The 72,089-nt window shown below is 42.7% G+C and overlaps 1 long non-coding RNA gene across 1 annotated transcript; it reads right to left on the bottom strand.

Annotated features, from left to right (window-relative positions):
* Positions 1-27,282: 27,282 nt before the first annotated feature.
* LOC140484481 (uncharacterized) lies at positions 27,283-57,375 on the bottom strand. Its single transcript, XR_011962175.1, has 3 exons — positions 57,305-57,375; positions 29,515-29,584; positions 27,283-27,309 (listed from the first exon to the last, which is right to left on the bottom strand). It is a non-coding gene; the product is annotated as an uncharacterized lncRNA (long non-coding RNA).
* Positions 57,376-72,089: the final 14,714 nt, after the last annotated feature.

Genomic DNA, 72,089 nt, shown 5'->3' with positions numbered 1-72,089 from the left:
GGTTTGAAACCTGTCGCTCTGCTCCCCTCTGAAGGTTATTAATGCTTGGCCTTACATTCTCGATTTGATATGTCACAGGAAGGACAGTGCTGTCTGAATCAGCTGGGGAAGGACTGCAGCTCCTGGGGAGAGAGAGTGTCAGTGAAAGTGCAAACACGTAACTACAGCAAACTGCATACTGTGTTTATGAAAACCATTATATAGAGTTGTTCCTGACTGATTAGTTTATTTAAAGCAGGAATCTGAGGAAGAAAACAGAGCAAACCCATTCAGATCTGAGTGCAGAACCATTTCCAGCAGCACTAATGAGGATGTACATCGTAGAACCGCGTTTGGATGCATTGAATTCGGGTTGGTGGGCGAAACTTGCTTTCACTAGGTGGGATTACCAGTGTGTAAAGCCATTACACATGATTCAAATAGTGTTCAATGTGATGGTACATTTGCTCAGTGGTTCTCACTGCTGTTAATTCTGTAGGTTAGGTGGATTGGCCATGTTAAATTGAGCTGATGTGTCCAGGGAGCGAATTCAGTAAGTTAAGTGAATTAGCCATGGGTAACGCAGTGATAAGGTCAGCAGTCACACGTTGCCAGGTTTTATTCCAACAGGTTTATTTGAAATCACAAGCCAGAGGCCTGCGGGGATAGAAAAGGAGCTCGGTCTGGTTGAGATGCTGTTCAGAGTGTCCCAACAGACTCGATTGACTGAACTGTACTTTCTGCATAGTAGGGAATCTGTGATTCTATCAGAGAGGACACTGTCAGCGTTTACTGGGCTGCTAAGGCATTAGAGACGATGCTGATGGCGTTTAGTGGGGATGGAGTTTTATTTATTTGTGTTTTGGAAAATTTGACACTGAACCAAGTAAAACTGAAAGGAAGTTTTCCAGAGTATTTGAGGTTTGGAGAGAGTAAATAGGTGGTAAATTCACTCTTTCAAGTTCGTATATTGCTGAACGTCAAGTTTTCAAAACCATCGATATAGGACAAAGAAATGATGGGAGCATCATTTCTGTCACTCAGAGAATCCACTTCCAAAATATTTGGAAAGGCACATTTAGAGACACACAAGGAGTGAGTTTCACCAGGAGAGAGACAGCCTGTGTAAGGTAAAAGTGTAAAAGTGGGGTGGAGGGTGTAGAAGGTGCGAGGAAACAATGTCTAATTTGGACGACTTTAGATGTAAAGAAATATCGGAAACGTATGCAGCTGAATAAGATTCAGCAAAAAAAGCTCAGAGATTTGAAAGATTTATATTAATATTCCACATGAAACATTATAAATGGAACAGAGCAGATTTTGTATATATTCAAGGAAAGCTATTCCATAATGAATAGGAAGTGATCCATCTCTTAGAGATCGATTTTCTGCTTTAATCCAATAGGTTAAAGATGGGAGGACAATCGCCATGATGTTGGGTTCATTTGAAACCCACTGAAATCTACCAAAGTAACTGAGCATCAAAACTGGCATCTTGTTTTGTAGTTTAACCTTCTGTTTTTCTCATCAGTATTTTCTTTAAGCTGAAATAAATTCGGAGTAAAATTGGATGCAACATTAAACGTTCCAATCATATAAATCCAATTCACTTCCGATCATTGGAATGAACAGAGTGAAGTTGCAGCAAAATTAATAAAATGAAACCAACAACACTGCATTTCTGGGAACTTTTCCACTTCAGGTTCAGCCATATGAGAAAGCCCATCGAGCGAAAACATCACCTTCACTTCTCTCTCTGCATATACTTCTTCACGTGAGAGAGAAACTGTCTGAAGAAATTATGCGTCAAGACTAAATGTGTGTGTGAATGTGACGGGAATTTCATGTTTGCTGGTTCATTCTGAGACAGTTCCGACTCGGAATAAATCAAGGACAAGGTATTCCTTCCAAGGACGAGGTCAATCCCTTGGATTTTGCTGGTATTATTATTCTGCTGAAAACAGTAACATAATGGTGTGGATTCGATTCTGCTCAGGGCATTTCTTATCCCCTCGGTACACCATATATAATCTTGATGTGGTCACATGTGAGCCCCTTTGCCATGGGCTGAAGTGACCCAGAGGTGAAGGCGGCGGGTTGCTCTTCCATTGCGCATGTGTGGATTTGAATCCTACTCTCGCTGTTACTTCTATCAAACGCAGCTGTGGTTTCCCTTTGTGCCTCGCACCTTCAGTATACACTGGATGGAGAATCTTGCTCTTGCCCTTCATTGCACCGGAGATTTGTGATAAATCAATACCTCATCAAAGTTGTAATTAAGCAATTTGTTTCTGTTATAAGTTAAATTGGGATAATGAAAAAGAGTGCAACGTTTCTTTCCTCCTTTCGTTCCATCTTGACTGTCTATGAATTTACATCGAATGAAAGGGGAACAAATAAGGAGAGATTGGGTGCAATAGTTTATCCAGTGGGATTGTGAATTTTAATGTAACACTGCACACAAAGTTCTGATCAGTATTTTAAACAGTCAATTGAATTGGAAATGCAGAAAACTTTTCCAATGAAACAAATCATTCCTTCTTTCACAACTTTTTGCTGTGTGAATCATACCGCAATCCATCATCCAGTCTGATCACAAAGTTGGCAACAATATAAGATCTACGAATTTTCTTTAGCAATGACAGCGTCTGCACATACCCATCTGTGGTGTGCATATTTCTTGTTCATCAGTTTATGAGCCTCGTTCCTGATCTGTCTGATCAGTTTGATAAACCTTTTATATCACTTCATCCCATCCCTCAGAATTCTAAATTTATCAATAAAATAAGGCGTTACATCAAATGATATAGGATTGGAAGTCGGCCATTCAGCCCATCGAGTCTTCTCCACCATTCAACGAACTCATGGCTGATCTGATAATCTTCACCTCCATTCTCCTGCCTAACCTCGAGAATGCTTCATCCACTTTCTGGTTAAATATCTGTCTGGCACAGTTTGAAAATACACAATAAATCAGCCTCAACAACAGTTTCAGGAAAGAGTTCCACAGAATCACTGGGCCCTGAGCAAAGAAATTCCTCCTCATTTCTGAATTAAATAGGCAGTATCTAATTCTGAGTTCATGTCCTCTGATGCTCTCCTCAGACCAGAGAGCAAACCGTCTGCCCGTATCTGCCCTGTCAAGATCCCACGAATATTGGAAGTTTATAATTGATATTATGTGATTATAGAGCTCCATTTTATACAGGGTTGGCACCATGTTTGTAAATCTCTGCTGTCCTTACATATTATTAAGGCAGGTGGAGAAACTTATGTGAGGCAACGGTTGAAATTTCAAGCACAGATGAGAATTGGAACTTGAAATCAGCGAGCGATTGGAATCGGATTGGTCCACAAAAGGACGAAATAGAGTAATTATAAATCTGACAAATGAGAACCTAATCATATTCCATTGACATTCAATGGCTTTACTGTAACCTAATTCCCCTGTGTCATCGTTTACGGAGCTAAAGTTTGGGAAAAACGGATTGAGAACGGCTATATAAACACTTTCACAACAAAAACATGTCCGTTGGTAGACAGTTTCGGATTGTAAACACAACTCATTGCTCCGTGAATCCTACATCGTTTGCAAGGTACAAATGAGATGCGGAACAGAACTCTCTCCATTTGTCGAGATGGGTGTGACTTCAAAAACATTTAAGGAACTGGACACCATTCACGACAATGCAGTCACTTGATTGTCCCCGATTTAATACCTGAATATTTATTCATTTCACCGTTAAGGCACAATTACAGCAGAGTGCACCAACTACACGATGCACTGGAGTAAGTCACCCGAGTATTTTTGACCGAACATTCAAAGCTGAACAGCTCTACTAACTAACAGGACAAGGTTGGAACATTCAACGGAACGCCACCATTTGCAAGTTCCCCTCCAAGGCCAACAGCAGCCTGACTTTGAAAGGAATCAATGATAAACTCATTGAGTGGTGAATCAGTCTTGATGGGCAAAGTTGCATACTTCAGCCCTCCATCTTTAGTCTAAAAACTTAATAAATGTTGATTAATGCAATGACCACTCTTGTGCTCCGACCTTGAGCTATTCCCTAAACTGGTGTTTGCTAAAGTTCTACTAGCTGAAACATTCTGTGGTCAACAACAGAAAAATCCAAAATCCCTCTCAATCAACTTATTCCCCTCAAGATGAAAGTGGTGCTGGAGAAACACAGCAAGTCCATGAGCATCTGAGGAAAAATCAACGTTTCGGGCAAAGGCCCTTCATCAGGAATGAGACAGTCTATAGGGTGGAGAGATAAATGGGAGGTCGTGGGTTTGGCGAGTAGCTCGCTGAGAGTGCAGTAGGTAGACAGAGGTGGGGGTTGACGGTGATATGTCAGAGAGGAAGGTGGAATGGATAGGTGGGAATGAAAATACACAGGTGGGGCAGGTCAGGAGGGCGGTGCTGAGCTGGAAGGTTAGAACTGGTGTCAGATAAGGGAGTGGGAATGAGGAAACTAATGAAGTCCACATTGATGCCATGGGGTTCAAGGGTCCCAAGGAAGAAGATGAGGCATTGGGTAGAGAGGGAGTGGCGAGGGGGTGGCTCAGGACCTGCATATCTTCAGGAGAGTGGGAGGCGAAGTTGAAATGTTTGGCCATAGGTTAGTGGAGCTGATTCTTGCAGGTATCCTGGAGATGTTCTCTGAAGTGCTCTGTCAGAAGATATCCGGTCTACCCAATTTAGAGGTGACCGCATTTGGAACAGCAGATACAACAAATGACATCTGTGGAAGTGTAGGTGAACCTTTGATGGAGCCTTGGACAGAAGTGAGGGGTACGATGTGGGTTCAGGTTTTGCAATTCCTTCGGTGGCAGAGGAAGGTGCTGGGAGGGAATGGTGGGTCACTTGAGGGTATGGGTAGTCACGGAGGGAAAGGTCTCTGAGGAAAACGAATGGGTTTGGGGATGAAAATATATCCCTGGTGGTGGGGTCAATTTAGAGGTAGTGAAAATGTCGGCAGATGATGTGATGTTTGCAGAGATTGGTGGAATGGAACTTGAGGAACTTCCTGATGTCCTTGATCTGTCCTTGTTGTGTTTGGAGATATGGGGTTCATGGTTGGACGTGCAGAACATGGATGAGATGCGTTAGAGGGCATCTTCAACCACATGGGAGGGGAAGTTCCGGTATTTAAAGAAGATCATTTGTTGTGTTCGGTTGTGGAATTGGTCCTCTTGGAGTAGATGTGGCAGAGGCGGAGGAGTTTGGAATACAGGATAACATTGGTGCAGGAGGTGCGGTGGGAGGAGTTGAAGTCCAGATAGCTGTGAGAGTCAGTGGGTTTCTAAAAAAACATCAGTAACACTGACCTCCAGGGATATGTTTCACTCCCTACCCCTATCCACTTTCCGCAAAGACCATTCCCTCCATGAATACCTAGTCAAATCCACGCCCTCCAATGACCTACGCTCCCCTCCCAGCAACTTCCTCTGCCACCACAAGAATTGTAAAACCTGCGCCCACACACCCCCAGCTCTGCCCTCTGCCCAAGGAAGCCTTCCACATCCATGAAAGATTCACCTGCACTTCCACACATGCCATTTATTGCATCCGTTGCACCCGATGCAGTTTCCTCTACAGTGGGGCCACCAGACACCTTCTCGCAGAGCGCTTCAGAGAACATCTCCACGACACCAGCAACAATCAACCCCAATGCCCAGTGACTGAACACTTGTACTCCCCCCTCCGCCACCCTCCCGAGGACATGCAGGTCTTGGGCCTCCTCCACCGCCATTCCCTCACCACCTGACGCCTAGAGGAAGAACGTCTCATCTTCTGCCTCATGATAGTTAACCCCATGGCATCAATGTGGATTTCACCAGTTTCCTCATTTCCCCCCGCCTCCCACCTTACCCTAGTTCCAACCTTCCAGCTTGGCACCGTCCTACTGACCTGTCCCACCTGTCTATCTTCCTTCGCACCGATCCACTCAAACCTCTTCTCCGAACTAACACTCTTATCTCCACCTCCATCCACCTATTGCTGTCTCAGCTAAATTCTCCCAAACCCCATCCCACCCATTTATCTCCCCAACCTCGAGGCTCCCAGCCTTATTCCTGATGAAGACCTTTTGCCCAAAACGCCTTTTTTTTCTGCGACTCGGATGCAGCCTGCCCTGCTGTGCTTCTTCAGCACCACTCTCATCTTGACTCTGATCTCCAGCAGCTACAATACGCACGTCCGTCCAACTAATTCCCCTGCCCATTGACCTTCAGCGATCATGAATGTCCACTCCAAGATCTCTTTGTCTGTCTACACCACACAGAATACTCATTGCTATTGTTTCTTCTCCCCAATTTCGTTAACACTCATTGGTCTGAATTCAATGCAATTCGCCATTTTTCCTTTCCATCTTATTGATACATCCCTGCAATCTCTGTCATTCCTCGTCATAGTCAACTACACGACCAATTGTTAAATCATCAGCAAACGTCTGAATCATGGCTCCTACAACTAAGTCTAAAACATTGGTCTACATCAAAAAACAGTGGAACTCCACTGCAAACACGCATACAAACATGGTTCATTGCTGGTTGGGGTTAACAGCTGCGATAACAGCAGAATAGACCTCCTGCTGTTACTTGTAAACTTGCTGTTCACTCTGTCAGTTGTTCTCCAGAGTGATCACTTCTCACATATGGGTGTGATGAGTGACCTGTGCGCATTGTGACTGAGCAAGGGAGTTTACACCTCAGCGGGTAATTGAATCCCTTCCTGCAGTCACCCCATGGCCCTGACTTCTTGGCGTTGCGGGTATCCTTTTGTCTACTTCGTTTGATAAACGTTGAATTCGAGTCCACACAGGCACGATTCCCATTTCCCCGTTGTCCATATATTTTTGTGCTTCCTTATTTTCCCACGAAAGGTTGTTATCATTGGTCTGAAGACTATTAGTTCTTCATTCTTAATTCGCCTTGAACTAAGGGAGAATTTATGGGTGAACCACATTGTTGTGGGTCTTGAGTCACATGTTGACAGGACTCGTTATGGTCGGCAGATTTCCCTTTCGAAGGGACATGAATGAATGAGTATTCAGCAATGTAATGTTATTGTCTCTGTTACTGAGGTTGGGTTTATTTTTCAGATTTTTTTCATCGAATTTAAATAACAGCAGCTGCCACGTTCCAGTCTTCAAAGTTTACTAGCCCAATATATCGCCGCTGCACTAACAACTCCCTGCTGCATTTCTCCATTCATAGAATGACATTGTCAATTTAGATTATCCCAGACTGAGAGAGAATACTACGCGTTCCTGTGTTAGAATGGAAGCAATGTACAATGGATTGGAGTGTTTACTGGAGCAAGAGAATGATGTGGAGACGATGTGAGCAAAATCAGTTCTTACTGTCAAAGTAACAAAATACCACTTTGTTGAGGAAAATCTCTTAGAATGCTTTCAATACATCAGCCTCTCACTTAAGGCTTCAGTAAGCTTCCTCTGAGCCAATCCTCAGTGCAGGTTAATGCTGCTGCTGAACCTTAATAATATAATAAATTGAGACCAAGATGCCCTTCCACCTCGCCTTTGACCAGAAGCACTCCCATCCTCAGCATTTCACACACTTGAGTAAATAGACAATGTTGTTTCACTGGTGGCAGGGTGTCCAGAACTAGAGGGCATAGATTTAGGTTGAGAAGGGAAAGATATAAAACAGACCTAAGGGGTAACTTTTTTATACAGAGGGTTGTGCGTCTATGGAATAAGCTGCCAGAGGAAGTGGTGGAGGCTGGTACAATTGCAACATTTCAAAGGCATTTGGATGAGTATAGGAATAGGAAGGGTTTGGAGGGATATCGGCTGGGTGCTGTCAGGTGGGACTAGATTGGGTTGGGATATTTGGTCGGCATTGACGGGTCGGACCAAAGAGCCTGTTTCCATGCTGTACATCTCTATGACTCAATGACCGCACCTTTGCCAATCATGTCACTGGTGCCACAGAATAGCTTCACGTGCTCATTTCCTCCCCCACTTCCGGTTTGATATTCGCAGACATGCCAAAAAGTTTGCCTGATTCTGGTTATATGAACAGGGGTTATGTTATTGACTGCAGCAAAGGGAACCTCCTTGTGTGGGTAAGTTAGTGAAGCAAAATTTTAAAACTCATTGCTATTGAAACATATATTGCACCAATATCTCGCACTATCCTCTGAAACTTTCTGATTCTCGAAATCCATCAAACTCAGTGTTCAAAATGCAGTCCGATGGAACCAACACAGCATCTGAGGATATCGAATTTAAAATTCAGCCAATTCTGAATTCCCACATACCTCCTGTCCCTCGCCTAATATTATTGTTGTGCATCTGCTTCTCTTCCTAACATATATTCTGTCACTGTAATTATTGTTGTTTTTAAACGCGTGTCTCTGCATGACTCAGTGATGGTTTCAATGATAAAATATTCTGCATTGGGGCCGCAGTAAGCTCGTATGAATCCGAGTCACTGCATTTTATTCCTTGTGACTCATGCAGAGGAAGCACAGAAAGAAATTAGTTTATTTTACTTGAAAACATTCTCAGATATTATGATTACTTTGCCAACAAACCCCTCTCACACACACACATCTCTGCGAATCATATATCAGGATTTAGACTCACCCCTTCTCAGAGTCTTTCCTCCCTCCCGCAATCATTTAGGTCTTTTTACGTTCCCCCTCCCATTTCCCTTACAATCATTTTCACATTGACCCGGTTCAGTTGGTGTTGTTGCGCTCACTGTTGCTGGGTGACCATGCCCAAGTCTCACCATCGGGACCTTCAAACCAGTTGATCCATTCGGATACACCGGGTGTGAGATCAATCCTCATGTAGCTGCTTTCACTGAAATGAACCAGTGATTATTGAAACATCAGGCTCAGGAAAAGGGCACAGGGCAGCATTGAGGAAAATAAACTTTATTGAAAAAAAAACAGCAGTTTTTTGTCGAATTGCGCATCATTTATTTCACTTGTTCATTCGGCTCAAGCGAGACCAATGTGTGTAGGTATGCCATTACTATTAGAGCAGGGATGTGATAGCACTGGAAACGATGCAGGGGAGATTTGATAAGTTATTGTCTGGGCTGAAGAAGTGAGATTGGACAAAGTAGAGTTGTTTTTCTTTGAGTAGAGGAGATTGTGGGGGGCATGATTAAGATGTAAAAAGGAACTGAGGGATATGGATAGAGTAGACTGAAATACATGTTACACTTTGATGGAGGCTTCGATCAGTTGGCCATCGATTCAAGGTCAGGGGCGGCAAGATTAGAGTGATGGAGAAAACCGTTTTCAAACAGTGGGTGGTTGAAATCTGGAATCCAGTGTCTGCAAGACTCGGAGAGGCAGAAATCCCCATAACCTTCCAAAATATTCCGATTGGAATTTGTGATGCCAAGACATACAAGGCTATGGGTCAAGTTATTTGAAATGGAGTTTGGACAGTTCAGTGATTGTTATTAATAGCTGTCCTTCCATTCTCGAAGGGACATTTCACAGGAAGAACTATTCTGTTTTAATCAACGTGGGGGAGTGCTACTGCTCCCGGGGAGACAGAGTGACAGCGATAGTGCAAACACGTGACTTCTGCAAGCTGTACCTAGTGTCAGTGTTGGAATAAAAATCATTAAATACTTTTGCTCTGTAGTGACCTGTCTTTTAGAGCAGGTAGCTCAGGGAGATATACATTCTGCCCTTTCCCACTAACCCATACCACTGAATACCGGCACTGTGCAGGAAACTTTCTTTCTGTACGCCATCGTCCAATCCTTCTTGACCTCCAGCACTTCCCCATATGGCACATTCCACGAAATCCAAGAAGGTGTAATGCTGATCGTTTATGATGTCTCTCCTCACTGTGAAAGATTCATTGATTTATCTGCCCATCACTCAAGTTAGCAAACAGATTTTCCAGCTCACAATGTGATCTCGTCCAGACTGGGGAGAGAAAAACAGAGCGGGTGACAAACATGTGTACACCTACGTTCTATCTGCAAGCAAAAAAAGACCATGAGCTTCCAGGTTCCTGTCACTGCATCACCCCACTGTGTTCCCATGTCTCCATTTCAGTTTGGTCTCCTGCAGACCTCCCGCATTGCACAGCGCGAGTTGAAAGAGCGGCACGTCATTTCCTGCTGAGAGACTGTGCAATCTTCAATACCCAGTATCGAGTTCAATTATTTTAGATACTGTACACCTTCTTACACGTTACTGCCCCACCTCCACATATCATTCGTTCCAAAGATGGATGGTTTGGCTCGGAAATCTCTCCCAGATGCACTAAACCTGCTGATTTTGTTCAGATATTTCTGCTTTTCTTTAGATAATTTTGTTCTGTTCTGATTGACAGCCTTCAGGAAACGTGGGTTTGCACGGGAGGGTGGTCATAGGAGATTTACCAAGGTGGTGCCTGAGCTCGACCATTCCTCCTGCAAAGATAAGGGAAAGTGAGGGCTGCAGGTGCTGGAGCTCAGAGTCGACAGTGTAGTGCTGCAAAATCACAGCACGTCAGGCAGGATCTGAGGAGCAGGACAATCCATATTTCAGGTACAAGCCACCGCTATTTCATTACCAGCCGATGCCTGGACGAAGAACGTCTCATATTTCACCTTAGGACCCTGCAACCAGACGGGATAAATCTGTATTTCAACAGCTTCCTCATTTCGCCTCCCCATCATTATCCCAGTCCCAATTCGCCACTGCTCTCTGGACACGTCCATCAATCCCTCCTCTGAATTATCACATTCACCCTCACCTTCATCCACTTTCCCATCACCTGACCACCAACCCCATTCCACTCCCTCAATCTCGACTCAAAATCTTCATTCCTGATGAAGGGCTTATGACCGAAACATCGATTCTCCTGCTCCTCGGATGCTGCCTGACCTGCTGTGCTTTTAAAGCACTCCACTCTCACCACTGCAACGCTCGACTGGGGCTCTTTATCTGAGAGCGGAGAAAGCTGAGAGAGGAATTTACTAACGTGCGCAGAAAGGGCATAGATATGTGTGACAGGAAGAAACTTCTTATGGGAAGTGTTAATAACCAGGGCTCTCGATGAAATGCTAGAGAGGGGATGTTCAGAGAAGATTTAGGAAGAAAGTTTACATCCTGAGTGTTGTTTGTGTAGACCTCACTGTTTGAACGTGTGGTGTCTTGAGGAGTATTTGGCCGTACACTTTAGGAGCTAGAGCATGCACGGATAAGGACGAGGTACTGGAAAGTGAGGCGAGGATAAACAGATGTTTGATGAAAGACTTGAACACCGTAACTTTGGGTGCAGTAGAATGGAGGCTAGTACAACTCTGTGGCACAATGAGAGACGTGTTGGGCATCTACTGCATTGTTAAGATTGCGATTGAAAGTTTGTGGGCTTGAGACCCACCAGAATCGGAGTTTAGTTCGGATTTCAGCTGAATCAATGATTGTTCTGCTGATTCATCATCAGTTCCCATCGTCTGGAATTCTCGTCCCTGCTCCTGACCAGAGAAGATTCCTCACTTTCTGGGTGGTGAGTTTTGAAGAAATCGTATCATTTGAAATATGATCAGCCCACAATCGGCTGTTCTTTCACAAAACCCCCACTGCAGAAGCCCACTGTCTCCAAACACATTTCCCTCCTACAGTTACACAGAGGTTTTCGGTTTATTCAGTGTCTTTTTCCCTTTGGGCGACAGGTTGTTGTGGATGGGCTGGTAAAAGACATTGATGTGTTCGGTCAGCCATAAGGATATTAAACGGCGGGGAAGCTCTGGCGGGTGAAATGGCCCCCTCCTATTCCTCTCTGTCTGTGCTGTTTCTGACAGAGGGATTTAAACAATAACATGATGAGGACCCTGTGAATCTCCACCACGGAATACCAAGGACCTCCCCTTTATCCCACTACTCACAGCTGGAATACACAGCTCCTTGTTGTAGATTTAGATCAGACAGTGGAGGGTTTTCCCAGGCGCTCTGTCAGACTGCATGCTCCTTCACACAGGTTTCCAACTGCACACATGGAGCAAACGGCCGTATAGATATTGGGGAATCAGGGACAGATTTCCCCTTTGCCTGGCTAGAGTTCTGGCCACAGTAGTAAACATGAATTTGGGACATTCAGTACCTTACCCTGGAATCTTATGAGTTTAAAATGTAAACTGAAATTTAATTTACTCTTCTATAACATTCTTATATCTTCAATATTCACGAAGACTGTGCAACATGTCCTTGGATGTAGCCATGGTGAAATTTGGTGATCAGTGCAGTATGTTTCATGTTGTCGGTAGGAACTTGCAGAAGGAAGTTCGGGAAGTGTCGATGAATCGAATTCTGTGCTAAATTGAAGCCGACCCAATGAGAAGCCCTGCGACATCGATAATGTCACATTGTAAACAACGCAGCGAGCCACAGAAACTCAGTTTTAAATCCCATTTTTCTGTGTCCCGTTTCCTGAACCTGATGCTCGAAAAGTCACAGGTCCATATCAGTTCCTCCTCTTCTGCCTTAGCATTAATTCCAGAACTGCAGCAAAAGTAGAACAGGCGGGTCGAAGTCCCAGAGGTACGAGTAGGGCACTTTGAGGGCTTGCTGCCGGTGGGCTCCAGTGGAGCAACTGATCAGCGCTTGGTACTGAACAGTGTGTTAAAATGCCGCAGTTGTAATTTCAATCCTTATCTAAAGCTGCTTTTACTGACGTTGATCAGGAATTATTGAAACATCAGACTGAAGTTTAGTTGAAGAGTAATGTCAAATAAAGCAGAATCTATTCGAAAACGCCAGTTTCTGATTTGTGGGATTTTTCTGTCTTTGGGAAGGGTGTCAATTATTAACCGTAAACCTGCACATATTCAGCAGGTGATTATCCATCTGTGGATCGAGAAACAGAGGTGATATTTTAGCTTGATGACCTTTTTCAAATCTCTGACACTGCACTGGATTACATTCTTGAAAAGGCTGTTCAACTCGTTTCATATCATCCTGTTTGCTGCAAACTCACACAGCTCATTCAACCATTCGAAAGGAATTAGATTTATCTCTTTGGGTAGATTGAATGTTGTCAGCGTACCTGGTAAAGTCATGACAAATAGTTTTGCTGCTGTGTGGAAGAGAGGGTTCCAACAGGAATAAGGATGATTCTTGTCGCTGGATTTTTCGGACAGAGATCAGTGAGAATTAAATGGACTCAGTCCCGTTCCTTGTCATTGTGAACAAATGTTCAAGGCAACAGATGGCAATGATAATGATGTTTGACATTGACAGGTCCATTCCTACTCACTAGAATCACATTGTATTACAGATCACGTGAACGGAGGAGCTGATGATCCTTATGGCAACCTGAGACAGTGCGACAATTAATCCCATGTTGTTAGTCTCACTCTATCCCATAAACCAGTTAGCAACGGACTGAGCTAACCGGCTCCCATTTAATGCAAAGCTAAAACAAACAGCTCAGTACATTAACAATTTGTATTAGTTCACGTCGAACCAGCTGCTGCACCTTTCAACATCACCAGCTCTTCTTACACTTAACATGTTCAGTTGCCGGTGTGATGCAATTCCTTTCCGATGAACGCTAAACAATTCGTGAGTGTGTCACCTTTGCCTCCCCATCCAGGCAGCCCAGAATCCCTGTCCCTGTTAAATTCGCTCCTTGTGTGCCTGCACGTGGTTTTTCAACTATTCTGGGATCATCTTCTAAAAATTTTTTTTTCTTTCTGAATAATCAATTCCGATCCATGGATACAAAAAAAAAATCGAATTCGGCCAATCAGTTTAAATTATGCACCAATCAAGTTTGAATTTGATATTTTTACAATGTTAAAACCAATGAAACGATCCGGCGTTTTGTGGGACAAATATCGGACATTTTGAACAGTTATCCAGAGCGGCAAAGAACACCAAAGAGAGCAGCTAAAATACCAAGAGATCGAGAATGTTATTAAAATCTCCAAGAGGTGCCTATCTGGAGAAATAGATTGCATAGAAAAAAAAACATTAACACCGACCTGGCTAAAAAATCTACAGAGGAAGATACAAAGAGAAGATTCGACAACTAGCTGGTTTTTAAAATTGATTATTTTATAAAATGTTAATGGGCTCGGGGTTGGGGAAGGTATTGTAGAGCAGAAGTTTAAAGACCGGTTGAGAGAAAATGAGTTAAAAGTAGTTATAAGTTGATTATTCTCTGTCAAATGTTAAAAAAAAACAATAACGTTGTTATTTTTAACTTTAAATGGTGATTTTTGGGATCGTTGTCTGCCTCTTGAATTTTAACAGAATACAGCACGGCGTGAATCCTTTCTGTTTTGCTGATTGACATTAGAGAGGGGTTTACCTCGTCAAGTAACACCAGTTTCTGTGGTTGCTTTGTTGTTTCGCTCATTTGTGCATTTTGCCTCATTAACGATTTTGAAGTTGTCCCCTCTACACAAAACGTCCGTGCTTTTGTACCATTGTACAAGAGGTGCAGTGTGTCTAAGCGACAGGACACCCGACAATAACATTCGACGCTGATTCAATCTATCATGATATTGACCCAGGAAACAGCACTGCGCTCTCTCCTCGAGTCTGGAAAACACAGATAATGTTACATCCCGCTCTCAAGGGGGCTTCTCATTCAATTGCTTTCAATTCCTCACAAAACCCGTTTCAACAGATTTTGTCACTGAGTCATTTCTTTGTTTGTGTTCAAATCCTGTGAGCAGAGGGTCCCAGTTGGAGCATGATGAGCCCATAACCCAGAGGGCTGACCATATTCTGTGCACTGTAGTCTGCTGTTCATCCTTTCACTAACAGCAGGTAGACGTATTTATGCTCTGCAAATTTTCACGCCTGTTTCAAGAAACAAAATAAACATTTCCTGGTTCCTGCTTTTGTTGTCACACAGACCAGGAACATGTACTGGTCGAGACTGTTTGCTCTCCCACATCCGTTTTCTCCCCAGGAGGTGTTCAGATGATGGTCTGAATCGCTTTCTTCTGTTCCCTGTCACTCTGGGATGATGTGAGCTGTGAAATCTGTTCTCTGCACTGGGGGTAACGTGATAAAGCTTATACACATCAGTTCCAGTGTAACCGAGCGACAGGACTCGCTGCAGTAACACCCCATGCTGAGTCAGAGAGCAGAGTCCTCGCTGTGACTTCGAGAAGGACACAGACATGTTCCCGATGACTGCGAGAGATTCTCTCTTTCCCAGCAGTTCTGCACTTTTCTATCAGTCTCAGATGGCGTTATTTGCACAAGGTTCACAAAAGAATGAGTTCCTGTGCATGCACGATCTCCGTTTTGTTCAGCTTTCCAGAAGTTCCAAAACTCCCACTCCCTCTAACCCCCTCCCGCGCTCCATAAGCCTTAATCTGGTTGATAGGAAACTGAAGAGCGGACACACATTGCTCTCCCACGACACTGATTGCTAACAGAAGACGAGTTGATCCAGCTCCCATGGTTGGGAGCCCGCTCGTGGGGGAACTGGCCAGCACAGCCTCCTGGGAACCGGGAGTCAGAGCGGCAAGGAGCTGTTATTAAAACTCAGTGCTGCCTTCACTCCGAAACAACAGAAGAAATTTTTTTATTAAGAACAAGGAAACTCACCTGATTTATGGATCATGCTTCTGCTGCGGTTCTGCCTTGTTGGTCTTGGGTGTGATATCGCCTCGGGTGGGGGATGTAAGTGCGAGCCCTGGAGTTTTGCATCCAGCTCCATTTTGGACTCAGGTATAATTGTGATGGATCGAGGAGACATTAAGGTACCGAAGCTTAAAGACACACAACAGTACCTTCTTGTAGACCGTTACTAGAGGAGAAATGGATTCCCTAACTTCAAATGATGCTGATCCTGTTAATGTGGATTTTGCCGAGTGCACGTCCTGTGCGGAGTAACCTGAAAGCCTTAATCTGTCCAAAATGTTGTTTTTCTCATGCTGTGATCTGCATACCCTTGATTACTATGATGTGCATTTACCAATCGCAAACAAAAGTTTTCACTGTGCTCAGGTTCACGTGACAATCAAATAAAGTCAATCAATCAAACTACACAGACACTTCCCTATTGTTTGGTGCTAGCACACCGAAGGTGGGCTGCATGGCCTCACTTTGCACTGTGACATATTTTGTGATTCTGAGTGAAATCACAGTTAAATCAACAGAATGTGGCAAGTTAGTCACAGGTTGCATTGACACAGCCGGGACACATCTGCATCACAGAATGTTGCACAATAATCGTGAGACCTTTTGAAATCATCCTCTGAGGTACATGCCACACGTCAGACAAAAAGCTGAAGACTGTGTGAAACTGCTATGGTCAGCGCTAACAGAGCGGCCCAGCGGGAGCGTATTGGGCTCATAACCATGAAATTAATGGATTGAAAACATCCTCTACTCGTTGACAATTCCATGTTTCATTGTGTGTACTGTACCCGCCAGTGTTTCTCTATAATATATCTCCATTCTACGCATTACATATTGTTTCACTTTCTGCTTCCTTTCATTCAATGTATCTGAAATGAATATTTCATACTGATACACAAGGGAAATTTGTACAAATGAGGAAAAACACTTGTGACGTTTTTGAAGCTCTTTTCCTGTTCTCTGTCGGTGTGCTCTGATCTGATTCACAAAATCTCTTGCCAGAGCTGGGAATAAACTCATGAAGGTGAGACACATCAGTTTTAGAGTGCTCTATGCGCATGACGCCCTGCAGTTATTCCACACGCCGTTTCACACAGCAGTGTTCTCCCTGTTAAATGAAAATCTGTGAATTACAATTCGATCAATTTGTTGGAGACAGAATTTCGATACAGGGACAGCTCCACATTATAAAGACATACATCATCAACTGTGAATAACCACAGGGATATACAAGCGTCAGAGACTCGCTATGGACTCGATGGGCTCAACAGCTTCTGTCGGCGCGTGAGTGACTCCACACATTGATGCTGTCCCTCTTCCTGTCTCTGGAACAGAGTGGCTGATGGTGAAACAAAGTCTGATGGTGAAACAAAGTTCACCCTACCATCTGCGTTAAACTGTCTGCAGCCCCGCAGCTCAGGGACGTGGGGATGGCTCTCAGTGAGTGAGACTTTCACTCGGATTGTCTTTATCTGGGAAAGTTGGGGCTCAGATGTTAACTGCTGCTCGATTGCAGCAAAGAAGCCGATGTTACTGTTACAAAAAGCTTTCTGCAGGATTGCTGTGTGAAGATGGATTTTGAACAGCAAACAGGCTGCACAAAAATGCCCTCACATGACTTTACCTGAGGGTAGAGATGCCGGAGTACATTTGTGTCTTATTCACCAGCTCAACATCTTTATCTTTCGCTCAGATAAATGATATTTGCAGGAAGCTCCCAATCAAACTTGCTGATTCCAGCACTTGATGGAACTGGCTGTACCGATGAGAGCGAGCTTTAGAGTGTAACCACACTTGCCTCCCCTCACACTGCTTGCCGATGGAGGGAAATAGCTGAATACTCTGCTGATGGAGACAACTTAGTCCAAGCAGAAGGGATAAACAGTACTGTCGCGTGAACAAGGAGATGGAATGAGAAGGCGATATTCTTAAAGCACTTTGATGCTTAGAAATCTGAGAACAAATTGGGATGCAGTTGGACCTGACCGAATCTCAGCTGGTTTGGTGTTGGAAATGTAAGAGTGTCTAGGGCACGATCTTCGCTTAGCAGCTTGTGTTAATACTGGCATGGGAGAATGTCTGACTTCAAATCGCCATCGAGCCTTGGTTGTTTGATTTCACTTTTGCCCGGTCGTCTGATCAACTGTTTGATAAAAAGATGTAAATCATTAAGTTGCACCCTTTGAAATACCTTTGAGTTTTGGGATCAGAAGTGTCATTGTTGTGGGCATGGCACAGTACCACATGTGGTGAAAGTCAAACAAGTGTTAGAGGATGTTCACCTACAGAATTACCTCTGAGTAAATCCACCATCTAGATATTCACACAGTTCTGGGGGTGAAACTTTAGGAAGTGGGGACGGGAAATGATTGAAAACAGCGCTGAACAGGTTGATGAGAATGGTGCTGTGTACGAGGAATGTCAACAATAAAGGTCATTTGGAAAGGTGGGACAGGTCTCCTTGGAGAGCAGAAGGCCAAAACCTGGCCTTGTTAAGCCTTTCCAAGACATAAGTGGGTTAGACAGAGGGAATAAGGAAGGGGGAATGCTCCCTACGCCTGAAAGGATCGAGAACGATTCGGCAGAGTTTTAAAGACATTAGTAAAAGAAGAAAAATGTACATGAGGAGAAATGTTTTCACACAGGAAATGGTTAGGGTCTGACATTGACAAAGACGCAGTTTCAATCGAGTTGTTGAAAAACTAATTCAACGTTCACATTGAAAGTAAAAATGTTACACGGAGAAGGCAAGAGAATGATACAAAAAGTGAAGCACATTTATCTCTGCAGAGAGCCAGCGCAGTTAAGCTGTTTTGTTACACATTTGTGATTCTGACTGGAATCACAGTTCGACCAACAGGATGTAGGGAATTAAAACAACGGTGATATTGGCAAAGCCGGGACACATGACACAACAGAATGTTATCCAGCACGTACATGTCACAGGGAGAATGGCGCTGTCTGAAAATCCTGCAGGGTCTCCTGCGGATCAGACACAGGATATTTCACTATTCGAACCGAATCAGCCTTATGAAGGGGAGCCAAGGAGCCGGAGGCTCCTGCTTCAGAACTCAATGACTAAAGAAGCTGAGGGTCGATTCCCCCCACTGCAGTTTCTGTGGCTGTGGCGTGTTCAAATAAAAAGCAGGACTGCGAATTTGCTTTATGGAGAGGGGGGTCAGTGTCCATCTTGTCATGATCGTGTTCGCCTCCCACACGGTAAATCACGGGCTCAAGCTGCTTTTCGTTCCAGGCAAGTTGAGTTTTTAACAAATTGGGAACGATTCCTGGAGAGTTAACTGTGGTGTGGGAGAGTGCAGATTTTCTCAAAGTGTTTGTGCTGTCATGGTAGTGCCCGCCTCCCACACGGAAAACCGCAAACAGCTTTACTGCTGCTTTATATTCCAGGCAAGTTGAGTTTTTACTGGAACCGAATGGAGAATGTTATTTCATCGCTGTTGTGAAACAAAGTCCTGCAGTGGCTGGACTCGTCATTATTTGGTTTTCTGGCGAATGGGAAAATCGATCCAATGAATTTCGGTGTCATATGTTATTGAATTTCTCCCATTTCCTTCATTTCCGTCCTGGAGACATCGGAAGGAAAAGGTAATCTCATCGAGACTGTGATTGGTGAAATTCACTTTTTATGGCCCGTTCTTATTAGATTCTTTTTTTCTCTCTTTTCAGCATTTTCTGGGAAGTGTTGGTGCACTAAGGCTGCAGTATGTTTGAAAGAGTAGTTTGGAATTGCCCTGTTGTTAGTTGTGAGATTACTTTATGACTCATGCCCTCGGACTGTCTCACATTTAGCATTCATGCATCTCTGTGTCTGAAAATGCATTCGGCATGCCAGCTTTGTTTGTGTTCCGTGTTAAATGCTTACTGTTTTGCGATTCGCTCAGTACATTACGAGTTAACAGGGTTTCTGAGGTAACTTCCAGCAGCAAAAATCCTCAACTGAGGGTCTGGGAAAATTTCACGGAGTATGGTCAGTCGGAGCAAAAGTACGGAAGTCGTTCGTTTCTGCAGTGTTTCACAATACTACCTTTCCCGTGAGCAGTCGAACAGACTAAACGATTGTGCCACAGACTGCGACGGCAAGCTCCGCTAAAAAGTAATCCTTTAAAGCCGGTGTAAGCAACACGACGGTATTGGGGTACACGGCGTGGAAACAGATACTTCGGTGTATCTCGTCCATGCTCACCACATAGCCAAAGTTAAACAAGTCCCGTTCCCCAGCATTTGGCCCCAATCCCTCTAAACCCATCCTATCCAGAAACTCATCTGATTACCTTTGCAATTTTCTGAGTGTAATAGCCTCCTCCACTTCCTCTGGGAGCTCATTCCATACACGCACAACCTTCTGTGTGGGAAATGTGCCTCAGGTCCTTTGTCAATTTCAGCCCACTCACCTTAAACCTATGCTCTCGAGTTTTCAACTCACCCCAACTTGGGTAAAACACGTAAATACTCAGTTTACAACCCTTCCATAAGATCATGTCGCAGCCGTTATGCTGCGGGGAAAGTCGTCCCAGCTTATTCCACCTCGCCCTACGGTCCAAACATTGACGACATCCTCGTCTATATTTTGTCATCAATTTCACGTGTTTTTTTTTACGTTTTCAAGATGTTAATTACGCTGGACAACAACGAGCGATTGGAAACGGAGAATGGCTTCAACTTTCAGTGCTGGATGCCACTGCGCCGCAGGGCGGCGATATCGGCTGGTTTCTGTAGTGTAATGGTCATCACGTTCGCCTAACACGCGAAAAGTCCCCAGTTCGAAACTGGGCCAAACTGCATTATTCTTCAACTGCAGCCTTTTACATGGACAAGAACGGAGCTTTCTTGCTTGCTTTCCCATCTGCAAACCTGTCTTCGAATTTGCTTGAACAAATCTGCTCTCCTCGTGAAATGTAAGGCAACTCCATTTAATGACTGTGCAAAGCATTGTAAAGTTTTTCTCCAGGCTGGTTCTGATCATGTGCCATTCTCTTTGAGAGTGTAGTTGCCGTGTTCTGATCCTTCCACGAAAAGCATTACCGCATTTGCATTCCTTGCGCAGGCGGCCCGGTTCAAAGGCAGGGAAGAAGCTGCTGCGCTGGTGTCACAGTGCACCACGGATTCCTGAACTAGTCTGTCTGTCAAACGTACCCCAAAGGCGTCTCTGAAAGGCCTCGTTTGGAAGCTGTCTGTCGTTATTCAACGCGCGAGAGTTGGTACCAGATTCCTGAATCATGTTTTGGAGCAGTTGGCACGTTAGTGGCTCATTCAATCAGCAACAGCAATGAAAAAAACATACACTCTCAGAGGAACCTTTGGACTTTCACCACAGCTGCAACTGCCTCACTTCCCCACTCGCCCTCCCCGTTTACATTTCCCTGCTCGTCAGTGATTTAAAGAAAAGCAAATGGATGCGATGTCATTCTGTAGCCTCTCTGTCGATTCCTCTGTTTCAGTTCCAACATGGCTTAGATCTCGGTGTGCACCTTAATACTAGCGACGCTATGACAGCACCCCTGTTGCCTCAGTGTGGTAACAGGCCATTTGTTTGAAAAAAATGACCCTCTAAAGAGTAACCCACCCAAACACTTTTCCCGATCATATTTCTTCACATTTATTTCTGACTAATACACATATCCCTGAACACAATGTGCGGTGTAGCATGGCCAGCTCACCTAACCTGCATATGTTTGGATTGTGGGAGGACACCACAGCAAAGACACATGTACTTGGGGAGAACGTGCGAAGTCCCACAGTCACCCGAGGAGGGAATCGAACCGATGTCCCTGGCGCTGTGAGGCAGCATTGCTAATCACTGAGGTACCATATAATCTTATGCAATAAGTAAAATCAGCGAAAGATACGAAAAAATAAGTTTCAAATGAACACTCTCCGTTATTGTCAAAGCATGTCAATCTTACATTCAATACGAATAGGTGTATGGAAAACAAAAAAAAAATCCCGGCAATTCATGTATAAACAATAATTTAAAAATTAATTTGATCAAAGGTCATAACAATATTTAGACGAATTGCAATTTTTAATAACAAATTTAGATAATTAGCTGAATAATGAACACTTGGAAGTGGCATATATTTACTTAACGCTGAAGAAAGCGACTTGTTTTCCCCCTTGTTACACAGCAGAATAACAATGTGTGTGTGTTCGAAATGTTTGAATCAAGCTCTTTCTAACAAAATAACTGATGACTTACGATCACTTAGCCTTGTCACCTTTAAAACCACAACATTCTCAAATATTTTCCAGGAATTTACAATCAGAAGAACTAGTTAATTCCTTTTCATAGGAACCCAAAGAGAATAAGTAGCGGACACTGTGAATTAGTGAGTCAATGCAAGAATTCAACTGAAGACAATATCCCTTCTTTCCAAAAATGTTCAAAATTTTAAAAAATCAAAATTCATTGCCATTGTTGAATGAAAGAATAAAGAGATGCTAATTCTTTTTCATTTGATTTTGTTGCATGAAACATCCGTAAGTCGTATTATGATTACAAACACAATAAATGTGAGCATTGAAGTCAAATATAATTAATTGAATTCAACTATGTTTCAACAGGTAAAATAAAAATTGATACTTACAATGATTGAGAGATTGTGCACTGCAATATCTTTACAGTGGTTCATGTACTGTGCCGTAAATCCACATTTGCGCAACCTACTAGATTGAATAAGTATTATTTTTATTATAAATCAGCAACAATTGAATTATCAAAGTCTGTCAATACATTAATGAATAATGAAAAATCTCTTTTTGCAAGTGATTGAGCAATGTCTGGAAATGAACTGGAATTAATTCAGTGAAAAGTAATTACATTTTCCTGAATTTTAAGGCTGAGATTATCGTGATCATTCAAATGAGCAAACATCAGATATTTGCAATGACGTTGGATGGGAAGACATTGGTTCCTTTGTGGGGTAGGTGACCTGAAAAATAAAGGTATTTTCACACTGTACTATTAGTACTAAGACATAATGAATTAAATCTAAATGTGAATCTCACTATACTTGTTCAAAAGACGTTTTTATAAATAATTGTGCCATTATTGTAATGGCAATGACTTGATAATGAATGCTGTCTTTTGAAGAATTCAAATGATTCAATATTTCAAAAGCACTTCACTGTGATGTTGATTGGATATTTATTAAGATCAGTAAACTGAGGTATAAAACATTGTACCTAGCTTTATGGATTGAAGAAAAATGTGCCATTCCGTGATTATGGAGCAAAATTCTTCTTTTTTTAAGTAAAAAATGTATGTAATACAAGAATTGTGAATTTCCATACACCGGATTCCTTGTAGAGATATGTTACATCAATTTATATGATCAATATTATGATCAATGTTTCAAGACTTGTGTCAGAATTAGGAAGAGAATTAGTAAGTCATGAAAGTGAGCTTGAAACTGAACAATGTAGTCAATGACATGTGGCGTATATGCGATTTTAATAATATTGTCATTTTTGGACAATGATGAATAATGTTGGAATAGAAATGCCAAAAAATCAACATGGTCAAAGCAGTTCTTTTCTTACAATGAAATGAAAACAATAATCATTTTGTAGCACGCGTGATTTGAAATAGCAGTTTTTTTTAACGTGACATATACAGTGAAGGCTAACCCTTTTGCAAAAATGTAGGAACTTCACAAATTTAAAATGCAGTATTTGTTCAAATTGTAATAAAAATGGTTATAATTTGAATTGTATACACACACAACAAAAAAGGAGCTTAAAGATTGTTAGATTGACAAAAATTTGCTTCCCAACGTTATTGTAGTATAGTCAATATCCGTGATAAAGTAGAATTATTGGTTTAAACAATATAAATCAACATTAATGACTGAGCTGAAATATAGCACATCAATTGCATTAACTGCATAGAATAGTAAATAAATGCTTACTGTTGTCATTTGTCCCACGAACAATAAGATACTTACTCAGGTTATTCCACGGAATAGTAATCAGCTGATGATGAATATCTTTGTTTCGCTTTATGTGCACTGTTTTGTGTGAACATTGATTTCAATAAATTTAGATTTTTACATGAATTAGAAACAGACTGATAACTGGGTGTGAAAGATCTTATTTAAGACGAGACAATTGTTATGTATTCACTAGGTTTGCTGAACAAAACACTGTTAAGTCATCATGCAATAAACTGGATGAGAGAGAAATATGCAAATTCAATTTTCAAATGAATGCACTCGGATATTTTCACAACATTTCAATCTTACATTCAATATAAATAGATGAATGGAAAACTAAAAACAAATTTCAGACAACTCATAAACAGATCAATAACTAAAAATTGATATATAGTAGGAAGTGGCATTTGTTTATTTAACTGAAGAACTTAATTTTTATTCTCATATTTATACCTTTGAAGCATCAAGTTCTATGTGCAGTCTGAACTCAGTTCTTCAGAACAAAAGAAAATCAAGGAATATCTTTACTTTGCATATTTCATCTTTGTGAGTGCAACATTATCAAATATTTTGCAAAGAATATTGATACATTCTGTTATTAGCGGACTGAAGAAAATATATAGCAGATACTGTGATTATTGGAATGAACAACAAATGAAAACATATCAAATGTTGAATTGAAAGGCAATTCATTCGATTCTTAGATATTTTCTTCTCAACATTCAGAGCTGCTCTGGCACAGCTCTGTGCAAGGTGGGAATTGAAATTGTATCCTCTGGTCTGGTAACAGAGACACGAGCAGAGTTGCACAAGATTCCTTCATAACATTCCCAACCAGGCTGGGCAGGGCTGAAAACTAATCAGATGTTTATTGTGATAATTGGATTGGAATTAAATGGTTGGATACTGTGTGCAATCTTCTGAAAATTCAGTAGTAATTTACAATAATGATGGGAGTTAACAAATGTCTTAATTTAACATGATTTTTATGATCACTTGTGGAACGACAACTTGACAGAATTGCGTGATTACTGTGCATTATAAATAAAAATGGATATAATTATTCCATATGTTCATAAGTTCCACATTTTCTGAAATGCAAATTACAATGTTTTTGATCTACATGTAAATTGGAACAAAATGATGAATTGGTCAATCAATGTGTCTATTCAGCTGAAGACAACTTTCATTCTTTCTGAAATATACGATTTCTAAGAAGTGACCATTTCCTGTGGTTGTTTAATGAAAGAAGAGAGATGCCAACCCTTTTTTGTGTGCTTCAAAAAATTCATGGGGATTTCAATGATTTTGCACGTGAAAAATATTCAATTATTATTGTGATTAAAAACACAATAAATGTTAACATTGAAATGATTTCTAATCAAATCAATTCAAAAGTGTTTCCAAGTTTAAAATGAAAAGCAACATTCAGAATGATTGCATGATTGTGCATTGCAATGTCCTTGCATTAGTTATTATATGAAAACATTGTTCCACATGTACACGCCTTACCGAATTGAACAATTATTAGGTTTTGGCAACAAATCGATTTGAAATATTTTATTAATGAATTTAAGAATAATGAGGTATCTCCTCTTACTATTCCACTGAGTAATGTTCAGAATCGAAGAGAAATATTGCAGTGTAAATTAACTGGTGTTCTCTGAATTTCAATGGCTGAGAAGACTGTGATCTTTCAAATGAGCACAAGTCAGATATTTACAAATGATGTTGCAATGGCAATTATTGGTCTTTTGTGGGTATATTGGCCTTATCAAACAAGTTTTAATGTTGTAGCACTCACACGAAGAAATATGGAAGATATTAAAAGCACATTGTACTTGTTATAAAGCCTAAGTTAAAGTATTGCGTAATTATTGTAATTGATCATTGTTTCTAAAATCCTGATAGATAAATTGACTTAATATTTTGAATGCACTTTGCTCTGATGTCGATTGTATATTCATTAAGATTAATAAACTGAAAATTAAAATATAAAACGTGGCTTTAATAATTAAAAAATCTCAGCAACAATTGAACATCGTTCAACTTTTTTTTGGTCGGTTCATGTCTATTTTATTAATGTAACTTTTATCATGATAAATGTTTAGATAAATGTCAGAACTAGGAAGAAAATAATGAGGATGGGAAAGTGAGTATCTTTATGAACTAAACATCGAGTTAATGATATTTGGTACAGGAAGTCATTTTGTAGCAAAAAACTAATAATTGTGCGATTATCGTTCATTGACAACTAATGTTGGAAGAAAATAAAACTATCTCAAAATGAAATTAAAATAAATATCATTTTGGAGGTCACATGATTTGAAAAACGGAAATTGTCACTTAATGTGACATTTGAGCTGAAGAATCGTTCTTCCCTCCACCACCCCCATGTGTCGTCCTTTCAATAATTTAAAATTTAGTATAAGTTGAACCAAATAACAAATGGATGTTCCTCCATTGTTTTCTTGAAAACAAAAATTTAAAAAATTAACATGAAATCATATCGCTCTGCAAGGAATAATTTCACAGATAATAAGTGTTTGTATTGAATTTAAATGTCACCATAGCTGTAGGAGTGATTTCCCCTGACAGGGAATGAAGACTGAGGAGATAGGCATAACTCAGACAAGTGGAAGATGTTTACACATGCTGCAATCAGTTAATGCAGGGATCATCCCCCAAGGCCAATCTAGGAATGGAGGTCCATGACACACTGCAACGTGTACAGTAAAAAACAGTATTTTTACACAATTTCTGTATTACAATGTCCACATGCAATGTGGTTACAGTCCTTCCCTCATGATACAGACACCCGATCCTGTAGAACACCCAATCTTGGATGAACATCGCTATGGATAGCCCCAGCTTCCTCTTGCTTCATGGTGTTTGACAGGTGCTATAATCTCCAGGCCTTGGGATCTCTGTGCATTTTATTTCCTCACATTACAACATTAATTGCTGCAGTCCTTTAGGCCTCTCACTATGCCTTATTTACGATTCTCAAGAGTATGTAATTAGAAACTTTTTAAATGTTCTGAGCAACTTTAAAATAGAAACTATTTCTGACAATCAAACCCTGTCTGTTTCCCTGACAGCTGCTATGGAAGTTAGCTGGGCTCTATCCTGCAGTTGGTGTTTATTCATTCACTGGCTCAATTATTCTTTCATTAATGAAAGTCAGGGTTGGTCATTTTTCTGTGTGCCTGCATTCTCTTATCACTATCTGGAATATGACTGTCTGGAATGGCATGCTTATGGACTTGGAGTAGGATTGTACAAAATGTTCTTTTTTAAACTTAAGACTGAAATAGACTGTTCGTCTTATTTATCTCCCCTCCACCATTTTGTGTTTTAATTCTAAGGCAGGCTGCTCGGGGATTCCCTACAGCAGCAAATCAACAAGGATTTCAGCATTAAAATAAAAATCAGCATTTGCTACCATTAGGAAACAGTACCATGCAATATGCTTACGTCCCTGAGACTTAATTCCACACTTAAAGCCGACTATACTGACTTGATCAATGATTACATATTAGATATAAGTAACAATTAGTGGTAAAACTAGTCACTGTAATCTTAAAATGATTAGAAATGTCATATTACAATCCGCAACATGTAGAATTGGAGTCTAAAACAATCAGACGTATCTTCATTTGTAAGGCAGAATATGAATCCAATGCTTTCTGTGAACATTCAAATGAGAAGATATCAGATATTTCCTGTCAGTGTTGGATGAGGAATCATTGCTTGGTTTGTGGTTGTGTTGACCTGGAATAAAAGATAATGTTTTCTTTGTAAAATTGGCACTACGAAATAATGATTTAAATTAAAATGTGAATCTCACGATATTTGTTACAAAACCTAAATTGAATTACTGTGTGATTGTTGGACTAACAATGAATTGGTAATCTATTTTAGAACACTGACACATTAAGTGATTCAATATTTCCAAACGGGTTTGCTGTGATATGGTACTAAGCACATATGCTCTTACTTAAAAATTAAAATCATGGCAATTGAAAGAAAGATAAATACACATACCATGCGCTTATTGTAAATTCATGCAAAATACAACTGCAGAATATGTTTAAAGCAGTTTTTCCTATAATGAAAAGATAACTAGAATGATTAGCAGCAGGATGTGATCACAAAAAAAATCATTCAATGTGACTATTCAGCTGCAGGCAGCTCCCCTTCCTTACACACATGTATAACTTCCAACAATTCAAAATTTACTGATAAAGAAAACATACGCATGTAAATTCTTTTTTCTTGTTGACAAAAAAGTCACAAATTTGAATTTATTTTAGCTTTAAAATATTTAACTATACTTTGATCAGAAATACAATAAATCTTCATGTTGAAGAAAAATCTAATCAAATCAAATCAAAATACACATCGATATTCACAATAATTGGGAGAGTGAACACAACAATATCTTTCCATCAGTTAATGTACTGAGCCATAATTCCACTTTATATCCCTTACTGGATTGATCAATTATTAGATATTAACAATAACTAAATTATTAATATGCTATCTTTGAACTGAATATTAATGAGCAATCTCATTAATGGTTGAACGAGCAATGTGTCAACATAAACAGTAATTATTAGTGAAATGTCTAAGATATCTCTTCATCGATGAGGCTGAGATTACTTTGATTGTTGAAACGAGCAGCATTCAGATATTTATAATGAGCATTGGCTGGAAATCAATGCTTTTTGGTGTAGACCTGAAAGATTTTGTTATTGTAGTATAGGCAGTAAGAAATTATGATGTGCATCTCACCTTACTGAATATTTTCAAGTTTTCTAACAGGTTTCTGGTCCAATCTTCAGTTTAACAAGGGTAATGTTGGGTCAGAACATCAATAACTGCAAACATTTTAAACACATCTCCATCAAAGTTGCTAATCTGATAATTCAGAACAAATATCAAAAAATTACCTCTGTAAATTTAATTGACTATATTTTTAGATTGTAGTCAAGTTCATTATCTACTTATTTCCTTCCTATTTCTGACACCAGTGGCTAAATATTGATTAGATTAAATGTCATATGAGATAGACATTACCTTTCTCTCAAAGATCTGTACAGCACAGGAATGGGCCATTTGGCCCATAACGTTGTGCTGAACATAATGTAAAAGAAACTCATCCCTTCTGCCTACCCTTGGTTCATATCCTTCCAAATTATCGAAATAAACATTAAAGAGCCTTAATGTATCTGCTTCCACCACCAACCCTGGAAGTTCATTCCAGACACCAATCACTCCTTGTGTACAAAACAAATTGCCCCTTACATGCCCATTGAACTTTCCCTCCTGACCTTAAACACATGTCACATAGTTTTTGACGCGTCAACTCTGGGAAAAACTTTCTGACCGTCAACCCTATCTACGTATCTAATGATTGTACAGACTTCCATCAAGTCTTCCCCCAGTCTCCGCCACTTCACAAAAAAGCAACCTGAAATTTTCTCACCTCTCCGAATCCAGGCAGCATCCTGATAAACGCCCTCTGTACTCTCTCCAAAGCCTCCATACCCTTCCTGGAACATGGCGAACAAAAGTGAATACAATACTTTAAGTATGCCTTAACCAAAGTGTTAAAATGTTACAACATGACTTCCTGACCCTTGTAACCAGCTCCCTGACCAATAAAGGCAAGCATGCCATTAGCCTTCCTAACCACCTAATTACTTGCATGGTCACTTTCAGGGAGCCATGGTCTTAAACGCCAAGATCCCTTTGATTAATAAAGGTGTTAGGGTCCTGCCATTAACTATCTACTTTTTTTTAACATTTGAGCTTCCAAAGTGAAACACCTCACACTTGTATGGATTAAACTTCACCTTTAATTACTCTGCCCATATCTGCAATTTATCTTTTTCCTGCTGCATTATTTGACAACACTCTACATTGTCCTCAACTGCACTGAACGTTATATCATCTGCAAATTTATTAACTCACCCAATTAGATTTTAATCCATGTCACTTCTATATAATTGCATCGCAAACAGAAGGGTTCCAGTACAGATCCCTGTGGAAAAAAGACAGAAAATGAGGGAAATGCAGAATTCTTGAAGAAATGAGTTTTTTTCAATGACAGAATAATTCTGATGAATAATCTTCTAAAGTGTGATTTTTAAAAAAATTAACCCAATATTTTAATTCTGAGTTTATTGATCTTAACGAATATCCAGTACAAACTGCTTTGAAAATATTGTATCATTTTAAGTGTTGCGTTCTCACATTAAATATTATTTAATTGTCATTTCAATTATCACACCATCATGAGATTTACATTTTCGTTCAATCCATTATTTATTAGAGCCAGTATCATAATGAAATATTGACATTGTTTTCAGGTCAACACACCTGCAATCAACCAAAGTTCTCTCACCCAACACTCATTCTAACTCTCTCATTCTCTTTCATTTGAATTCTCGTATTAATGGAAGGATCATCAATCAGTCTTATCAATTAAGAAATTGCTAACTATTTTTCACATAAATATTTCATTTTTTTTCCAACATATTGCACAATTACATCGCAATAAGGGTTTTCTCATCATTCTTAAATTTGTTATCAGCCATTTTAAAACTAATTATTACCAAAATCTAACCGGTAATCATTGTTGAAATCCAATATCTCCAGCTGTATATGTGGAACTATGTCTCAGTACATCAACCAATACAAACAATATTGCACTCTACAATCTCTTAATCTTAGCAAAAATAATTTTAAGTGTGGAATCTTAGCTGGATTGAATTGGTTGTAAGAAAATGTGCAGTCTGAAGAAAGGTCACTGGGCCCAACTCTCTCCACAGATGCTGCCAGACCTGCTGAGTTATTTTCCAGCAATTACTGAGTTTGTTTGTGATTTCCAGCATCCACAGTTTTGTTTACATTCTTGTATTGATTGTATTTCACTTCAATTCTAAAATTGCAACATTTCTGATTATTACAATAAGAGCTAAGTATTTTTCATGTTAAGTATTATTTAAATTTCACGTGTTCCTTGTGTAAATAAACCAGAATTAACAAATGTTTGTTCTATGCTTTTACAATAAATCTTGAATTCTTAGAAATCACATTTTTTTGAAAATGAGGGAAGTTGTTTTTCGCTGAGTAGTCACATTGAATGACTAATGCTTTATTTCCAATTCATGTGCATTAAAAAGCAGGTTAATTTTAATTTATGCAGATGAATAACTGCTTCAAACAAATTGACTTACTTGATTATCATGAGATTTATGTTTATTTAAGACCATTGTTGCTTCGTTCCATCATTATTAGAAATTACTAATTCTTTTTATCGGTCCATTACACACTGGAACTGTCTAAGACAATCCTAGTCCGATTATAACAATAAATATCTGAGCAGTTTTCCCTGTGAATAAACACAGTAAGTATGTGATTATAGTCCTGCCCTTCCTGCATGGGAATATTATGGAGGGCTCTGGTAATGTGTATACTAGTAGACCAGGAGCCATCAGTTCAATTCCCACCTTCAACAGAGATGTGTCAAAACACCTCAGAGTTGATTAGAAAATATCTAAGTGTCGACTGAATTGCTTTTCAACCAACATTGTCTCAACTTGTAACTGTTGTTCATTATAATGATCACAACATCTTGAATTTATTTGCTTCACATCACTGATTAAAGACTGAATGTTATTACGCTGCTTCTAAATACCTCTCAACTTTTAATAACTTTGCAGTCTTAAAGATGTACATAATATGTATATTATTTACATAATATTTAAGGTGTAAATAATATTTAAGGTGAGGGGGAAAGATTTAAAAGGGGTCTGAGGGGCAACTTTTCCACACAGTGTGTTTCACATATTGGGATGAGCTGTGAGAGGAAGGGCAGTGGCTGGTACAATTACAACATCTAAAAGACTTTTGGACAGTTTATTGGATAGAAAACGTCCAAAGGGGTATGGGACAAACACAGGGAAATGGGACTAGTTTAGTTTAGGAAACCTGCCCGGAATGCCAAGTTAGGCTGAATGGTCTGTTTCCGTGCTGTATCAATCTAGCATTCTACAACTTAAACTTCACTGTGATTGGTAAAGGAAAGAACAAACGGGTGTTAATTCTAATTTGTATCCATAAAAAAGTGACATGAATTTTAAATAATTTTGTCACATGAAATAGTTTGCTCTTATTGTGATTAGAAATACAATGAATGTGAGCATTAAAGTGAAATATAATTTAATCAATTCGACTGTGTTTCCATGGTTAAAATAAAAATTGATATTCACAATCATTGTGAGTTTGTACATTGCAATATCTTCACATTACTTCATGTACTGAGCCATTATTACACATTTATACCCCCTACTGAACTGAACATTAATTAGATATTAGCGACACTTAGATTTTCGAAAATCTATCAGTACACTTGTAAGAAGGAGAAATTTAATTTTGCTACATGACTGTGCAATGTGCAGACATGAACAGGAATTATTGCAGTGAAAAGTCGTTACAGTTTTCTGAATTCATAAGGCTGAGATTACTGTGATTATTCAAATGAGCAAAAGTCAGTTTACAAAGCGTGTTGCATGCAAAATGATTGGTTCCATTGTGGGATAGTTAACCTGAAAACAATAGCATTGTTGCAATGGATTAAATTAAAATATGGATTAAAATAATATATGGATCTGACGATACACGTTAGAAAGACAAACAAATTATTCTGCAATTATTATAAGGATAGTGAATTCCTAATAAATGTTGTATTCTGAACAAATAAATTGACTCAATATTTTAAAAACACTTTGCTCTGGTGTTGATTAGATGTACATTAAGATCGGTAAACTGAAGACTGAAATATAATACCTCGATTGATGGATTGAGGACAATAAATGAGCCATTCAATAGTTATTGAAGAGAATTCTTTTTTGTCAAAATGCAGACAATTCAGAAGTAATGTATTTCATTCAATTAGTTTACTTGTAGAAACATGTGATGTGATTTTAATTTATGTAATTTTATTCTGATCGATGTTCAAACATTTGTGTCTGAATTAAGAAGAAAATAAAAAGATAATGAAAGTGAATATGAGAGTGACCACAAGATACAGTCCGTGACATTTGATAGAAAAAGGAATTTGCATAATCTCATGACTATTCAATGTTAATAAATAATTAACTCCTCAGGTACTGAAGCAGTCCAAGTCCAAGTACAACAAGATCTGGACAATATCCAGGCTTGGACTTACAGGAGGCAAGTAACATACATGCCACACAAATGCAGGCTATCACATATAAGACATAACCTAACCACCATCCCTTGACATTCGATGGTGTTACCATGATTGAACACCCACTATCAACATTATCCTGTGGACAATCATTGATCAGGAACTGAATTGGTCTCACCACATAAACACAGTGGCTACAAGAGTAATTCAACTCCTGGCTTCTGAAATCCTGTCCAAACGCTACCAGGCACAAGTCAGGAGTGTGATGGAATATTCCCCACTCGCCTGGATGAGTGCAGCCCTAACAACACTCAAGAAACTTGTTACCATCCGGAATAAAGCAGCCCGCTTGATTGGCACTGCTGCTACTGAGCATCAGTGGTGGTGAGGGTGGATGATTGTGGATGTCCTAGCTGCAATCTCTGCCTCTTCTTATTAACAAAGATAAAAGAATCTTACATTGCTCAACTTTCTCATCAAAACCGAGTACAGTATTCACCCCAGCCCTCTTTTATACGAACCAGCAGCATTTCCACCACCAATAGCAGCTTCTCTTAAAATATTTTGTCAGTAACTTGTAATTAACTGGTTACTACAATTACAACTGAAAATGTGTTGCTGGAAAAGCACAGGTCAGGCAGCATCAAAGGAGCAGGAGAATCGACGTTTCGGGCATAAGCCCTTCTTCAGGAAGGTCCTGAAGAAGCAGTGAACCACATTTTGAAATGATCTTTCTGAATATAATATGCATCAGGTTAAAACTGAAGTAGGTGTCTTACACAACTTGCTGCAAGGACACAGACAGTAGAATCTGAGGTGATCATGAGGATGTGGAGGTGAATGTGAGAGACAAGCTGGGACTGTATTGGATTAGTCACGGTGAGAGGGAACAAATACTGGATGGAGGGTTTCAGCAGCTGATGGACTGACGCTGAGGTGAGCCATCGGAAACTGAGCAAGTGACCACAATCTAATAGGACAGAGAAACTGATCCATCAGCCTGAAACTGAGTGACCACGTGGCTGTCAGTGACTCCAACACAAGTGAATGGAAACATTGCTCAGAGCCTGTTTCTGTAACATTCATCACAACCAGGAAATGGAAAGTGAATAATGAGCTGAAAACAAGGCCACTGCTCTGTTAGAGTCTAAACATTTCAATGTTCAGTTATTGAACATTATTGACTCTCAGAATATCCTAGCCTGCAGAATCACAGTAAAAGGGGAAAGTCAACAATATTCTTGGCAAAGACAGAATGAACCAACTGCTTGTATAAAAACAGCTAAGAACAAAGGGGATGAATCCTCCACAAACTGACAAACACAGGTACCATCAGATTTATAGATAGAGATTGGAATTCGTGAGAAAAACCCTTCCCTGTTTATGGTGTGTGGGAGAAACCATTCTCAGTGAGAACTGCCACTTATTTCCTTTGAAAAGAGTCTCTGTTTCCCCTCAGAAAAGCAGGTGTGTTGCTCACTTACAGACTGACTTACAGACAAAGGAAACCTGATCAGGGACTCGCAGGTTAATTAAGCTATTAGTGACACTCCATTGCACACAACAAGAGCTTAGACCACAACAGATTCTAGTGAAACCAACAATGCAATGAAAAAGGTGAATTAGTCTTTATAATCATGCAGCCTCTCTCAATCAAATAATCCCAGTCAACTTCCAAACATTTTAAAACTATTAATACCAATGGATACATATTTATTTACTTTCCTAATTTCCTCCAAAAATATATCTGACTATTCTCTTTAAAATATATTTTAAATGGTCAATTCATAATCACAATTCATTTCCAATTATTCTTAGTGCAAAACAACTTGCAAACTAAAATAGTTTTCACGTCAATAATGACACTGGAAACTTTGTTATGTAGTTTACTCATATTTCCAAATATTGTTTTGGTTCATTATTGCAGTGAAGCTAAAATTAAAGTCTATTTATTTTCTCTGGTATCCTTCCATTACTTTATTCCCTAATAAGAATGCTTATGGTGTAATGGGTGAGAAGCATTAAAATAAAATTGAATTTTCAATGCAAGAACTGGAACAAATAATCACATATTATTGAGTTCATTCATTGTCATTGATTATCAGGTTTATTTTCACTGTATGATCACATTAAATTCACTTAAATAATCACAGTACAATTCTCACCTCTATAGATATGTCGAGTGAATGTCAAACTATTCTTATTTTAAGTAAAACCAAATTTACATTTTGCTCTGTTTTATTCCAGGAATGACAGGATGTGTTACATTATTATGGGAAACAGGAACAAGTGAAGGTGGTGGCTCTCGGACGTGAGGCCTTAACGCCAAAGGGCCAGGTGGTAGTTACAGTGGGGGGGGAGGTACCCAGTGCCCCGCTGTCCTCAGAAGGCAGTGAGGATGGTGACACTGACTGGAACGGGTTAGATGGTGAAGTGCCCATGTATGGACAGAGGGACGGTAATGGGTGCGATCACCCACCACCCTGTAATGCCCAGAAGGCAAGGTCCATGGCACCACTGGGCATCAAAGGTCAACTTGGACAGACAGTAGGCAGCAACAAAGGGAACTGACAGAAACGAAACATGAACAGTTCACCTGCTGAATGACAGATGTTGGTGTGTTCACACCCATCCTGATAGAGAAATGGTAGTAATGGGCCTTATTGGGAGAATATGGATGAATTAGTTGAGGTACAGTCTCACCAATGATGGTGTTAGGCCAAAATCTCTCAGGCCAAGTTACCCTGACGTATACATCAGAACCAGTCCCTGCAATCAGAATATGGGGGTGTGAGCCGGTTCCCCCCAGTGCACAGCCGATCTGTGTCTCCAGGCATTTACAGATATTACAGGGACACACTGGGGAGGGGACAGGCTTTATGGGCTAAAATAACCTTGGTGACTCAGGGACCCAAGGGTAATATCAAGGATCACACAGAGAGGAAGCCTGAGGTGTGTAAGGACCACGGGGGATTACCAAACCCCAGACTGTGATGATGATATCAGTTTGTTGTTTTTAAACTGGGATCCCATTTAACTGTAATCATAAACATGGGACTCCCAGTGGGAGATAATTCTAACTACTTTCTGAATTGGGCCATGGGAGCTGAGGCAAACTCAGAAACACAGGGGAACAGCTGCAGTACAGGGAGGGTAACCAGACTCACAATGTTACAAGGGAAGCAGGAAAGGGCACATAGCCAAGGAACATAGGCAGAGAGAGGGAGATAGATGTTCACATTGTGTGTGCGCATCTGTTCACTTATGGAATATGAATATTCATTGACGCTGTGTTTGGGAACCAGCAGAATAAATATTCATAAAAGGAGCATCTATATCAGTTACCGACACGGATTTGCCCCACACCCCTCAATTACTAAAATGAGAGCAGTTGGAGAGGGAATCGAGGAAGCTGGATGAAATGAACCTCTCCCGACGCAGATCACGGATATGGCAAAATATATTCAAATATGGGGGTGGGAAACTGAGGAAGGGACCATTCTGGGAGTTGTCAGTTTCGAACAGTTAGGACCAACTATTGATGCAGAGACACAAACTGTAATATGGGAACAACCTGGTCAGGCCCGGGACAGGAATCAAAGGAGAGGCGACATCTCCAGAGTAGTTACCTTGCAGGGAGACTGGAACAGTCAGGGAATCTGGGGAGTTATAGCTAGGACCCAAACAGCAGTGTGGGTAACTCAACCAGGAATGCGGTTTATTACCTGCAGATCCTGTAAAGATCAAGGGCCCTCTCACTCCCCACACAAACAGAATCCCATCAAAGCTGGGGCCAGGAGGCAGTAATTGTGACAGTAACAGATCAACAGAAGCAGTGAATAGTCAGACCGACACTATCCCAGACTAACTCACAGAAGCTGGACGGCTCATCCCACCTCATTATTGAGTATACCTCCCACAGTAAATCCGCCACTAAAGAGTATCCTACATTAGCGAACCATACCACTGTATTTAATGGATTGAAATCGCAACAGGATATAGTCTCAGCCCTTGATATTGTGAATGGGTTCTGGTCCATATCTGTGCACCTGGAATCCCAGAATAAGCTGGCGTTTACTGGCTGAGGAAAACAGTACATCTGGATCCAGTTACCTCAGGGATCCCACAATATTCCACTATATCCCACCGATATATGGCTGATGGAGTTAGTCACATTGATCTTACCAACACCTCATTACCTGAGTTGGTGTGAAGAACATATCCAGATATTAAACAGAACATAGGGTCAGGTCAGGCAGGCCGAGCTTAAAATTAACCCACAGAGAGTGGGAAGGTAGGGAGAGATGTACGTGGGACATCACATCAGGGAGATCAAATCAGGAAGGGAGAGGGGACAATCCTAGCAGAACGACAGACAACGATTTCAAAACTATTCACCCCCACACCATGAAGGGGGTAAGGCAAACTTAAGGATTGTTTAATTACTGTGGGAATTTTGTGGATAATTCTCCAGAATTGGCAGAACCATCACAAGCCCTGACAGAAGCACGACATTAGCCAGGGGTCAGGGAGTCAACATGTACACATGTACAGTCAGCATGCCTTTGGTATTGTTCATGACCATGTGTTGGTCTGTGCTCGGTAAGGGTACATCGCCCTGTCTGGGGGCCACATAGAGCATGAAGGACAGGTCAGAGAGTTAGTGGGAGCAGCTAACTTTCCCAGTGAAGCAGCAATAATGAAGATTAGAGCTCACAGGAAAGTAGAAACCCCACACCAACGGGGCAGTAAGTATGTGGGTAAGGTGAGTGAAATACTGACTGAAACAGGGCAGACATTTGGGGAAGAGGCAGTGGCAGTAACTGCAGAAGTGAGTAAGGAAAGTTTAAAGACCTTCGCAGATACAACCCCACAATTGAGAATAATTTCATCAAAAGGCTTATAATTCTAGATTTGTATTGAAATCAAATTCCACATCTGCTGTGATGGGATTTGAATCAGGGTCCACAGAATATTACCTGGGTGTCTGGATTAACAGTTCGGCAACGATAAGGGTGGAAACCAAATCCTTGATCAAACAGGTAGAAATTAGGAGAGCTGATAGAATGGAGGAGAATTGAAGGGAATGGGGGAAGAGAATGACCACGTTTAGGTTCAAGGCAGCTGAAACTAAAGCCACCGACAGGGAGGAGAATAAAAGAAGAAACACTGACACAGCTGGAATTGGATAAATGCAGATACCTCAGGGAGGTGTGGAACTAGCTGGGAGGACAGGGTGAAGGCACGGGTAGGTTTAAAAGCAGTGAACCACATTTTGAAATGATCTTCCTGAACATAAAAGGTCCTTAGTTGGTAGGATTAGGGAAAACCCTAAGGCTTTCTATAGGTATGTTAGGAATAAAAGAATGACTAGGGAAGGAATAGGTCCAATCAAGGATAGTAATGGGAAGTTGCGTGTGGAGGCTGAAGAGATTGGGGAGGCGCTGAATGAATACTTTTCGTCAGTATTCACTCAGGAACAGGACATTGTTGTCGATATAAATACTGAGGCACGAATAAGTAGAATGGATGGCTTTGAGATATGTAGAGAAGAGGTGTTGGAAATTCTGGCAAGGGTGAAAATAGATAAGTCCCCTGGGCCTGATGGTATTTATCCTAGGATTCTCTGGGAAGCAAGGGAGGAGATTGCAGAGCCATTGGCCTTGATTTTTGTGTCCTCTTTGTCGACAGGAGTAGTGCCAGAGGACTGGAGGCTAGCAAACGTGGTTCCCTTGTTTAAGAAGGGGAGTAGGGATAATCCTAGTAACTATAGGCCAGTGAGTCTCACTTCTGTTGTGGGCAAAGTCTTAGAGAGAATTGTAAGGGATAGGATTTATGCACATCTGGATAAGAGTGATGTGATCAAGGATAGTCAGCATGGTTTTGTGAAGGGCAGGTCGTGCCTCACAAACCTTATTGAATTCTTTGAGAAGGTGACTAAGGAGGTAGATGAGGGGAAAGCGGTAGATGTGGTATATATGGATTTTAGCAACGCGTTTGATAAGGTCCCCCATGGTAGGCTACTGCAGAAAATACAGAGATATGGCATTGAAGGTGAGTTGGAGGTTTGGATTAGGAATTGGCTCTCTGGAAGAAGACAGAGGGTAGTAGTTGATGGCAAAGGTTCATCTTGGAGTGCCGTCACTAGCGGTGTTCCGCAAGGATCTGTTTTGGGACCATTGCTGTTTGTCATTTTTATAAATGACCTGGAGGAAGGGTTAGAAGGTTGGGTGAGCAAGTTTGCGGATGATACGAAAGTCGGAGGAGTTGTAGACAGTGAGGAAGGATATGGCAGGTTACAGCGGGATATAGAGAAGCTGCAGAGCTGGGCAGAAAGGTGGCAAATGGAGTTCAATGTAGCTAAGTGTGAAGTGATTCACTTTGGTAAGAGTAATAAAAAGATGGATTACTGGGCTAATGGTAGACTACTTGGTAGTGTGGAAGAGCAGAGGGATCTTGGTGTCCATGTACACAGATCTCTGAAAGTTGCCACCCAGGTAAATAGTGCAGTGAAGAAGGGATATGGCGTACTGGCTTTTATTGGTAGAGGAATTGAGTTCCGGAGTCCTGAGGTCATGCTGCAGTTGTATAAGACTCTGGTGCGGCCGCATCTGGAATATTGTGTGCAGTTTTGGTCGCCATACTATAGGAAGGATGTGGAGGCACTGGAACGGGTGCAGAGGAAGTTTACCAGGATGTTGCCTGGTATGGTAGGAAAATCCTATGAGGAAAGGCTGAGGCACTTGGGGTTGTTTTCATTGGAGAAAAGAAGGTTTAGGGGTGATTTGATAGAGGTGTACAAGATGATTAGGGGGTTAGATCGGGTTGACAGTGAGAACCTTTTTCCACGTATGGAGTCAGCTATTACAAGGGGGCATAGCTTTAAATTAAGGGGGGGTAGATATAGGACTGATGTTAGGGGTAGGTTCTTCACTCAGCGAGTTGTAAGTTCATGGAATGCCCTGCCAGTAGCAGTAGTGGACTCTCCCTCGTTATAGGTATTTAAGCGGGCATTGGATAGGTATATGCAGGATAGTGGCTTAGTGTAGGTTAGGGGTGCTTTGATCGGCGCAACATCGAGGGCCGAAGGGCCTGTACTGCGCTGTAATGTTCTAATGTTCTAATGTTCTAATAATATCGATCAGGTTAAAACTGAAGTAGGTGTCTTACACAACTTGCTGAAAGGACACAGACAGTAGAATCTGAGGTGATCATGAGGATGTGGAGGTGAATGTGGGAGAAAAGCTGGGACTGTGTCGACAAAACTATCCACCCGCACACCGTGAAGGGGGTAAGGCAAACTTTAGGATTGTTTAATTATTGGAGGACTTTTGTGGAGAATTACCCAGAAATGGCAGAACCATCACGAGCCCTGACAGAAGCGCGGACATTAGCCAGGGGTCAGGCAGTCAGCATATACACAGACAGACAGCATGCCTTTGGTATAGTTCATGACCAAGTGATAGCCTGGGCTCGGTGAGGGTACATCACCCTGTCTGTGGGCACGTAGAGCATGAAGGACAGGTCAGAGAGTTAGTGGAAGCAGTTAACTTTCCCAGTGAAGCAGCAATAATGAAGATTAGAGCTCACAGGGAAGTAGAAACCTCACACCAATGGGGCAGTAAGTTTGTGGGTAAGGCAGGTGAATAGACATTAGACAATAGGTGCAGGAGTAGGCCCTTCTGCCCTTCGAGACAGCACCACCATTCATTATGATGATGGCTGATCATCCTCAATCAGTATCCTGCTCCTGCCTTATCCCCATAACCCTTGATTCCATTATCCTTAATAACTCTATCCAATTCTTTCTTGAAAGCATCCACAGCCTTCGGGGCAGAGCATTCCATACACCCACCAATCTCTGGGTGAAGAAGTTTCTTCCCAACTCTGTTCTAAGTGGCCTACCCCTTATTTGTAAACTGTGTCCTCTGGTTCAGGACTCACCCATCAGCAGAAACATGGTTCCTGCCTCCAGAGTGTCCAATCCTTTCATAATCTTATATGTGAAATACTGACTGAAACAGTGCAGACATTTGAGGAGATGGCAATGGTCGTAGCTACAGAAGTGAGAGAGGAAGGTTTAAAGATATTCCCAGAAACAGTCCCACAACAGGAGAAACAGGAATGGGAAAAGGGTGGGGCAGTAATAGGACACGTCAGAGTCTGGATGATCCAGCAGTGCCACTACACTGTATAAGACAAACATTATTAAAAACATATCATGGGCTGGCCCATATTGGGGAGGATAAAATGCAATATCAGATGATCCACTACAATCCTTGCCTGGAACAGGGAGAAATACAGCAAGGTTTTGTCGAAGGTGTGTAGTCTGTTCACAGTGTGAGCCAGGGAAAGCAATAAAATGGAGGCAGCAGCAGGGACCCAGGTGCCCATGGGAACAATTACAGATGGATTTTACACACACACACATCCCAATCCCAGGGAAGGAAGTCCTGCTGGGTTTTAATAAATAGGTTGACTCAGTGGGTGGAAGCATTCCCCAGCAGATTCTGACCAAGGGACAAATGTTACAGGGAACATAGCTAAAGAGCTATGTGCCCTGTCTGGTACTGAACAGAAATCCCATCCCCCATAACACCCCCAGAGCTCTGGGACAGTAGAAGGAATGACGCAGACACTGAAAGCTAGTCTGACTAAGGCTCTCTCAGAGACAGGACAGCGATGGGTTAGAGTACTATCCAGCAGCCTAATGAAACTGAGGACAACCCCAGCAAAGCCAACAGGACTATCCCCCTTTGAATTAGTGACTGGATGGACTATGCAGATGCCACCGGGTATGGTAGGGGGAGGGCTGGAGATGTGTGGTAGTGGGAGGGCTGGAGATGTGCAATGACAAGGATAGGGTTAAACCATTTGTGAAAGAACTGGCAAAGCAGCTGCATGAGCTGAGAGAATCAGAGACTGGGAAAGGAAACACGGAAATATCCGAGCTGACATTCCAAACCCTGGAGTTCAGGTCAGGAGGAAAATATTACTGGAACATATGAAGTAAACACATCAAAATGCTGGACTTACCTGGGGGAGACAGAGAAGGACCCCTCCCATCATGTATTAGTAAGGAGCTCTGAATAAACGTTGGTCATGCTGCTCAACACAGAACTCAAGGCTCCTCTTTGACATTTCTCCCAGCAACAGTTGTGCAGGGTCATGTTGCTGGCTGGAGGTCTGTGACCAGTGCCTCTTTTCCACAAGGGTCAGAGCTGGGACATCTGTTGCTTGTAATGTATATAAATGAAAAGTTTGAAAATGTAAACGTTTTAATTAGCAAGTTTGTAGGTGGCACAAACTGTTGAAGTTGTGAATCGTGAAGAATGATGTCAAAGGATACAGCAAGAAAGAGATGAGTCAGAAAGTTTTGTGGAGAAATTGCAGATATGTTTTAATTCAGACAAGTGTGAGGTGATGCGTTTTGGAAGACACAAAGCAAGAGGAATGTATACAATAAACGGAAGGGTCCTGAGCAGCACTGATATACAGAGGGATCTTCAGTTGCAAGCTGAAAGATCCCTGAAAGTGGCGAAGGAGGTGAATGGCAGGCTTGCCTTCTTCTGTCAGGGGAGTGAATATAAAACTATAATCAGGCCACCTTTGGGGTATTGTGTGCCGTTTTGATCACCACATTTTTGGAAGAATGTGAAGGCTTTTGGGAAGGTGGAAACAGGTTTACCAGGATGTTGCCTGGATTGGGAGAGGTTAGAAAATCTTGGATTGTTCTCTTTGTAAAGTCAATGTCTGTGGGGTGACCCAACTGGCCCAGACAGAGTTTGTAAACCATGGTTTACTACAGAAATTGTATCTCTTGTTAAAAAGAAGAAAGAGGCTTATGTGTTGATGAGGCAAAATGGTACAGGTGAAGCAATAGAGAGTTACAGATCAGCTAGGAAGGATTTAAAGAGAGAGTTAAGAAAAGCAAAGGGAGGACACGAGTCATCTTTAGCAAACAGAATAAAGGATAACCCTGAAATTTTCTCTTGGTGTGTGAAGAATAAAAGGATGATTAGGGTAGGAATAGGGCTAATCAAAGACAGAAGTGGGAAGTTGAGTGTGGACCCTGCAGAGATCGGAGAAGTGCTAAATGAATATTTCTCATCGGTGTTTACACAGGAAATGGAGAATATTGTAGAGGACAAAAATGAGGTACGAGATATTAGACTAGAAAGGATTGAGGTTAGTTACGCACAGGTGTTATCAATTCTAGAAGGAGTGAAAGTAGACAAGTCCCCAGGCCGGATGGGGTTTATGCGTGGATTCTCTGGGAAGCTAGGGAGGAGATAGCAGAGCCTTTGGCTTTGATATTTGAGTCATCATTGTCTATGAGTTTAGTACCTGGGGACTGGAGGATTGCAAATGTTGTGCCCTTGTTCAAGAAGGGTAGCAGAGATGACCCAGGTAATTATAGACCAGTGAGCCTTATTTCCATTGTAGGAAATGTTTTGGAAAGGATTATAAGAGATAACAGTTAGAATCATCTAACAAGCAACAATTTGATTTCTTATAGTCAACATGGTTTCGTCAAGGGCAGGTTGTGTCTCACAAAGCTCATTGAGTTTTTTGAGAAGGTGACCAAGCATTTAGATGAGACTAGGCCAGTTGACGTGGTATACATGGACTTCAGTAAAGCCTTTGATAAGGTTCCACATGGTAGGCCAATGGAGAAAATGCAGAGGCATGGAGTTGAGAGTGATTTAGCAGTTTGGATTAGAAACTGGCTTTCTGAAAGAAGGCAGCGAGTGGTGGTTGATGGAAAATATTCAGTCTGGAGCCCAGTTACTTGTGGTGTTCCACAAGGATCTGTTTTGGGACCACTGCTGTTTGTCATTTTTATAAATGACTTAGACGCAGGCATAGGTGGATGGATTAGTAAATTTGCATTCGACACTAAAGTCTGTGGAGTAGTAGACAGTTTGGAAGAATGTTACAGGTTGCAGGGGGATTTAGATAAACTGCAGAATTGGGCTGAGAGGTGCAAGTGCAGTTCAATGCAGCTAAATGTGAGGTGATGCACTTTGAGAAGAATAACAGGAAGGCAGAGTACTGGGTCAATGGAAAGATTCTTGGTAGTGTGGGTGTGCAGAGGGATGTTGGAGTCCACGTACATAGATCCCTGAAGGTTGCCACCAAGGTGGACAGTGATGTTAAGGCAGCATACGGCGTGTTAGGTTTCATTGGTAGAGGGATTGAGTTCTGGAACCGCAATATCATGCTGCAACTATACAAAATGCTGGTGTGGCCACAGTTTTAATATTGTGTACAGTTCTGGTCGCCCCATTACAAAAAGGATGTGGAAGCATTGGAAAAGGTGCAGAGGAGATTTATCAGGGTCATGTCTGGTGTGGAGGGAAGGTCTTATGAGAAACGGCTGAGAGACTTGGATCTGTTCTCATTGGAAAGAAGGCGGCTAAGGGGGGGTGGTGGATTTGATAGAGACATACAAGATGATCAGAGGATTAGATATGGTAGACAGTGATAGTCCTTTTCTTAGGATGATGATGACAGCTTGCACAAGAGGGCACAACTACAAATTGAGGGGTGATAGATTTAAGACAGATGTCAGAGGCAAATTCTTTACACAGAGAGTGTGGTAAGTGTGTGGAATACCCTACCAGCTAAGGTAGTCAACTCAGCCACATTAGGGAGTTTTAAACAATCATTAGATAAGCTCATGGATGATTTTGGGGTAGTGCAGGGGGACGAGTTGAGAAAATTCCACAGGTCGGCGCAATATTGAGTTCCGAAGGGCGTGTTCTGCACTGATATGCCTATGTCTAATTCCTATTAATATACGGTCTCTGTGGGTAAGGCAGAGATTTGTGAAGAAGAGTCTCTACAAGTAGACACTCAGCTACTTTAGAGACACTTTGAAACTCTCGCCGGCTGTCCGATAATAAATCTACTGCTGTTGTGCAGAAAACTTGCATCGTCTGGATTTGTGGAACAATATAGGCATCTACAATGAAGGATCTGAGTGATTTTCAGACTGTGGCGTATAGACTTACTGGAGTGGTTCACTGATGAAGAAAATGCAGTCACTGGATTAATTTGAAGAAATTGCGATTTTCTTTGAAGTGAAGAAGTTGGATATATTTTTGATAGAGCTGTATAAGATTATAACAGACCTAGATATAGCAGACAAAAATATCGGCATTCGATAGGTGATGGCACAAGAGTTAAGGTCAGATGTAAGGTTTTGAGACAGCGGGAGATGAGCAAGTGTTTCTGCTGACTGTATTGGCTGGAAATATGCAGAACATGCTGCCTATTATGGTGGTGCAAAGAGAGAAGATCAATGATTGATAAAAACAATTAGATCAGTTCTGAGGGAAATAAACTTGCAAAGTTTGGGGTACGTATGGGAATGAGAATATTGGATTCTGCGACAGAGAGCCGGCTTGGATTTGATGGGTCTCTTTCTGTGCGATAATGCATTTTATTTGGACTTGCTTAACTTGCTCTGGTCACCGATTAAGTTGTCATTAAGGTAAATCTGCTCAGTGTTCCTACTCAGACCAATACAGGGCAGTCCCTCCACAGCAGGAGATAATGTTTACTGCTTTATACTGGGTTCTTTGGGGGAGTGGTGGGGGGAGGGGGGTGGGGGGGGGGGGGGGCTATCGGTGTGTGTCACAGGCTGCTTGCATTTATCTGAAATGGCAAAACCCCAGTGCAGCCACACCAGGAATCGACTCTGGAAATGTGGGGAATGCCAGAAGGGAAGACTTCACCCATCCCACCTGGAAACTGGCCAAACCAGTCAGACTGGGGAGCTGTTTACCTGCTCTGTGTGTGTGTGGGGTGGGAAGGGATTCACTTCGGCATCCATCCTGCTGAGACAGTCAATTTACTGATAGCCACAGTTGAAGGATTTTTTTCTCTTTTTCACGCCAAGTAATGAACAATGGTTTTGGCAGCTCAAAGTTGTGCACATAGAGATCTTAGCTTTGGAAATGTTCACAACATTGTTGAACATGCACAGATTCACACTGCATAGAGACTTTTATTTTCCTTTATTCATTCACAGGATGAGGATGTTGCTGGCCCGGCAGCATTTACTGCCCATCCCTAATTGCCCAAAGGGCAGTTAAGAGTCAACCACATTGCTGTGCGTCTGAGGACACAATGTGGGCCAGACCAGGTAAGGATGGCAGCTTCCTTCCTGAAAGGGCATTACTGAACCAGATGGGTTTTTCTGACAATCGATTAATGGTCATCATTAGACTCTAAATTTACAAGTTTTTTTTATTGAATTCAAATCCCCCCCATCTGCTGCAGCAGGCTTTGAACCCAGGTCTCCAGAACACTATCTGGGGTTTTAGATGAACCGTCTCACGACAATACCTCTCGGCCAATACTTCCCCACATCGCTGTCCATCTGCACAGAGTGAACAGGGATTGTCTGGTTCATCACAACTGGGTAATCACACATACGTTTGCTCAATGATTGCAGGAGTTGGATGTTGATTGGCTGTTGACATCCATCTCCGAACCATGTATTCTGGGGTTTGTTTCTGATGATGATTAGAAGCATCATCAGTCTTGTTATCTTTTGGGGATAAAACCAGTTTCAATTAGCTTTCTGTTAAATGCATAGCAATCAATTCTATCTCACAACTCTCAGGCAGATTAGTTTTTGTAGAAGAACTCTCCTTCTCCCCAATCTCCTCCATCCTCACCCCCAAGAGTACAATAATCTCAGAGTTTCTTTATGATTATGAATGAGACAATCTGATCAGCTGCTTCTTTCCATACTCCTATGTCAAGTTGGATCTTAAACTCCCCTTACTGCAGTTGTGATCCTGCGTCATTGTACAGTGTTGCTCGTATTTCATGTCTTGGCCTATCAGTGTTCATGAAACTGCATGTAGCATATGGGGCCAACAGTGTAAGAGTTTAGCTCTTTCTTTCCAACAACAGCAGTAAAATTGTATTCCAACAAAACTTACAGAATCACGGCCAAGCATATCCCCCAACTTACCTCTTACCATCAAACCAGAGTATCAATCCTCATTCAACTGAGAGAATTCAGGAGGGCATGTCAGTAAAAGCAGCATGAATACCTAAAAATGAGGTGTTAACCTGATGAAGTTCCCAAAGAGGACTACTTGTTTGCCTAACAGCATAAACAGCAAGTGATAGACAGAGTGAAGCAATCCAGGAAACAACAGAACAGATCTTAAATCTGCAGTCCAGCCACATCCAGTTGTGAATGAAGTCAGAGCAAAGGTCTCTTCAAGATATTAACCAACAAGAATGTCAGACGGGATTATTCATCATAAAACTCAAGTCCGTTTGATATTCATATATTTACAATCAGTGTTCAATTCACCAAATGTAGCTGAAGGTAAAGGTAATCTTCAAGTGATTGTAACAGTGGAGACGTCTGAATACTTGATCAGCAAATTAAAGCCTGTTGTGTTTAGATAGTAATAATTTTAAAGAGATTTTAAAAAGTAAGGTGACTTGAGAATAATGGAAGAAGTTGATTGGTGGGTAGCTGATAATCTTGTTTTAATCTGAAGTTAATTGAGGATTAGTTAACAAATAAACACATGGTAGGGAATCCCAGCCCCATGGAGTGCACATCCAGTTCCATGTGGGAAAACCAGGACACTTCTTGTGTGAGTGACAACCACAAGAACACAGAGGTGACACGGGAAATGTCAGGAACACTCGTTTGACTGCGGTTAAAGTACTGCACACACTTCTGATCCCCTTATTCCAGGGTTGATGCGATCACACCAGAGAGGGTACACAGGAGATAGATCAGAATGTTTCTACAATTGGAAAATTTCTGCTCTGAAGAAAGGTTGGATAGGCTGTGGATGATTTCGAAGGAGGATGAGCTGAGATTTAATTGAAGTGATAAAATGCTGAGGAATCCAGATCGAGTGGATAGGAAGGAGCTATTCATTAACTGAGAGGTCAGAAACTGGAGTATTTAGATTGAAACTAATTCCCAGAAAGGGGAGGGGAGAATTCATTTCACTCAGAGATAGTGGAGCAGGAACTCATTGATGGACTGGCAGAGGCAGTAACCAGCATCACATTAGAATAAAAGGACATGGAAGTAACTGAGATGCTGGAACATGCAGGGCTGTGGACTAAAGTCTGCAGAATGGGATCATTGTGATTGATTTAACATTTCTCCAGAATATTAAACTCAAGTCCAATTTGAGAATTTATGAACATCATCTGACCTGAATTCCAAATGTCAGAATAAATTTATCAAAGTTCAGCACAGATTGAGGCCACTTGGCCTATCCTGCATGTGTTGGCTGTAATAGAATGACCCAGGCTTTACAGCGTTCTGTACTCACCAATGAGAGCAACAATTTCAGACTGTGTACTCTGCCCTCTCTGTTGTTATAATCTGTTTTTTCAATGTATTTCTTTGACAGCTGCTCACCTTGTTTCCTGGTTTCTTTCCCAGCCCTAACTCCATTCCCCATGGCCTTGAGGGACTACCATTTTTGCAATTTAATCTCTCCTGCCTTCCCCCCTGTGACAGACTGTCTTTTTGTCCTTGTCTCACCCCCACCTTGCACACAACTTTTAACATTTCTGATGGTTCCCAGATCTCTGTGACTTCACTGCGCCCCTGGGTCAGGGGCACGAGTTTTGAATTCTCTTCCTCATGAGATAATTGGAAATCTGTCTGGCTGCAATTTCCCCCAGATTTTATTTTGAAAATAAAAGAGGATTTGCTTCAGACTCAAGTATTTGTGAGCCTTCATCCACAATCCTGAGCACTTAGACATAATATGTGACCCTCCCACAGATGTGCAGGTTTGATGGATTGGCCGTGCTAACATGGCCTGTAGTGTGTAGGTTAGGTGGGTTGGGTTAGCCATGCTAAATGTGGGGTTATGGAGGTAGGGTGGGACAGCAGGTCATTGCAGACTCGATCGACCAAATAGTCTCTTTGTGCGCCTAAGGTATTCTGTAATTCTAGCTAGTTGTAATTGTTGTCACATTTTCCTAAGTCCAGGTTCATTCAACTCAGGTACACATGATGCCTTTTGTGTTTCTGTGTGCGCCCGAAGTGTTAGGTAAGGGGTAAATGTAGGGGTATGGGTGGGTTGCGCTTCGGCGGGTCGGTGTGGACTTGTCCACAGTCTCCATGATTGTGCAGACTCAGTGGACCAGCCATGGGAAATGCAGTGTTACAAGGATGGGGTGCTCCAGGTGGGATGTTCTTTGGATGGTTGGTGGGGTTTGATGGGCCAATGCTCTCCTGCCACACTGTTGGGATTCTATTCTATGATTGAGGATAAAGCAGGGTGTCCTTGGAGAGGCGGTAATAACTGGAAAGCTGAATCCAAAAATCACCACCTTCACCAAAAGAGATTTTCGGAAAGTCAGGTGGATTAGCATTCCAATCTTAGATAGTGAGGAAGCTTGTAGGAGATAATGATTTTGCAATTTTAAATGAGGGGAGACAGTGATTTATGGTTTTTAATTGCGTCGTACATTCGCAGTGTCCAGAGTACGCTGTTGTGAATATCCATCCTGTACTTTATTACAAAGCCAAGGTCACTGACGATGAAAACCAAAACACCCAGGAAACATCGCCTCACCTCGTAATCTGATAAAAGAATTCTGATAAGTCTGGTTGACCTTAGAACAAAGATGGAAAGTTGGAAGATTAAATCCAATCCCAAGATCCAGTGCTTAAACAAAAGGAGACTACAATAGGATGAGGCAGGAGTTGGCTAATGTAGACTGGAAACAAAGACTTTATGGTGGGAAAGTTGACGGAAAATGTGGGAATATCAAAGAAATTTTTTGAAGTGCTTAGCAAAAGTATATATCAGGGAAAAGGAAGGACTGTAGGAAAAGGAGTAATCTGCCGTGGGTGGGTCAGGAAATAAGGGAGTCTATCAAACTGAAATAGAATGCATACAAATTGGCAAAGACCAAGGAGATTAGAAAAACTTTAAAGATCAACAGAAAGCGAGATGGGATTGGGGGAGAAAAGTGATTAATAGCTATCCCCAGGGCTGGAATAACAGTTTATACTGCTAGAGGGGAACATGTTGTTTGGGGAACATATGGCCTCTAATTGTTGAAGCACTTAACTGTTACCATAGAGATAACCCTGATCAAGTTAAAAATCACAGCATACTCCAAAAGCTTGTACTTCCAAATAAACCTGTTGGACTATAACCTGGTGATGTGTGGTTTTTAACTTTGTCCACCCCACCACCAGCTCCTCCACATCAGAATCCTGACAGACAGCCCCACTGAAACTGAAGCGCCTGTCAGATACTTGAGGGAACCACGGGGGCGTGGGGGAGGGGTGTGTGGTTTAACCACAAAGTGCTGAACTGAATTAGACTTTCCAGCTCGCGTTGCCATGGAGATAATACTGAGAGACAGTCTCTGCTCAAAGTCCCAAACCACAAAGGTATAAGAGTGGGAGCGGCACATTGGACAGGCGGGGAGTTACCTGATGCTGCCTGAAGGCGTTTTGTATGCACACTATCCAGGGAGTTGCCGTGTCTCATCAATAAAGACTCAAAGAAGACCTCTCAGAGTTCTGTGCCTGGTTATTCCTATCCTGCAGGGTTCAGGAATATGAGCACACAGCAGTCAGTCTTCACAGTGGAGGATATGAAGAACATGCCAGTAATTGATAAGGAGACTGAGGAAGGTGAGGACCTAGATAATAACCATTATCATGGAAGAGTTAGAGCTGGGCAAGTTAATGGAGCTAAAGGTACACAAGTCTCATTGCCCTGATGGAATACATCCCAGGATACCAACAGAGTTAGGGGGAGAAAGAGCAAATGCACTTAGAGTAGAGTCTGACAGCAGAGACAGGCCCTTTGGCCCATGCCGACCAGAATGTCCATCCACGCTAACCCCATTTCCCTGCACTTGGCCTATTTGCTTCTGACCCTTTCCTATCCATGTATTTGTCCAAATGCCTTTTACCTGTTGAGTGTTCCTGCCTGAACCACTTCCACTGGCAGCTCATTCCATATACATACCACCCTCTGGGTAAAACAGTTGCCCCTCAGCTTCCCTTTTATTCTTTCTCCTCTAACCTTAAACTGATCCAATCAAGCCGTCCAATCCTCGAGTTCCTGGGAAAAAGACTGAGTGCATTCACCTTATCCATGGCCTCTCATGGTCTTATACACTTCTAGAAAAGAACTCCCTCAGTTTCCTCTGCTCTAAACATAAAATCCTCACTTGTCCAACCTCTCCCTATAACTCAGACCCCTGAGCCCTGGCAATATCCTTGTAAATTGTTTTGCACTTTTTACAGTTTAATAACTGAAACCTACATTACATTCATCATATTTCCAGTGTTTCCCCACGGCGCTGGAACCGACGTGACAATGCCAATGGATTACAATCCATGATCGAGAATGAACCCCTTTACAACATTCCCGTTTTCATAGTGTTTCCCATGGTGCAGGTATCCTTGTGTCTTTCTGGTTGTATGGTTAATTAAAGACTTGTCCTTCTACAAAGCAAAGTTGTGGCTTAATTGTTCCTGGGAAGTGTGCCATGATTTTCCAGACTTTCAAAAACAAATGAAACCTCTCTCCACACTCACCATGCTGACATGGACTTGGCTGTGTCTCAGTACTTTTCCAGTCACACTGAGATTTGAAATATTCGCCCACGGACAGAATGCATACCTTTCCTTCCAGATGAAAAGGCCAATGATATTCAGATCGGCACGGATCAAGTAACTATCAGATCTGAACATGAAGTTCAATTTGAATTTCTCATCCGCAAATCCACCCTTTCAGTACCATACAACAGAGCACACAAGTTACCACTGTTAATACAGGATGGAAATTCATAAGACAATTGCAGTATTAAACTGTAGTTTCCTTGTTCCCCCAAAGATTTAAACCTTCTGTCTCACAGTTTCTCTCTTCTTTGAACTGAAATCCAAACCAATCCCCCCACTCCTTTCCTCCACACCCAGTTCTCTCACACTCCCTCTTCGAATTCAGTTTCCCAGCTCCTGATGAGAACCATCCTGCATACACTGCTTCCTGCACACTCTGGCCAAGACCCATCTGACTAAAATGAGACAAATTAGAATTCTAATTGCAGGCCCATCCTTGTCCCTTTCCATAAGAAGCCTGAATATTCACAAAAGAGTTCTGATAACTTTCTGCAAAACGCTGCACCACTGATAGTCTGATCACATGTCAGGGTAGCAAGAGAAGGGGCCATTCCCCTGGGTCCTGCTCCCAGAGGGATGAAGCTGCTAATGAGAGATTAACCCCTCACACCCACAACCTCCTTCCCAGGCACTGACCCATACTCCACATACTCCCACAATTGGCCAGCACTGCACCCGTGCGATTGTCTCCCCTCCTACAGCACGTGCTCCCGATCATACAGGAGTCTGGGTGATTGACAGCAGTTGCTGCACAATATATGAAAATCCCTACAGTATGGAAACAGGCCCTTCGGCCAAACAAGTCCTTACTGACCCTCCAAACAGTAACTTACACAGACCCAATCCCCCTAACTAATACGATGGGCAATTTAGAATGGCCAATTCACCTGCCCTGCACACCTTTGGATTGTGGGAGGAAACCGGAGCACCTGGAGGAAACCCGCTCAGACATGGGGAGAATGCGCAAGCTCCACACAGACAGTTGCCCGTGGCCGGAATCGAACCCGGGTACCTTGTGCTGTGAGGCAGCAGTGCTAACCACTGATCTGTCTCTATAGGGTGGAGGGGGCGGGGCTGGAGGACTGGGACAACGAGATTGTAAACCATGAATGAATGGGGTGAACACTGGGAGATGGACAGGTCAGTGAGGGACAGGATCAGTGCAGCAGCAGGAGGGGATCCTGGACAAACTGAGCAATGGGAGAGTCTGACAGGAGAGAAAATACAGGAAGGTTCTATTTGGAGGCTCAGGCAGGGACAGCTAGGAGACAGTATGGCCTGGTGGCTTGGGCAGGTTTACTAATCAGCCTCTTCAAAGATGCTGTTTCTCAACTCTGAGCCTGATCCCCCTCGTCCAGAGGTAAGGACACATACACTATTTCCTGGTGGGCAAGGGATACAGGGACTGCCTTTCAAAAGGAACTCACCTGTGTTGGTGACATTGACAAGACTCAATACAGACTCACTGACAAAATGCTGGCATGCTTGAACTTCATCCAGAATATTAACACCTATAACTAGGCAACGCAGACCCCAATGTACAGAGTTAAATCCTGGATACTAATAACAGCCTTGTGCATGGGAAATCATATCTCATGAATTTGACTCAGTTTTTTTGAAGAAGTAACAAAGAGGATTGCTGAGGTCAGAGCATGGACATGATCTACATGGACTTCAGTAACGTGTTTGACAAGGTTCCTCATGGGAGACTGGTTAGCAAGGTTAAATCGCATGGAATACAGAACTGGCCCGAAGGTAGAAGACAGAGGGTGCTTTTCAGGCTGGAGGCCTGTGACCAGTGGAGTCTCACAAGGATCGGTGCTGGATCCACTACTTTTCATCATTTATATCCATGATTTGGATGTGAACATAAGAGGTATTGTAAGTAAGTTTGCAGATGACACCAAAATGGGAGGTGTAGTAGACAGTGAAAAAGATTACCTCAGAGTACAAGGGGATCTGGATCAGATGGGTGAATGGGCTGAGGAGTTCAGTTTAGAAAAATGCAAGCTGCTGCATTTTGGAAAAGCAAACTTTAGCAGGACTTATACAGTTAATAGTAAGTTCCTGGGGAGTGCTCTAAACAAAGAGTCCTTGGACTGCAGGTTCATAGTTCCTTGACAGTCAAGTAGCAAGTAGAGAGGAGAGTGAAGGCGGCAGTTGGTCTGCTTGTCTTTACTAGTCAGAGCATTGAGTATAGGGGTTGGGAGGTCTCAGTGCGGCTGTACAGGACATTGAAAATGTTGCTGAATCAATATTCCAAAGAATTCTGTTCTCCTTCCTATCAGATGGATGTTCTTAAACTTTAAAAGAGATCAGAAAATAATTATAGCATGGTGCCAGGGTTGGATAGGCTGTTTTCCCTGGAGCGTCAGAGGCTGAGTGGTGACCTGAAAGAGATTTTTAAAATCAGGCTGGGCATGGATAGGGTAAAGAGACAAGATATTTGCCCTGCAGTGGGGGAGTACAGAACTAGGGGACTAGGAGGGAGGGTAGGCAGATCGAGAGGGGTGGGACCGAAATGGATGGGGAAAGAGCGGGGGATAGAGAGAGGTGGCACAGAGATGGGTCGGGACAGAAACTGGGATTAGAGAGGAGGGGAACGGGGGAGGGTTTGCGACTGACAGAAAGGGTGAGGGGAACAGACCGGGGAGGGGGGCAGGGGGAACAGGCCGATTGGGAGTTGTTGGGTTGGTGGGGAAGAGAAGGGACATGCCGACAGAGGGAGGGGGACAACGGGCCAACAGAGGGAGGGGGACAATAGGCCAACAGAGGGACGGGGACAGGCCAACGGGGAGGTGGGGGGGAACAGGCCAACAGTGGGGGGGGGGGGTACAGACAGAGTGGGGGGAGGCGGGGCGCAGACAGAGCGGGGGAGAGACAGGGGGAACAGAGAGGGAAGATGGAGAGTTATTTTATACATCTAAAACTCAATTCTGTTCCAGTTTTCTCCACCTCACCTTAATTCCTTCGAAAAGGCTCAGAACAACTGCATAGATCTTGGAAAGCAGAGTTTCAGGGAGATCAGGTGCTGAACGTGGCATTTGGGACACGAACATTGAATGAAATGTGCTGATTAATAAATGGACTCTGGTTCGATTCCACTGTCTGTGTGGTGTTTGTACATTCTCCCTGTGTGTCTGCGTGGGCTTCCTCTGGGTGCTCTTAATTTCCTCCCACAAATCCAAAGACATGCAGGTTAGCTGGATTAGCTTTGGGTAATGGTAGGTTACAGAGTTAGGGTGGAATGCTGTTCCAATGGTTGGTATGGTCTCATGGGCCGAAAGGCCTGCTTCCACACTGTAGGGATTCTGTCACTGAGTATAGGGATTAGGTGGGCACGTTGTGGCTGAGTAGGGCATTGGTGAGGCCAGTTTTAGAATACTGTATTCAATTGTGGTCTCCCTGATTTCAGAAAGATGTTACCAGAATAGGACTCAACCTCTTAATGACACGTTCCTGGGAAGTGTTGACAGACAATCAGACCGTGCAGTGTGGGTTGATAGCTCCTTGAAAGTGTGGTTGAAGGTAGACAGGTCGTTGAAGGTGGTGTTTGGTATGCTAGCTGTTATTGGGCAGTGCATTGAGTGTAGGAGTTGGGAGATCATGTTTCGGTTGTACGGTTTATTGGCTCGGACACTTTTGGAATCCCCAGACTGCTTTCAATTCCAGTCTCCCTGTTCCAGGAAATATGTTCGGAAACTTGCAAGAGTACAGAAAAGTTTTACTAGGGTGTTGCCAGTATTGGAACATTTGAACCATAGGGAGCGGCTGAATAGGCTGAGGCTATTTCCCTGCAGCACTGGACATTTTAGGTGGCTTTATTGAACTTTATAAAATTATGAGGAGCAATGATAGGGTGACTAGTCATGGTTTCTTTTTTCCCAGGGTAGGGGAGACCAAACAAATGTGAATCTTTTTTCTAAGGTGGAAATGACAAATTCTAGAGGAGAGATGGCAAGTTTAAAGGATATGAAAACTGAACCAACTGAAGATGCTGTAAACCAGGAAGAGAAACAGAAGTTTCAGGAAAAGCTCAGCAGGTCTAGCAGCATCTGTGAAAAGAAATTAGCGTTAACGTATCTGAGGAAGGGTGACCAGACCAGAAACTTGAACTGATTTTTCTTCACAGATGCTGCATGACCTACTGAGCATTTCCAACAACATCAGAGCAAGTTTAAAGGGAGTTGTTTGGAGTATATACCTGAGAGGAACTTTATAAAGTGCGAGTGAGACCACATCTGGAGTAATGACAGAAGTTTTGGTCCCTTTATTTAAGGAAATACATCATTCCATCAGAGGCATTTCACAGAAGATTGACTGGGATGAACCCTGGTTTGCAGGGATTATCTTTTAAGAAAAGGCTGAAGAAGTTGGGACTCTACTCACTGGATTTGGGAAGAATGAGAGGTGATCTCATTGTAACATGTAGGATTCTTAAGGAGTTTGACAGGGTAAACAATGGGAGGTTGTTTCCCTACATGAGGGAGTCTGGAACCAGATTCTGGATCAGTCACGGAATCACGGGTTCAGTTTTGGATTCGTCAAGTTTAAGGCAACACCGACACGGGTCAGGGGTTTCAGTAGCAATGGAGCTGGGGTGAGATGGAGACAAGCAACATTTTAAGAGATTGTAATTCCTGCTGTTTGTGATTGTGTAGATGTCTGATCAGAAGTTCACCTTGGGGTCAGATATGAGAGCAATATTGTCAAGAGTGTGGTTCCTGTCTCAGACAGTTCCCAGGGAGAGGGAAGGGCTCAACAGTAAGGGAAAGTAATTTGTAATCGCAACTGAAGGCAATGGGTTTAACCATTGCAACGTTCCGTTGCAGGAAATTGCAGCCAATCCCGTAGTGGGAGTGTGATGACCAGTTTGATAACTGAGTAATGGACAGGGATGGTGGGGAGGGGGAGCTGGGCATTGTCAGTGTACATGTGAAACCTAACACGGTGCTTTTGGACAATGTCACCTCCTGGCAGTATGTAGGTGAGAAACAGGAGGGACCAAGGAGAGATCCTTAAGGGACACCAAATACAAGGAATTCAGAAAGAAAAGGGAGAGTCGGGATGGAGTAGGTTTTTGCATAAACGGTGGGGTCAAATATTAGTTTGTAGCAGAATGGGAGAGAAGGACGTAACCAGGAAAGACAGACAGGTAGAACAAGGACCAATATCTGTGATTTGGGGAGGGGGAGTGATGAGGAGGAGGAGCAGCCCAACTCCCAAAGCACTATTCCTACATCAGTGACATCACCCAACTCCACCCTAGTCTCAGCTCATTTACTGAAATACTCGTCCATCCCTGTGTTATCTCCAGACTTCATTATCCAAACACACTCCTGGCCAGCCTCCCACATTCAACTTACATATAAGCTCAAGAGTATCTAAAACCCTACTGCCCGAGTGCTCACTTGTACCAAAACTTGTTGATCTATCAAAAGGCCCCTATTAACAAGCAACAATTTAAAATTCTCACCCTTGATGTAATTCCTAGCTGTGAACATCCCTGTCTCCCTGCACCACACAACCTGTGAAACCCCGACAACTCATTTTCTTTCAGACTCCTAACGATGAGTTTATTCATTGCTTCACCTGTCTGGCTGTTTCGACAGTTGCCAAGGCAACGCGGTCTGGAATTCCCACCCTAACCCCCTCAGATCTGCTTTCCTCCTTTAAGGTATTCCTGAAAACCTGCTTATTTGGCAATTCTTTTGATCACCTGACCTAATATCCCCATCTGTGGCCTTATGTCAGAAGTTCTCAATAGTATTCCTGTAGAATTAAAAACATGATTAATAAAACAAACTGCTGTTGATTTGCACATACAATGTCAACTCTTCAATGTTACTGAGTGAATAATCTATAACAGCTCTTACCCAAACACATTGTGGGAGCACCTTCACCACACGAACTGCAGCTGTACAAGGAAGTCAAACATCACCTTCTCTATAGGCAATGGGGCTTTCGCACCAATCACTGGTATCTGTGGAGGGAGAAACACACAGTTGATATTTCAGGGAGTGCAAAATGGATTATAGGGAGGGAAAATGGTACAGAATTTGGGATTTTTAAATTTGTGTTTCACAATGTGCACTAAGTTCTGTAAAAACTCTCATCCCATACCATGAAAATTTCCTTCTCTTCCTGGTCAATATGTCTTTCCTTTCCCCTGCCCTTCACCTTCACACATTTCCAATGCCTTGGTCACAACAACCCTGTGCTGTCAGTGAAGGTTATCATGTGGTTGAGTATTGTCCCGCCCCTCATTCACTCCAATTGGTTGAAGGACCAAATAGCACCTATCGCCCTGTTCCCCCACTCTTATTGGTCCTGCGCTGACATCAATAATCCGAGGCCTATTGTGGGCTGGAGCATGCTCAGTGCTTCCTGATTTTGCTGCTGTTCATCAGGTATGAGAGAGAGAGAGAGAGAGAGAGAGAGGGGTCATCCCTGTTTCTCCTGATGTCAGACAATAACAACAACTACCTGCATTGAATGGAGCCTTTCACATTGACAAATCTCCTAAAATGCTTCACGAATGATAGAAACGTTGATTAAAGAGACCGATTTTTAGATACATCTTTAAGGCGGAGAGAGGGGGTTAGGGAAGATATTCCAAAGGTTTGTGTCCTCGGCAGCTCCAATTGTGGAGTGATACAGAACATAGAAAAATACAGCGCAGTACAGGCCCTTTGGCCCTTGATGTTGTGCCGATCCAAGCCCACATAACCTACACTAGCCCACTATATGCCTATCCAATGCCAGTTTATATTCCCATAAAGAGGGAGAGTCCGCCACTGCTACTGGCAGGGCATTCCATGAACTCACGACTTGCTGAGTAACGAATCTACCTGTAACATCTGTCCTATACCTACCACCCCTTAATTTAAAGCTGTGCCCCCTCATAATAGCTGACTCCATACATGGAAAAACGTTCTCATGGTCAACCCTATCTAAACCCCTAATCATCTTGTAAAAGGTGGGCAACAGCTTACAATGGAGACAGTTAGTGGCTAACCATAAGTCAACAACCTCACGTCGTAGCCCCTTAGCCCACACACCAGGCCTCGTTCTCACAGCCTGCCATTACACACTACCTATGGTTAGCCAATAACACCGAATGACCCTCCTCCAGCCAGATCTTTATCCCCTCCTTTATCCAACCGTTCTTCTCACTCTATCCCCACCTATCCTTTACTCCTTTTATTCGGCCCCCACACTAACTTCTGCACATAAACTGACTTTTTTTCTCAGGAACATCTGTCCTGAGGAAGGGACACTGGGTCTGAAACTTTAACTCTGATTTCTCTTCACAGATGCTGCCAGACCTGCCGAGCTTTTCCAGAACCTCCTGGTTGTTGTTTCCGATTTACATCTTCTGCAGTTCTTTTGGTTTTAATTTACCGGGAGTTTGTAATTCAGGTCCCACAGCCTCTGTCCCGGTCTCTGCTGTCTCTCCCACCCCCAAACAGTGACACTGCACCTGCACAGCTCATCGACAGATGTTGTCTTGCTGGCCACACCCCTCATTCACTCCCATTGGCTGAAAGACCACACATTCTCCTCCCATTGGTCTGGAGCTGCCGTCAATCAGCCGGGCCCCATTGTGATGAGAGTGGAGGGCTAATCCCTCTCTCTGCCCTGAGATGAGGTTCATCATTCACAGTGAATGGGGCAGTGTCACAGAGCACAGGGCCTGGGGGCTATTCAGCCCATTGGGGCAGTACTCTGTCCCTCTGGAGATGCTGCCAATCTGTCCCAAGTCCCCCAAAATCTTTCCTGAAAAAGTAAAACTCTAAGTCTGTTTCAGAACACCTGCTGAATCTGTGTCGTTCAGACTGTTCCAGATGCTCAGAACTGACTGAGTAAAATAGTGTTCACATTTTCACCTTGTATTTATTTGCCAATTACTTGAAAGTAGTTACTAAAGATTGTGACAGTGTTAACAATTCCTCTCTCTCTCTCTCTTTGCAAATTCAAGACCTTGGAACCAAATCTGCACCAGGTCGAAATCACTGATTCACCTTCTCAGCTCCAAGGATAATTATCTGTGCTTCAGCTCGCTCTCCACAAAATAGAGGAATGCATCTTAGTTTATCAAGATCAAACAAACAGACCTTCGGTCCAATTCGTCCATGCCAACAAGGAATCCTAATCTAATGGATTCCCATTTACCATCTATTGGCCTGTATCCATCAAAACCCTTCCTAGTCATGTACCCAATTGGAAGCCTTTTAGATGTTGTGATTTTTCAGCCTCCACTACTTCATCTGGTAGCCCCTCCCATACACACACCACACTCAGCTTGAAAACGTTGCCACTTAGATCCCTTTTAAATCTTTGCCCTCTCAACTTAAACCCAGGTGCTCTAGTTTTGGACCCACCTCACCTGAGGAAATAGGACCCCGGCTGTTCACCTTATTCACACCCCTCGTGATTTTATAAATCTCCATGAAGTCACCTCTCAGTCTTTGACTCTCCAGAGAAAATAGCCCCAGCCTATTCAGCCTCTCCCTGTAGCCCAAATCCTCCAGTCCTGGCAACGTTTTTGTAAATCTTGTCCAAACCTTTTCAAGATTCACAACATCCTTCCCAGAACAGAGTAATTCAAACTGAAAACAGAATTCCAGACGTGGCTTAATCAATGTCCTGTCCAGCCACAATATGGCGCCCCAGCTTCTGTATTCAATGCATTGATCAATAACGGAGAGCATTAATGGAGTCCCATTTGCCAGCGGTTCACCCTTATCCCTCTAAATCCTCCCTCTTCAAGTACCCAATCAGATGCCTTTTAAATGCTGCAATTGTACTAGCCTCCACCCCTTCTCTGGCAATTCATTCCATAAATGCAATGCCCTCAACATGAACAAGATGCCCCTTAGATCACTTTTAAATCTTTTCCCTCTCACCTTAAGCCTGTTCCCTGTAGTTCTGGACCCACCGAACTTGGGAAAAAGTCCCTGACTGCTCACCTTATCTGTGCCCTTCATGATTTTATAAGATCACCTCTCAGTCTCCAACCCTCCAGGGAAAATATTCCCAGCCTATTCAGCCTTGCCCAATAAGCTCAAACCGTTCAACCCTGGCAAAGTCCCTGCAAATGTTTTCTGAACCCTTTCAAGTTTCTCAACATTATTCCAAGAACAGGGATAACAGGGAACTGAAAACAGAATTCCAGAAGAGCTGTAATCAGTGCCCTGTCCAGCCACAATATGACATCACAACAACTGCATTCAATGCATTGACCAATAACGGGGAGCGTACCAAATGCTGCATTCACTCCCCTGCCTACCTGTGACTCTACTTTCAACGAACTATGAACCTGCACTCCAAGGTCCCTTTGTTCAGCAATGTTCCCCAGGACTTTACCATTAAATGTATAAGTCCTGCCCTGATTTGCGTTTCCAAAATACAACAGCTCACATTTATCTAAATTTAACTCCGTCTGCCATTCCTTGCTCCAATGGTCCATCTGATCAAGATCCTGTTGTATTCTGAACCAACCTTCTTCACTATCCACTACACCTCCAATTTTGGTGTCTTCTGTAAACCTACTGACCATACCTCATATATTCACATCCAAGTCATTTATTTCAGGGCCCAATATCCATTCTTGCAGTACATTGCTGCTCACAGGCCTCCAGTCTGCAAAGCAACCCTCCATCATCATCATCCTCTGTCTCCTCCCTTCAAGCTAGTTTTGTAATGGCTTGCTCTCCCTGCATTTCATGTTATCTAACCCTGCGAACCAGTCTGCTTTGTGGAACCTTGTTGAACGTCCATATAAACAACATTCACCACCTGGCTTAATCAATTTTCTTTGTCACTTCAAAACACTCATTCAAGTTAGTTAGACACAATTGTGCATGTACAAAGCCACATTGACTCTCCCTGATCATTCCTTACCTTTCCAAATAGATGGATATCCTGTCCCTCAGAATCCCTTCCAACGACTTGCCTGCCACTGACTTCAGGCTCACTGTTCTCTTGTTCCATGGCCTCTCCTTACCACCTTTTAAAAATAATGGCACCTCACCTGTCACTATCAATGATACAAATACCTCAGGAGAGGCCCAACAATCACTTCCCTGGATTTCCAGAAAGTTCCAGGATACACCTGATCAGGTTCCAGGGCTTTATCCACCTTGATGCGATTTAAGACATCCAGTCCCACCTCCTCTGTAACATGGACACTTTTCAAGTTATCACTGTTTATTTCTCCAAACTCTCGAGCTTCCATATACTTCTCCAGTAAAAACGACGTGAAATATTTGTATATCTTTCGCACCCCCTGTGGTTCCATAGACAGCCTTGTTGACCTTTAAAGGGTCCCATTCTCTGGTCCAGTTAATCTTTTGTCTGTGATATATTTGTTTAATCTCTTTGGATCCTACTCCAGGACATCCCAGAACGGCCTACTTCAAGGACCATAATTTTCCTCTGACTTGATCAACAATGCCCTCCAACACATACCCTCCACTTCCCGCACCTCCGCCTTTACCCCACCCCTCCAGCCACAATAAAGAATATAACCCTGCGCTCTTCACCTTCCACCCCACTAATCTCCACATACAGCGCATTAACCTCTGTTATTTCTGCTACCTAAAGTCAGACCCTACCACCAGAGACATATTTACCTCTCCAACCCCTATCTGTGTTCCGCAGAGACCATTCCCTCTGCGCCTTCCTTGTTCGGTCCACACCCTCCCACCAACCCACCCTCCACACCCTTGACTCTCCCTTACCGCCATGGGAGATGTAAAACATGCGGCCACACCTCCCTCTGACCTCTGTCCAAAACTCCAAAAGGATCTTTTCACATCAGGCAGAGATTTGCCTGCACATCCCAAAACCTCATATACTGCATCTAGACACTATGGGAAATTTAACGTGGTTCATCCAACTAACCTACACATTTTTGGACTGTGGGAGCAAACTGGAACACCTGAAGGAAACCCTTACAGACACTGGGGAGAATGTGCCAACTCCAACACAGACAGTCGCCTGAGGCTGGAATCAAACCCAGGTCCCTGGTGCTGAGGAAGCAGCGCTCACCACTGAGCCGCAAGACTGTGGGATCTTTGGTGTTAATGCGCTGCCCCACTGATACCTCAGTCACTCACCCTGCCTCATTTCCGAAGTGGCAGTGATGACGGAGTGAAATTATCGCTAGATAGTTAATCGAGAGATCCAGATAACTTTCTGGGGACCCGGGTTTGAATCCCATCATGGCAGATTTTGGAACGTGAATACAATAAATATCTGGAAAAAATAATCTAGTGACGACAAGGAATCCATTGTCAATTGTTGGAAAAACCAATGCGGTTCACTAATGACCTTTAGGGAAGGAAAATGCCATCCTTACCTGGTCTGGTCTGCATGGGACTCCAGATCTATTGCAACGTGGTTGACTCTTAACTGCCCTCTGGGTAAACGCAGCAATAAATGCTGGCCGAGCCAGTGACAGCCTCATCCTGTGAATGAATAAAGAAAAGAGGTCAGGTTTTGTTCCTTCTCTAGTAAGTACATCCTACAAGCTGAATCAGAAATGTTCTCGTACACACTGAACAAATACCTTTCCATCCAAGCCCTTAACACTACAGCACTCCGAGGCCATGTTGGTAAAATTAAAACCACTTGTCATTGCAGCCATATTATTCTTACAGATAACTGAGCTCTCCTGGTAAAGTTGTGTCTCAATTCCCCGCTGACGATTGGGAGAGAATCTCTAATACATTCCCAATAAGACGGTCATCCCTTTCTTATTTCTCAGTACCAACCAAATAACTTGTCTGGATGTACTCCCAGGAATATCCTCCTGAAGCCCAGCCATAATGTTATCCTGAATCAAAAACCCCTCTCTCCCTGCTCTGTTGGCCCCTTTCTATCCTTGCTATAGCATCTACCCTGGAACATTAAGCTGCTAGTCCTATCCATCCCTGAGTGATGCCTCTGTAATTGCTGTAATATTGCTGCCATATTCAAAACCATACTCTGAGCCTACCTGCCTGACCTGTCAGGTCTCTCGCACTGAAATAAATGCAGTGTAACTGGTCCGTCGCACCTCATTCTGTGACTTGCTCTTGCCTGCCTTGACAGTCTGACTGGCGAACAGTTCCAGCCTCAGACTCACCTCCTTTCTCACTATCTCTTTAGGATTAAACGACTCCCTCACTGGTTTAATGCCTCCCAAGTGGCACGAGCAAATCTCCCTGCTCGTCAGGACCCCAGGCTTTCCCCTTCCTATGAAATTGGTACCAATGTACAATGTCTTCCCACTGGTTATTTTCCCTTTTGAGAATATTATTCTCCCTCTGTGAGACATCCTTGACACTGGCACCAGGGCAGCACCACCCATTCTGATCTCTCACTGTCAGCTGCAGAAATGGCAGACTGTGCCCCTGACTAGAGAATCCTCTATCACCATTAATCCTGTGGAACTGGATATACCTCACATTATGTTCGAAGCCAGTCTCAGTCACAGTAACTTGTCTGTCAGTGCTACATTCCCCTGAAAGTATATTACCACCTACATTTTCCAAAACAGTATGTCTGAGATGGGGATAGCCACAGGAGACTCCTGTAGTACCGACCTACCCCTCCAAGCTTTCCTGGAGGTAACCCATCTACCTGACTGTATCTGCAGTATCCTGCAATCCTGACACTGCCACCTGTCACACCCCCAGCTCCTCTCAATTCCTCACTGCCTTTAATCACTCATCCACCAATCCATGTGATCCAATAGGATTTGCAATCACACTTCCTGCAGACATCATCATCAGGGTCATCAAAACTCTCCCTAATCTCCCACATCCGTCAGGAACAGCACGCCACTCTACAACAGGCCATCTCTCCGCCTTAACAATCTACAGACCAAGACAAAGGCACAGTCTAACTGCTCGAAAAATACTGCCCGAGAATAACTTAATGCTTATGTTTTATATCTAAAACATTTAATCAAGAGACCCTAAGTCATTAAAAAGAAATCCTCACCTTCCTCACTATTGTCGATTGAATAAAATAAAACCGACTAAGATTGATATTTGAATAGACTGAACCTCACTGAGCTGATCCCCGGCTCTGAGTACTTCCAAGGGTGAGGTCTCTCTGAGGGCAGCTGTGAAATGTCACTGTTTCTCTTCTCTGCCCACTACATTTTCCAGAGAGATTTTTAACTTCACAGCCAGTCAGCTCAGAGAGGTCACTGCTTGGTTTTATTCACTGGGGGTTGCCTTTGCTGCCCAAACCAGTAGTTATTGGCCAACTTTATTTGTCTTGGAGAAAGTGGTGGTTAACCGCCTCCCTGAAATGCTGCAGTCCATGTACACCACAGTGATGTTTGGACAACAATCCCCCTCTGGCCCCACAACCCTCCCTGTCTCTGTAATCCCCCTCAGGCTCTGTAATCCCCCTCAGAAATTACATGGCCGTGACGTAAGATTTTTATTTGGATTCATTTTTGTTTAATAAACCTCTCCCCCCCTCAAAAAATGAAATATTTCGCCCCCAAACAAATTTCTGTTGATTGACCTTTTGGAGAGGCTGACACATGGATGTTGCAGTATTTTATCTCACGTAGTTCCATTATTCTACGTGTACATTCTTTTAAACATTGCTAAAAAGGGAGGCAATGGCTTAATGGTATTCCTGCCAAATGGGTGATATGTACAGTGTTCCGAGGATTAGGGTTAGAATCCCAACATGGCTGATGGTGGCATCAGAATTCAATACAATCTAGAATGAAAAGGCGAATGATGACCATGTAACTATCGTCAATTGTTAGAAAACCCATCTGGTTCACTAATGTCCTGTAAGGAAGGAAACGGTCATCCTCACCTGGTCTGGCCTACATGTGACTCCAGACCCACAGCAATGTGGTTAACTCTCAACTGCCCTCAAGAAAAGTACTTTAAAATCTGTTAACAAATACTCTGCAGGTATCACTTAAAAACTGTCTGTTCCCATTGGGACTGTGAATTTCTGAGCGGCCTGAACTAAAACGGAGTTTCAGCTTCACCTTCTCCCTGTCTCACCTCACTCTGTTTACACCCAACTCCAAAACACTCTCATTGAGCCAAGCAGCCCTCACAGTGCAGCCCTGTCATTTTCATTGTCTGCTCACACCTACACTGCCCTCAGCCTCCTGTCCTGTTCCAATGCATCTCAATGGGAGCTCAGGGACAGCACCTCATCTTTCAGCTCAGCCCTTTGTAACCCCAAAGTCAACATGGACCTCAGCAGTTTCTGAATGAACAGACAGTTGTCAGAAGCTGGAACATTCCAAATGAAAAGGTACTGGAATTTGAGTCCAAAAGTACCTTTAATGGGAAGTTGGCAGGTAATTGAAAATATGAAGTTCACAGGTTAACATCATGAAGTGGGTGATTAGGTCTAAATCTGAGTGTTCTTACAAAGAGAATTTGGATAAATCTGTGCTCCCTCTCAGGCCAATACCTCCTTCCTCAGCTGCAGGGCGCAGAACAGAGCACACATCCAAAGGATGATCCAACCACGAATTTGTACATCTTTCAGCTTAACAAAAATATTGGAGATATTTCTCACAAACAGAACAGACAAACCTTTCTCCTTCCACACTTAAATGCCAATGGTTTTCAGAGCCTGATGACTCCATTGACTGTAAAAACTTGCTTTTGAGATCCCAGCCTCAATTATTCTGATTTAATATCCTATGCAATGAATTCACAAAACAAAACTCTCAGTCAGTGCAGGAAGAATATAAAGACATATTTTTTTCTTGGTATGTGCTTGATGTGTAAATGCCTCTCTTCAAGTTGCATGCCCCCTCCCCCCCAAATCCTAGGAAGGGGACATGCACATGCGCCTCACTGTACCTTACCCCCAATAAAAATAGCGGTCATATCCCAGAACCTTTCACCGCCTGAGTGCCGTAGCCATTTTCCCATCTGCTGCAAATGCGGGATTAAGAGTTTCTAATTCAGATTTACGAACCGCACAGTGTGTAATTAAAACTTCCCAGTCTAAAGTGACTCATTATCTCCCTGTCTCTGAGGCCACTCTCCCCTTCCCTGTTTGCGTCTCCCACATTCACCGACGGCCGTGTCACGTGGCGCTGCACAGGCAGAGTTACTGGTGACGTGTCATCCCACTGGCCACGCCCCTCATTCACTCCCATTGTTTGGATGACCAGCTGGTTCCACTTGGTCCACCAGTCCCACCACCTTTTCCTATTGGTCCGAAACTTCCACCAATCAGCTTGACCCCATTGTGAGGTCAGTGGTGGGATCCTCCCCCTGTCTGAATCAAACCCAGAAGGTGTATGGATGGTGTCAATCAGGAACAACAAGCAGAAGGTGGTGGGAAAGCTCAGCAGGTCTGGCAGCATCTGGGAACAGAAATCTGTCCAGTGGCCCTTCCTCAGAACCGATGGGAGCTGGGAAAATTAGAATCCTGACAGTGTGGAAACAGACCATTCGGCCCAAAGGCTCCACAGCTTCTCTCCGAAGGGTATCCCACCCAGACCCATTCCCCTGCCATATTACTGTATATTTCTCCTGACTAATGAACCTAACCTACACATTCCTGAGCATTATGGGAAATTTAGCTTGGCCAATTCAACTAACCTGCAGATCTTTGTACTGCAGGAGATAGGGGTTAAAGAGTAAATAATAGGCAGGGACAGAACCAAAAGAGAGACCAGAACATTTGGAAAGAAAAAAAAGAGTGGATTACGATCTGGCTGGGAGGGTGCACATCTGTTAATGGAGGGGACAGGAACCCGTGTCTGGCAGCATCTCAGTGGAGGTGGAGGAAATGGCGACTGATGATCTACGTTCTGCTGCAAAAACAGACCCCGAGCTTCCAGCTGCCTACCACTTTAACGCACGAGCCTGTTCCCTGGCCAACATCTCTGTCTCATGCTTACTGCAGTGTTCCAGTGAGGCCAGAACATACCAAATGGCCCCGTATTTGAAGGACTGCAATTTCCCCTCCCATGTGGTCAACACCATCCACTATATCCCCTCCACTTCCCGCACCTCTGACTTTGAAACCCACACCTCCAACTGCAACAAGGATAGAACACCTCCCCCCTCCCCCCTCCCCCCCGCCCCCAGTCCTTACCTTCCACCCAGATACAACACATCATCCTCTGCCATTTCCACCATCTACGATCAGACCACACCACCAGATTCTTAAGGGGTTTGACAGAATAAATACTGATGTGTCTGAGGGTAAATACTGAGAGGGGAGTTTGAAACCAGATTCTGAGTCAGTCACAGAATCAAGGGTTCTGTTTCAGATTCGTCACGTTTAAGGCAACACAGACACGGGTAAGGGGTTTCAGTCGCAATGGAGCTGGGGTAAGGAGGAGACAAGCAACGTTTAAGACATTGGAATTCCTGGTGTTTGGGATTGTGTATATGTCTGATCAGAAGGTTTGCTTGGGGTCAGATATAACTGCAATACTGTGAAGGGTGTAGTTCTGCTGCATAGTGCCCAGTGAGAGGGAGAGGCTTAGCAGTCAGGGGAAGGAATTTGTCAGGCAATGGGTTTAACCACTATAATGTTTCATTGGAGGAAACTGCACCTAATCGAGTAGTGGGAATGTGGTAAGCAGTTTGATAACTGAATAACAGTGGAGTAATGGAGAGGGATGATGGGGAGGGAGAGCTGGGCATCGTCAGTGTACATGTGAAACCCAACATGGCACTTTTGCACAATGTCACCTCCTGGCAGTATGTACGTGAGATACAGAAGGGACCAAGGACACCAAATACAAGGAATTCAGAAAGGAAAGGGAGAGTGGAGATGTAGCAGGATCTTGGGAGAGAAGGACATAACCAGAAAAGACAGAACAAGGAACAATATCTGTGAATCGGTGAGGGGGACTGATGAGGAGGAGGAAAGAGAGTTGGAAAGTCTGTAGTTTAGTGAGATTAGCGTAAAGGGTCAAGGTGAGCTCTGATAAGGCTTGACAAGACACTGGAGGAAGATGTAGGTTTAGGACAAAAACTAGGAACACTACGTGACGCAGTTTGGCTTGGCGGGCTAGTGGGAGGGAGGGAAGCTCCAGATCGGATTATCTCAGTCTTAGTGACAGAGAAACTCCGTGTGCTCCAAACTCTTGTTGTTGGAGAGAAGGATGGAGGAGACAGGATGATGGACAGTGTTTCACAAAGAAACAAAACCTGGGTAAGTGATACTTAAAGTGAGTGAACAAACCTAATGTATTTAAATTTTATCCAAAATATTAAAACAAACTACTGAAGTCCTGGTTTGAATCCCATCTTGGCAGATGGTGGAATCTGAATTCAAGAAAAAAATAGCTGGAATTAGGAATCTCCTGATCTCTATAGAATCATTGTCAATGGTGAAAAACATCCTGCCAATCTAACAGTGGCACAGCAAACTACTCACTGTATTAATCACTGCAAAGTCTCAACAAAGGAATGAAACTGGATGGACCACTCGGCATCTCAGAAGGCACCATTTAATACAACCACAGAATCAGCCCTCTCGATGGTGCAACGTCCTCCTCACTAACATCTGGAGTTTGGTGCCAAAATGTGGAGAGCTGTCTCACAGACCAATCAAGGAACAGCCTGACATACTCATACACATGAAATCAACCCTTACAGACAATGACCAGACACCACCATCACCATCCCAAGATATTGAGATTGTGGTGATGGAAAAGCGCAACAGGTCAGGCAGCATCCAAGGAGAAGGAGAATCGACGTTTCGAGCCTAAACACTTCATCAGCCTGACCTGATGTGCTTTTCCAGCACCAGACTCTTGACTCTGATCTTCAGCATCTGCAGTCTTCACTTTCTCCTGAAATCTCTGGATATGTCCTGTTCCACAGGCAGGACAGACCAGGCAGAGGTGGTGGCACAGTGGTGTACAGACAGGGAGGATTTGTCCTGGGAGGACACAGCATTGACTCCAGAGACCAGGAAGTCTCATGGCTCCTGCTGATTACCACGTCCCATCCACCCTTGGCTGATGAATCACTTCTCCTTCATGTTGAACAACATTTGGAGGAAGCACTGAGGCAATAGAATGGTGTCAAATGTACTCTGGGTAAAGGATTTCAATGTCCACAATCGAGACTAGCTCTGCAACAGAATTACTGACAAAGCTGGCCAGGTCCTAAAGGATATATATAGCTGCTCAACTGAGACTGCAGCGGGTGGTGAGGGAACCAACAAGAGGGAAAAACATACTTGATCTCATTGTTATGAATTGACCAGCTGCAGATACATCTGGCCATGACAGTATCGGTAAGAGCGACCATCACACATTCCTTTTGGAGACAAAGTCTTGCCTTAAAGTTGAGAAAAACCTCCATTGTGTTGAGTGATACCATAATCGTTCTAATTGGGACAGACTTTGAAGAGATGCAGGATCTCAAACTGGATATCTCTGAGGGACTGTGGGACATCAACAGCAGCAGAACTGTGCTCCAGCACAATCTGTAATCTCATGGGTTTGTAAATCCTGCACTCACCCATCACAATGGACAGGAAAGGAGGGCATGCCATGATCAGCAGTAAAGTGATGGAAAATGTCATCAACAGGGCTACCAAGCAGCAGGTGCTCAGCAACAGCCAGCTGAGTGACACTCATTTTAGGCTCCACCAGGACCACTCAGCTCCCGATTGTGTTCCCGCCCTGATTCACAACCTGACAACCAGGTGAATCCCAGAGGTGAGGTGAGGGTGACAGCCCAGTCCCACTCCAAGATCACTAATTCTAGCTGATTCTACCCTTGTCTCAGCTCATATACTCTCATCCATCTTGTGTTATCTCCAGACTTCATTATCCAAACATACTCCTGGCCAGCTTCCCACATTCAACCTCCCTGTAAGCTCAAGAAAAACTAAATCTCTGCTGCCCAAGTACTCCCTCGTACCAAAATTTGTTGATTCATCAAAAGGCTCCTATTCATAATCAACGATAGAGTCACAGAGATGTACAGCATGGAAACAGACCCTTCAATCCAACCCGTCCATGCTGACCAGATATCCCAACCCAATCTTGTCTCACCTGCCAGCATCCGGCCCACATCCCTCAATGTAAAATTCTCACTCTTGATTTAATTCGTGGTTGTGATCATCCCTAGCTCGCTGCATCTCAACCCTTTGAGACCTCGACAACCCATTCTGTTCGAGACTCTCAATGACCTGTTAATTCATTACTGCACCTGTGTGGCTGCTTTTACAGTTGCCAAAGCAACAAGGTCTGAAATTCGCAGCTAAAACCTCACAAGTCTGCTTTCCCCCTTTCAGACATTCCTCAAAACCTGCTTATTTGGCAATGCTTTTGGTCACTTGACCGAATATCATCCTTCTCTGGCCTTATGTCTAAAGTTCCCAATAATATTTTTGTGAAATTATAAGCAGGATAATAAAACTACAAACTGTTCTTGATTTGGACATTATCTTCAAATCATCACTGTTGCTGTAATGAATACTCTGTAATGTCTCTTACCCAACCACATTGTGGGAGCACCTTCACCACACAAACTGCAGCTGTACAAGAAAGTCAAACATCACCCTCTCCACAGGCAACAGGGCTTTGGCATTAATCACTGGTATCTGTGGAAGGAGAAACACAGTTGATGTTTCAGGGAGTGTAAAAACGATTACAGGGAATGAAAATGGTGCAGAATTTGATCGTTAGAAATGGAAGGAAAATGCACTTGCTTATTGGAAAAAAGAATTCTTGACTGTCAAAGATTTTCCAGAAAAAAACTAATAAGCAGCACGTGGTCAGGAGCTGGGCGGCAGTGAAAAATTAACTTACAAAAATGTCTGTAAAAGTTATCGTAAAATACTAAACAGACCAAAAATACACCCATTGTTCGATACTGAGCAAGTTAGATATTGACAAAGTGCTCATAAGGGAGCCCAGAGATGAAGCAAAGCTGTATAAGCTGTTATGATCCCACTGTCATCGAGATGTATAGCACTGACACAGACCCTTCGGTTTAACTCATCCATGCCAACCAGGTATCCGAACCTAATCTATTCCCATTTGCCAGCACTTGGCCCATATCCCTGTAAACGCTTCCTAATCAGATCATGTGTCTATTTAGATGCCTTCAACAAGTTTTAATTGTACTAGCCTCCACCACTTCCTCTGGCAGCTCATTCCACCCACTGCATGAAAGGGTTTTCCTTTAGGCCCCTTTGAATTTTGCCCCGTTCACCCTAAAGCAATGTCCTCTACTTTTGGACACCACTACTCCAGGGAAAACATCTTGTTCATTTACTCTGTTCATGCTCTTCATGATTGTATAAACCTCCATAACATCACCACTCAGCCTATGGCACTATAGGGAAAACAGCCGCAGCCTTTTATGCCTCACCCTACAACTCAAATCCTCCAACCCTAACAACATCCTTGTAAGTCTTTTATGAAAACTTTCAATTTTCACAGCACCCTTCCGATAGGAGGCAGGCCAGAATTGCACACAATATTCCAAAAGTGACCTAACGAATGTCCTGTACAGCAACATGACCTCCCACATCCTATACTCAATGCTCTAACCAATAAAGGAAAATACACCGAACACCTTCTTCATCATCCTATCTACCTGCAACTTGACTTGCAAGGAGTATGATCCTGCAGTCCAAGGTCTCTTTGTTCTGCAAGCGTATCCAGGGCCTTGCCAT

The sequence above is a fragment of the Chiloscyllium punctatum genome, chromosome 13 (genome assembly GCF_047496795.1).
Source record: "Chiloscyllium punctatum isolate Juve2018m chromosome 13, sChiPun1.3, whole genome shotgun sequence".
Lineage (NCBI taxonomy): Eukaryota > Metazoa > Chordata > Chondrichthyes > Orectolobiformes > Hemiscylliidae > Chiloscyllium > Chiloscyllium punctatum.
This window is presented reverse-complemented; position numbering and strand designations above follow the sequence as displayed.